We start from the raw sequence: 50547 nt of genomic DNA on the forward strand, positions 1-50547 counted from the left end.
GGACTTTAGTAAAGTCGCCCAATTCTATCGAATATGAGGCGCCGCCTCGAGTACAATATGGCTCGAATCCCCAGCTCAAAAACAAATAAACAAAGATTGTCACAATTCAATAATAATGGTTAAAGACAAGGGCTACAATACCTTTACTTTAGTATGGCGGCACTCTACGTCCCGCCATGATAAATAAGAAACTCATCAAGAACAAGAAGGTTAACTCGCCAAATGCAAGACAAAGAAGAGAGGGCTCTAGATGTTAATGTTTGAGCGTGAACAAAACCAAACCATAAGATGATGATTGGATTGTATGTGTTTGACTCAGCTTCAGATTTCAATGAAACTGTGAAAATTCTTCAATCAATTTATTGTATATCAATGTCAATCAATTTTCTATTTTTCAATCAATTCCTTATATGGAGATATAATATCAAGTAAACCAAAGACATGAAACAAAAATTATACACAATCAGCCTAAACATCAATTCAGAGCAACATAATCATGCAGCTTTAGGAAGGTATATTATACACCACAGATAAAGGAGAGATTAAGGGAGTCATGAACTTATGTTGTGAAGGATTAAATTGTAGTAATTCTGAAAAAAGTTTTAGTGCTTTAGATGTTAATTTCATAACATTATTTAGAAGCTTGCATTCACCACTGACCCCAACCCCAAGAACAAAACCCTATCCCCGAAACTCGTCAACTTCACCCACTTCTTCTCCTTCTCATTAAGCTTAAACAAATCAATCCTTACACGATCATTATGATTGAGATTATAAAGATCAGTAAAAAGACAATCATAAACATCCGCTAACAACAAATCCCCCTCGCTCTCCACTAAGAATTTCACATTTCCACCACCAACCAAAGGCTCAGCCACTAACTGGACACTCGAGTCTGGTCCAACCATAATCGTCTTACCAATTTTGTCAACTGCGTAAGGCCGCCCTTTAAAAAGGCATATGTCTCCAAAATTCGCTGACATGTTGGGGATCACCTTCCAGTTCTCATCTCCGAATTTCAAAAGTACCGAATATGGGGGAGAGGCTAACGCGCCAACAATGAGAGGCTTTTTTCCATGGCACGTAGCAGCAACAACCTTTTCATGCACATGTATTCACCACTGCAGAGTTGCTTGTTTACTGTTAAGTCATAGTCCAAGGCGTAGCAGGCGCTTCCTAAATGGAAAACATGTAATTTGTTGTAATCCAGCACAAAACCGCTATTAAATTTCCAATATTGGGGGAGTGGGTGAAAGTATTTGGTTTTGCTACGCGTGTTTTGATGATGAATATATTTTGTTTGGAGAGGTACCAAAATGATGTGTTGTTGTTGATGGTATCAATGCCGTTCGGGTCAGTAAGAACTGGTAATTTGAGGAGTGAGAACTTGAAGGGTAAAATTTGATGATGATTGGGGATTGAGGAAGAGCGCCGTGTCGAACAAACTGATCGAAATCGAATGAGATCGACTTCGTGGTAGATTCGTTGTGATATTAGATTCAGGAGTTCAGTTGGGAGTTTAGACCAGTCAACCTCCATGGATGCGAGTAGCAAAATCTATTAGCAGAAGCAGCAATAAAAAATTAGAAGCTATATATAAGCAAAACCAATATGCAGAAACCATAAGCAAAAGCAGAAGCAGAAACTATAAGCAAAATCTACAAACAGAAGTAGAAGCTATAAGGAAACCCCACAAACAGAAGCAGAAAGTGTAAACAATTAGACGCTACAAGAAGAAACTATAAGCAAGAAGAGACAATAAGCATGAAGAGACAATAAGCAAATACAGAACTATAAGTAGAAGCAGAAGCTGTAAGCAAAAGCAGACGTTATAGGCAAAAAAACAGAAGCTACAAGCAAAAACAAAAGCTATAAACTATTAGAAGCTATAAGCAAAACCAATAAGTAGAAGCAGAAGCTATAAGCTATTAAAAAGCTAAAAATAAAAACAGAGGCAATAAGCAAAACCTATAAGCAGAAACCATAAGCAAAACAGAAGCTATAGTCAAAACCTATAAGCAGAAGCAGAAGCTATAAGCAATTAGAACCCATTTCCACCCATAGTCACAAGGAATTTTATAAATGATGTAAGATCCATGTGCGGTGGGACTTAACGAAAGTCTTGAGTCGGGTACAAAGGAATTATCATTATTGTAATCTGAAGGTTCAAACGAGCCGGTAGAGGTGTAAGAATGAAATGAATTATTCGATATTGATTTTACGTCATTTAAAACTCATTACCGAGACAATTTCTCAATTTTTTTTATTATATTACACTGAATTAGTGGTGATATCTTAAATCGACTACTTTTATTTAGTTCGGGTTAATTAGTAAATAATATTGGCTTACCGTTCAAATCAATAAGAGAGAAAATGGTGAGAGATAAGAGATTAGAAGTTTGTGTACCTTGAGTTGTAGTTGAAGGACGTTTACAAGTTGGAAGGAATCAAAAGGAGTTAAGAGAGGTTGTTACGAACGATATTGCGAACCGGCCCCTGTCGTATAATTATTAGATGGCATTGGAGAGGTTGAGTGTATTGGGTGGACTTGTTTTGCGTTGAGTGTGATTTGACAAGGATTGTGGACTTATTTTGCATCCGAAACACTTATCTATTCAACCAAGCAAAAGAAAAGCTTAAGAACACACTTCTTTCATCTCTATTTCATCTATCCTTTTCTTATATTAAATAGTACATCAAATCTATTATATTTCTCTCTTCTCGTACTCTCTCACCTTTTTCTTTCTTTACGTTTTCTTCTTTGAACCAAACACGCACTTAAGAAGAAAGGAATGAAATTAGAAGAGGGACTTGTTTTGAACTTTAGTCAATAGTTATAAATTTTAAAATAAAACATTGTAGGGTGACAAGAAACATATTTGCATTGATAATTTTTTGCAAGGTGACACAAGAAAATGACACGTCATCATTTTAATTCAACACGCCAGCAACCAACAAATTAAATATGAGTCAAAATTAATAGAGAGTCTAATTTATAACCTGAATGAAAATGTCAAAGATTAATTTGGATATATTTTAGCTGCTCAAAACAATTTTTCTATGTGATATGTACTTGCTACTGCTCAAAATTAACTCGATAAATAGGGTTTGTCAAAAAATTAAAATAATAGATATAGGGTTTTAGATATCTTAAAAATATCTTATAATATATTCATAAATTGCTTTTAGAATCTATCTATGATGCAAGTGAAATCGGTTTAGAATGATTATATTTTAACATATTTTCCAAAAACAATTGTTATAATCTTTAGGTTTTCGAGGAAGGGATCTTAGTAATCTGAAGTTCGACTAAAAATAAATATAGTCCGACCAAAAATCGTTTCACCCAAAAATTATCAATATGATATAATTTACATGTCTGTAAGAAAAGAAAAAAATTATATACCTAATATTTCTTACTAGACAAATAGCTTGTTTAGCTAGCTCTATTCTTAAGATAATATGATAGAGGGAGGCACCCATGGTTGGGCCTCTTCCCTGTCATTACTTCTAATTGTTTCAAGTACACTTGTATAAATCTGTTCCAAATTGTTTAAGAATGACAATAGAATGCAAATTGTTTAAGAAGAATGTTTTTTTATTTAAGTCATTTGATAAAAGATTGTAATGGAAAAAGAATGAAAATACTGTAATCTATGAACAGAGAATGAGTTGTTTTACAACACAAAAACTTAGGAAAGAGATAGTCTCCTAATCAAAAAATTCAAGAGCTTGGTCTCCAAAATAAATTCCAACTGAGTTTTCCTTCTGTTTTAATATCTTTATAAAATCTGTCTGATAACATATCTGCCACCCTAATGTAATAACTAATATATAATAACATATCTCCTAATCTGAAAGTTTGCTGCCTCCAAACAACTAAATATATTAAAACTTTTAAGTCACAAGCCAAGATCAACTTTAAATAAACTTGTTGAGATATAAAACTTTAACTATATCACCATTTGAGTTTTAACAATGCAGATTGGTCACAATCAAAGTAACAAAACAAACCATGAATAATCACAACTTGCTTACATATAAAACTTCAAGAATCCACTAAAACGCTTATCCGGCAACTCGAGTTTCACCTCATTTTCAAGACATCTTTTCACATATATATGTAATTGGGAGCTTGGTGCCGAGCATGTTGAATAGGAACTGATATCAAAATATAAACTAATAGTAAGATTACAATATAATCCCAAGAAATTCGAGAGTCTTGGTTCTCTCCCCTCCAAGAATTCGAAAGCTTGGTCAATCCCTGAATACCTTTCTTTTCCTCTGCATCTTATTTATAATACTAAGTCCTATAGCTGTTACATAGAAGTTTAGTAGACAACAATTACTACACACAAGTAACAGTTACTTATTTATAATATTATTAAATAAACTACTATTAATAACACATGTAGTCTGCAAAAGTAATCATAAAAGAAGTGTTAACTATTGTGTTTAGAACTGCTGCCACGTTTGCTGAGTTCATTTTAATTCTGTTTTGAATATTTTAAATATGTTCTCCTAATTTCTAGTTCAGTTTTATTTCCTCCTTGTTTTCAGCAATCAGTTTAATTCTAGTATTCTATCGTGGCCTAACTTATAGGAACATGATATTAGTGGGCAGTTATTTTCTATTCTGTACTTTTCTATTTGTACGTTTGAATTGAATAAGAAATTTACTTTTCTTCCACTTGTTCTAGCAACCACCTTTAATCTTTTCCTCTGCAACTTTACAAAATCATAACAAATTGGTATCTGAGCTCTCTTCTTGAGGGGCCTGTGAAATGGATGATGAGTCAGGTTTTTCAAAAGTTGCTCCTCCTCTCTTTGATGGGAACAACTATGACATTTGGGCTGTCAAAATGGAGGCTTACCTAGAAGCTTTGGACGTTTGGGAAGCCATAGAAGAGGATTATGAAGTTCCTCCGCTGCCAAATAATCCAACTATGGCTCAGTTGAAGTTTCACAAGGAGAAAAAAACAAAGAAGGCAAAGGCAAAATCATGTCTTTTTGCTGGTGTTTCAGAAACAGTTTTCACTAGAATCATGACCCTCAAAACACCAAAAGCAATTTGGGACTATTTGAAGGAAGAATATGCAGGGGATGAGAGAATTCGAAGCATGCAAGTGCTGAATCTGATGAGAGAATTTGAGTTGCAGAAAATGAAGGAGTCAGAGACAATAAAAGAATACTCTGACAAATTACTTTCTATTGCAAACAAGGTTAGACTACTCGGCACTAGATTTGCTGATTCCAGAATTGTAGAAAAAATCTTGGTTACGGTGCCTGAAAGGTATGAGGCATCTCTAGCCTCTTTGGAGAACACAAAGGATCTTTGTAAGATCACTTTGGCAAAAGTCATTCATGCTCTGCAAGCACAAGAGCAACGAAGGGCCATGAGGCAAGAAGGAGTTGTTGAAGGAGCACTTTCAGTCAAGTATCAAGACAGAAAGAAAATGTGGAAGAAAAAGAACAAGAAGAATTTTAGTGCAAGTGATGATGCTACAACAAGCAACAATAAGAACAAGATCGTAAGTTCAAAGGGTAATTATCCTCCATGCGAACACTATAACAAAATGGGTCATCCTCCTTTTAGATGTTGGAGGCGACCTAATGCAAAATGCAGCAAGTGTAACCAAATTGGTCATGAAGCTGTAATTTGCAGAACTGAATTTAAGGAGCAAGAAGCAGATGCTCAAGTTGCTGATCAAGAGGAGGAGGATGAGGAGGACCGACTATTTGTTGCTACTTGCTTTTCAGGCAGTGATTCAAGTGACAGTTGGTTAATTGATAGTGGCTGCACTAATCATATGACATATGACAAAGAAATTTTCAAGGAATTAAGGAGTTCAAAGACCTCAAAAGTCAGAATTGGCAATGGACAAAATATTGCTGTAAAGAGAAAAGGCACCATTGCAATTGTAAGTTGTTCGGGTACAAAACTTATCTCTGATGTTCTCTATGTTCCAGAAATTGACCAAAATTTGTTAAGTGTTGGTCAATTGTTAGAGAAAGGTTTCAAGGTACACTTTGAAGACAAACACTGCCTGATAAAAGATGCTTCTGGCCAAGAGATGTTCAAGGTCAAGATGAGGGGAAAGAGCTTCACACTTAATCCATTAGAGGAGAAGCAATCTGCATTTACTGTCAAAGAAAGTGTCACAGAGATGTGGCACAAGAGGCTTGGTCATTATCACCATCAAGGATTACTACTGCTTCAATCAAAGAAATTAGTGAGGGATTTACCTATGTTAGAAGATACTCTTCCTCACTGCCAAACATGTCAATATGGAAAGCAACACAGACAATCATTTTCAAAATCAGCTTGGAGAGCAACACAAAAGCTTCAGTTAATTCATACTGATTTATGTGGACCACATAGAACACCGTCTCTCAACAGTAGCCTTTACTATATTGTCTTCATTGATCATTTTACAAGATTTTGCTGGATTTTTTTTTCTTAAAATTCAAGTCAGAAGTTGCTGGAGTGTTTTTGAAGTTCAAGAAACTGGTGGAAAATGAAAGTGGCTGCAACATTCAAGTTCTAAGGTCTGATAATGGAAGAGAATACACATCTGGAGAATTTAATTCATTTTGCGAAGAAGCAGGTATAAAACACCAACTTACCGCTCCCTACACTCCACAGCAAAATGGAGTTAGTGAAAGAAGAAATAGATACATAATGGAGATGACCAGATGCATGTTGCATGAGAAGAACTTACCAAAAAAGTTCTGGGCTGAAGCGGCAAATACATCAGTTTTTCTTCAAAACAGGCTTCCCACAACTGCAGTAAAGAATCAGACACCATTTGAAGCTTGGTATGGATACAAACCTTCTTTAAACTTTCTTAAAGTATTTGGTTGTTTGTGCTTCACCTATGTTCCTCAAGTTAAGCGTGATAAGCTTGACAAGAAGGCAGTGCAAGGCATCTTCATCGGTTACAGCACAATATCCAAAGCTTACAAAGTTTTTCAACCAGAAACGGGAAATATTGTCATAAGTAGAGACGTGCACTTTGTGGAAAATGAAGAATGGGTCTGGGATACTTTAAAAGTGTCAAATCAAGCTTCAAATCAGATTAAAAATGTTGAGAGGCAGACTAGTGAAGAAGATTGGAAAAATGAGATGGTGGATGACATTCCAATCAGAGGAACTAGATTACTTTCTGATGTTTATGAAAGATGCAACATTGCTGTTTGTGAGCCTGCTGATTTCAATGAAGCAAAACTTGATCGAAAATGGATGGTTGCAATGAAGGAGGAGCTGCACATGATAGAGAAAAATAATACATGGCAACTTGTTGATAGACCTCAAGACAGAAAAATCATTGGTGTGAAGTGGGTGTTTCGAACCAAGCTAAATGCTGATGGCTCCATCAACAAGCATAAGGCGAGGCTGGTGGTTAAAGGCTATGCTCAGATTTTTAGAGTAGACTACTCAGACACGTTTGCACCAGTTGCCAGGCTAGATACTATCAGGTTATTGCTTGCTGTTGCAATACAAATGGGTTGGAAAGTGTACCAATTAGATGTTAAATCAGCATTTCTAAATGGTTTCTTGCAAGAAGAAATCTATGTTGAACAACCCGAAGGATTCATGAAGAAAGGGGAAGAAGACAAGGTTTATCTCCTCAAGAAAGCTCTCTATGGACTGAAGCAAGCTCCAAGAGCCTGGTACAGCAGAGTAGATAATCATCTGTTGAGTTTAGGCTTTGTTAAAAGTCTATCAGAATCCACTCTTTACATTAAGCAATGTGAGGTTGATATTCTTGTTATATCTCTTTATGTTGATGATCTTTTTGTCACTGGAAATAATGCAACCTTGATTGATGAATTCAAGATGGAAATGACAAAAGTATTTGAGATGACAGATCTTGGGCTAATGACTTTTTTTCTCGGAATGGAGATTAAGCAAAGTCAAGATGAAGTTTTCATTTGTCAAAAGAAATATGCAAGGGAAATTCTGAAAAAATTTCGTATGGAAGATTGCAAGTCAGTAAGCACTCCTATGAATCAAAAGGAGAAGTTGAGTAAAGAAGATGAAACTGAAAAAGTAGACGAGACCTACTTTAGAAGTCTGATTGGGTGTCTTATGTATCTTACAGCAACAAGACCAGACATCTTGAATGCTGTGAGTATCTTATCTTGGTTCATGCACTGTGCAAGCGAAATTCATTTGAAGGCTGCTAAGAGGGTGGTTAGATACATCAAAGGCACAATCAACTTTGGCATCAAGTTCAGGAAAAGCAAGGAATATAAGCTGTTTGGGTTCTCTGACAGTGACTGGGCAGGATCCATTGATGATATGAAAAGTACCTCGGGGTACTGTTTTAGCTTTGGATCAGGAGTTTTTTCATGGAGTTCAAAAAAACAAGAAACAGTGGCTCAATCAACTGCTGAAGCGGAATTTGTTGCTGCTACTGCTGCTGTAAATCAAGCTCTATGGTTGAGGAAGATATTGAGTGATCTTCATCTTGAGCATAAAGAAGACACTAAGATCTTTGTTGATAATCAAGCTGCAATAGCTATTTCCCATAATCCGGTTTTTCATGGAAAAACTAAACATTTCAACATCAAGCTGTTTTTTGTGAGGGAGGTACAGAAGGATAATGTTGTAGCACTTGTTTACTGCAAAATTGAAGAGCAGATAGCAGACATTTTTACTAAACCTTTACCAGCTAGCAAGTTTGAAGACCTGAGAACTAAACTTGGTGTCTGCAGTATCTAAAGCAAGGAGGAGTGTTAACTATTGTGTTTAGAACTGCTGCCACGTTTGCTGAGTTCATTTTAATTCTGTTTTGAATATTTTAAATATGTTCTCCTAATTTCTAGTTCAGTTTTATTTCCTCCTTGTTTTCAGCAATCAGTTTAATTCTAGTATTCTATTGTGGCCTAACTTATAGGAACATGATATTAGTGGGCAGTTATTTTCTATTCTGTACTTTTCTATTTGTACGTTTGAATTGAATAAGAAATTTACTCTTCTTCCACTTGTTCTAGCAACCACCTTTAATCTTTTCCTCTGCAACTTTACAAAATCATAACAAGAAGATAATCAAGCTCATCAACATTGTTACATCTAGTTTATTAACAGAGTCAATTCATAACATTTAAATTTTTGTTGTTCTTGTTGTTGTTGTGGCGGTTTGATGAGGAAGAGATTTTGTTTGGAGAGTTAACAGAATGAAGTGTTGTTGATGGTATCAATGTCATTGGGATCAGAGAGGAATGGAAATTTGAGGAGTGGGAACTTGAAGGGATTCGGGACAGAGGAAGAGCGCCATGTTGAACAAACTGATTGAAATCAAATGAGATCGACTTCGTCGTAGAGTCGTTGTGATATCAAATTGAGAAGCTCCGTTGGGAGTTTAGACCAGTCGACCGCCGCCATGGATGCTAGTAGCAGGAGCTATAAGCATAAATTATAGACAATTAGATGTTATAAGCAGAAGCTACAAGCAAAACCTACAAAAGATAATATATTAACCATTGATACAAACACGGATATTGAACACGACACTAACACGTTAATATGGATAATAATTTAAGAAAATGACAAAATTGAATGTAAATCACATGTGCTAGTGACACCACTGATATGTATCGGACACAAACACATACTTTGAACATGACACTGACGCATCAACACAGACAATAATTTCATAAAATAACAAAATTGATTGTAATCACATGTGTCGGTGTCAGACACCGACATGCATCAGACATTGCACACGCCTTCGATTAGAAGTGTCAATAAAAATTGAAGAAAACCCAATAATCAAAGTAAATAAAATGCACTTACCCATAATTAAGTGTTCTGAAATGGTGGAAGGAAGAAACGTTGCAACAAAGAGAATTTTTCAGATTTATGTCAAATCTAAACGAATGGATCGATTAGAAATGTATCCCTGTTTATAGGAAGAAAATGATGGACATTAACAAAAAATAAAAAAAATATGTGTGACTAAATTCATTCAATGTTTCCTTAAAAAAAAAAAAAAAAATCGTTCAATGTTACGTTTTATGTTACAAGACAAATTAGTACTATTTATAAAAGAGATAATTAGAAAAATAGGTTCTGTTGTACCAAAAAAAAAAAAAAAAAGGTTCTCTTGGGAAAAAAATATAATTAGCTCTATTAAGATCCAGATAATATGATTTAAGTGGACTAAGTGTAAATTATTCAAGGTAACAGTGGAGGAATTTTGTGAACAATGCACAATGAGAGTAGAACACGAGGATGAAGATGAAGACATAGACGTAAGTGACTACCGAAAGAAGAGATGGTTGTGTTTTTCTTTTACGATGCTCTTGCATTTATTAATTAAATCACATCCGTTTATTTAATCTAATGGACATTATCTCTCACTGTAACACACTCCTCTCGCTTGATATCATCATGAGCTGTATATTTCAATGAAACAGTGTGAATACAAACAAAGGAGAAAATAATTTGTGAAAAAGTAGAAGTGCAGATACTTGTTTACAAAGAACATACAAGTTAGAAAAACCCATACACAGTCAATGTAGTAACATTTCAATTTTTCTTGTTCTATAAGTAATAGTTGAAAAGTTTATTCTGGTCTAACAACTAAATTAAGCACAATAAAGCTACATCACAATCATATTAGACTTGCGAATGTATTGAGCTTTTGATTCAGCTGTATCAACACAAAGGAGCCACCCGCGTAAGAAACCTGCAACTTTCTTTGTTGTTTATATGTGAAAATTGCATATGTTATTTTAGCTCATAATACACTTAATTGTTGTTATGAAGAGACAAGTGTGAAGTGCATAAACTTTCCACATTCCAGAAATATCAAGTTCTAAAAGGAACAGCCATGCAAGTATCAACACGGTATTCTTAGCAGCAGTACGTACTATAAGGTTTGGTAAAAATGAAGCAGGACAGGACATCCAAGTTCATAATGGCCTTTTAAAAGAACTCTAGTATTACGGAGACAGCCTTTAGTCCATAACCATTGAGCAAGTTGCACAGTTTTAAGTCATTTTCATACTAAGAGTGTAATGGAGAAAGAATCAAAGAACTCTCTTTTCAGGTATCAGAAAATTTGTGATAGAAACAAAAATTCATTTATAACAATCTCCGCACTGTAATCTCAAAACAGAGAATGAGTTCTTTTGCAACGCAACATATTAGGAAATAACACATAAACTAAGGAAAGAGATGGTCTACTGTAGCAAGGCAACTCCTATCCAAGTAATTCGAGAGTTTGGTCTCTCGTAATCAATCAATAACCAAACCTAAAATAAACTCCTACTGATTTTTCATTCAGTTTTCATATCTTTTCAAAATCTGTCTGATAACATAACCGCCTGCCTAAAATACAATAACTGTGGGTTGTTGCCTAATAACATAATAATTGCAGACTAATATAATATAATAACAATAATAATAAGAGGTTTAGCAGTTTGTTATCTCTAAACAATTAAATATAATATATTGAATCGAAACTTTTAAATCACAAGCCAAGATCAAACTTAAGTAAACTCGTCTGAGATATAAGTGTAATTGATCAATGCAGTTTAAACTTCACAGCACCATAACAATGCAAGTGGTCCACATAAAAAAAAAAAAAAAAAATAAGAAACCATGAATGATCACAGGTTGCTTACAAAAGACTTGAAGAATCCACCAAAACACTTCTCTGGCAACCCAAGTTTCACCTCATTTTCAAGAGATATACTCGCATGAATATGTAATTAAGAGCTTGGTGCTGAACGTGTAGTCTGCAAAAGTAACAATAAAAGAAGATAATCAATCCCATCAACATTGTCACATGTAGTCTGCATATATTCATATATACATCTTATCATATAATTTCCCCCCACAAAACCAAATTCACCGATTACATTTAGATTTCTGACAAAACTAGCATCATATTAAAAATATTATAGAAAAATGAAGAGTTTGTGACAAATTAGAAGTGCAGATACTTGTTTTTAATGAACATATTAGTTAGGAAAACCCTTACATAGTCAATGTAATAACTTTTCAATTTTTCTTTTTTTTGAGCAAAAGTTAGTTGAAAAGTTTATTCCAGTCTAAAAACTAAATTAATCACAATAAAGCTTGTATCACAATCACATTAGAAACTTTTCGCTGGAAGATAACATACTTGATAACGAAATCAGATCCACTTTGGAGGTGGCCAGAACAAGTTGGAATATTCAGGATAATCAGATAGAGGCGAATGCCGACCTTGATCCAAGTCCAAAATACAACTTTCAGATTTAGATGAACAGATGATACTATAACTAAAGATGACACAATTCCCTTTGGCAACGCACAAATCCGAAGCAGAAACAGAGAACGAACATACTTCTCCCAAGAACAAAACCCTATCCCCTAAACTAGTCAACTTCACCCACTTCTTCTCCTTCTCATTAAGTTTAAACAAATCAATCCATACAGAATCGTTAAGATCAGGGTCATAAACATCCGCTAACAACAAATCTCCCTTGCTTTCCGCTAAGAATTTCTTGTTTCCACGACCAACCAAAGGTTCAGCCACTAAATGGACACTCGAGTCTGGTCCAACCATAACTGTCTTACCAATTTTGTCAACCACATAAGGCCACCCTTTAAAAAGGCATATGTCTCCGAATCCCGTTGACATGTCGAGGATCACCTTCCATTTCCCATCACCACATTTCAAAAGTAACGGCTGTGGGGGAAAGGCTGGTGCAACGGCAACGAGAGGTTTTTTTCCATGGCACGTGACAGCAACGACCTTTATAGGGAACCTGTACTTACCATTGTCGGTTTTGATGTCGTGGTCCTTAATGAAATTGTTGCTTCCCAAATGGAGGACAGATAATTTGTTGAAATCGAGCACAAGACGGATACGAGGAAGAGGGTAGTGATGGAAGAGTGGGTGGAATAATTGGGTTTGGCCACGCGTGTTTTGGCAAACTCTTATCAACCAAGGGCGAAGTAGAGTTTGTTGTTGTTGTTGTTGTGGTGGTTTGATGAGGAAGAAATTATGTTTGGAGAGGTAACCGAATGGAAGGTCAATGTTGATGAGGGTCTCAATCTGATGAGAGAAGAATGGGGTTTGGAGGAGTGGGAACTTGAAGGGTAAAATGTGATGATGATTTGGGACGGAGGAAGCGCGCCATGTTGAACAAATTGATTGAAATCGAATGAGATCAACTTCATTATCGATTCGTTGTGATATCAGATTGAGAAGCTCCGTTGGAAGTTTAGACCAGTCGACCACCACCATGGATACAAGAAGCAAAACCTATAAACAATTAGAAGCTATATTTAAGCAAAACCAATAAGCAAAAGCCATATGCAAAAGCTATAAGAAGAAATCGAAGCATCACTATAAGCAAAACCTACATGCATAAGCTATAAACAACTAGGAGCTGTAAGCAAAAGCTATGAGCAGAATCTATAAGCAAAAACAGAAGCGATAAACAATTAGAAGCTATAAGCAGAAGCCGTGAGCAATAGAAGCTATACACAAAAACAGAAGTTATAACTTATTATATTAGGCTGCATGCCCTGATTATAAAAAGGATAAATTGTTTGGTTTCCATGGATGCGAGTAGCATAATCTATAAGCAGAAGCAGCTATAAACAATTAGAAGCTATATATAAGCAAAACCAATAAGCAGAAACTATAAGCAAAAACAGAAGCAGAAGCTATAAGTAAAACCTACAAACAGAAGCAGACACTATAAACAATTAGACACTACAAGAAGCTATATCAAAAACAGAACTAGAAGCAGATGCTATAAGCAAAACCTATTGCAGAAGCTATAAGCAAAAACAGAACTATAAGCAGAAGCTGTAAGCAAAAGCAGCCGTTATAGGCAAAAAAAAAGAAGAAGCTATAAGCAAAAAAAAAAAGGCTATAAGAAAAACCTATAAGTAGAAGCAGAAGTCATAAGCAATTAGAAAGCTAAAAGAAAAACAGAAGCTATGAGCAAAACCTATAACCAGAAACCTTAAGCAAAAGCTATCAGCTAAAGCTACAAACAGAAGCTATAAGCAAAACCAGAAGCCATAAACAATTAGAAGCTATAATCAAAACCTATAAGCAATTAGAACCCATTTCCACCCATAGTCACAACGAATTTTATAAGTGACGCGACATCCATGTGCGGTGGGACTTAACGAAAGACTTGAGTCGGATACAAAGGAATTAACGTTATTGTAATCTGAAGGTTCAAACGAGCCGGTAGTGGTGTAAGAATCAAATTATTTAATAATTCTAAGAATTCAATCTAAACAAATTAACTGCATTTTATTTTTCCCATGTTCGCTCGGATATGGATTTTACGTCATTTAAAACCGATTACCAAGATAATTTTTCAATTTTTTTTTAATTTTACACTGAATTAGTAGTGCTATTTTAAATCGACTACTTTTATTTAGATCGGGTTAATTAGTAAATAATATCGGCTTACCGTTCAAATCAATAATAGGGAAAATGGTGAGAGATAAGAGATTAGAAGTTTACAAGTTGGGAGGACTCGAAAGGAGTTAAGAGAGGTTGTTACCAATGACAAAGGTTGTGGACTTGTTTTGCGTTCGAAAACTTTCTATTCAACCAAACAAAAGAAAAGTGTAAGAACACACTTCTTTCATCTCTATTTGATCTATCCTTTTCTTATAGCAAATGGTACATCAAATCTATTATATTTCTCAAATATTTCACTCTTCTTGTACTCTCTCACCTTTTTCTTTCTTCACGTTTTCTTTTTTGAACCAAACACACATTTAAGGAGAAAGGAAGGAAATTAGAAGAGGGACTTATTTTGCCCAAATTAGTGAAGACAAATTTGGGTAGCTTAGTAAATAACTTTGAATTTTAAAAAAAAAAAACATTGTAGAGACTAATTTGGTCGAAAAACATATTTGCGTTGGTAATTTTTTGTAAGATGACATCAGTAAATGACACGTCATCATTTTAATTCGACACGCTAGCAACCAACAAGTCAAATATGAATCAAAATTAATAGAGGCTAATATATAACCTGTATGAAAATGTCAAAGATTAATTTATATATATTTTAGCTGCTGAAACAATTTTACTATGTGATATGTACTTGCTATTGCTCAAAATACATTCGGGTTTGTAAAAGACATTCGGTCCATAATACCAAAGACCTCGTCAATGCACAACAACAAAACCTCCAAATAGTTACACATTAAGGACAAACTATCAAAACCTAATCTATGTAAACAAGAAACAAAAAGGACGGAACTGGTCATAGATAAGTTATTCAAAACTGCATTCCAATAAAGCAATCAAATACATAGAACATGGAGCAGTATATCCAAGACCCCAAGTTTGTAATGGCCTTCTCAAAATAGGGAATTGTTAAGGAGATAGCCTATAGTTCATAACCATTGAGTAAGCCACACAGTTTAAGTCATTTGATACAAAGATTGTAATGGAGAATGAATCAAAGAAAAACTTTTTTGGGACATTTGTCTGAGTATCCCAACACTTGTACTACAAATATCACACTGGTGCCGGACACAGATCGAAGGAGTGTTGATCAAGTGTCATACGAGTGTTGGACACAGATACATGTCGGACACCGCGACACGCCTAATTCTTGAGGATATACGCAGGAGCTATAAACAATTAGAGACTATATGAAGAAGCTCTAAACAGATGTTATTACCTATTAGAATTTATAAAACTACAAGCAAAAACCTAATAGAATTTAAGCAGAAGCTAAAAGTTATAAGAAAAAAATGTGAAGCCATAAGCGAAAATACCTAATATGATGAACGCAGAGAAGAAATTTCGCAGCGGAGAGGAATCAATGATTCAAAATGATTTCTATTTCAAGTTTTAAGATACTTGTGTATATATATTTTTTTGTCTGTTTAACTATTTTATTTAAGCTTGAAATTAAATATAATTTTTTTTTGACAGAAAAATTAAATATAATTTTAGAGCTATGTTATGTGTACAACTAAAATTTGACAACCAATGCAACAACTTATAAGTTTGTGAGGAGCACAGAAATCAAATTCAAACAAAATATATTTAAAAATAGTAAATGAATTGTTGGTTGTTCACATATCATTCCTCATAATTTTATCATCCAAATTTAGCCTTTATAAAAATTTTGCTCTACACTTTTTTTATTTTTTTTTTAAAGAAACTGCTCTACACTATTATTTCATGTTTTTAAGATTTGATCTTTTTTTTTTAGGTTTTAGGATCTAGATCCTTGATAATGTTCATTTATGAAATTGCCTTTATTCGTTTATAAAATGTCAAATTTGGATCCGCACGATTAGGATTGAAAATAGATTAAACCAAGTTAGACTTTACAAGGTCTGAGACTGACACTGATAAAATAAAAATCAATACTTGACCTTTACTTTTTTGAATAAGGTACGTAGGACCATTATTTTTAACGTTATTGTATTCTCAATATTCAAACGAACCACTAGAGGTCTAAGAATTCAATCTAAACTTATTAATTGCCTTTGGTTTTTTGCATATTCAAATATAGATTTTAAGTCGTTTGAAATCGATCACGTGAAATAATTTATCAATTGTTTTATTTCATACAATATTATTAGTGTCATTAACCCAACTACTTTTAATTACTTCGGATTTTATTTTAGTTCTTTTGAAGAGGCTAAAAGCATAGTATTATTAATAATGAAAAGTAACAATCAAACACAAGAAGCGCCTAAAAAAGAACCAAAACGAAGTTACAAGATACACAAATCAACTTCAAAGCAAAAACTATCTAGAACACAAATTAACCTCATTTCACTCAACACAAGAAATCAACGTATTCATTCCATATTTCAGATATGTAATATCAAGCACAGAACTCTTGAAGACAATAGATAGAGAAAATGGGATTTCAAACACTAGGAGAGGGTTATTTATATCCAAAAAAAAATACTTATACCAATTAATTAAAAACAGAAGGTTTTGTAAACAGAAGCAGGACATCCAAGTTTATAATGGCCTTTTAAGTAGATAGCCTATATTCCACAACCGTTGAGGAAGTCACACAGTTTTTAAGTCATTTGATACAAAGATTTTCATAATAATGCAAGTGGTCTACTTCAAAGAAAACATAACAAGCCATGAATAATCACAACTTGCTTACAAGAGAAGACTTGAAGAATCCACCAAAACGCTTATCCTGCAACCCAAGTTTCGCCTCATTTTCAAGACATCGTTTCACATGAATATGCAATTAGGAGTTTGGTGCTGCTGAACATGTAATCTGCAAAAGTAACAATAAAAGAAGATAATCAAGCCCAGCAACATTGTCATATCTAGTTTAGAAACTTCATAATAATAACAATAACTTGCCATGGTCATGTACTGCATCATTTTTCTATATAGTCGAAAAGTTTATTTCCAGTCTAACAACTAAATTAAGCATAGTAAAGCTATATCACTATCACATTAGAAACCTTTCAATGCAAGATAACAATAACATACTTGGTAACGAACTTAGATCCACTTTGGAGGTGGCCAAAACAAGTTGGAATATTCAGGAGAATCGCACAAAAGCGGAAGCCAACCTTGATCCAAGTCCAAAACATAGCTCGCCTGTGACCCAAGTCGACTAAGTCTTCTAAAGATATCAGCACTAATGATCACACAATTCCCTTTGGCAACATACAAATCTGAAAAAGAAGCAGAAAACGAACATTTTATCCCCAAGAACAAAACTTTATCCCCTAAACTCGTTAACTTCACCCACTTCTTCTCCTTCTCATTAAGCTTAAACAAATCAACACTTATTACAGGAAACGCATGAACGCATGCTAACAACAAATCCCCATCGCTCTCCACTAATAATTTCTTGTTCTCACCACCATCCAAAGGTTCAGCCACTAAATGGACATTTGAGTCTGATCCAACCATAATTGTCTTGCCAATTTTGTCAACCGCATAAGCACGCCCTTTAAAAAGGCATATGTCTCCGAATTCCATCGACATGTCAGGGATCACCTTCCATTTTTCATTGCCGCATTTCGACAGTAACGGCTCTGGGTGAGAGGATATTGTGGCAACAATGAGAGGGTTTTTTCCATGGCACGTGACAGCAATGACCTTTTCAGGGAACATGTAGTCACTATTGAAGGGTTGATGTTGGGAATAGGTGTCGAAGTCCCTAGTGAAAGTGTTGCTTCCCAAATGGAGGAGAGATAATTTTCTGAAATCGAGAATGAGATTGATACGAGGAAGAGGGGAATCACAGAAAAGTGGGTGGAAAAATCGAGTTTTGCCACGCGTGTTTTGGCTAACTCTTATCAACCAAGGGCGAAGTAGGGTTTGTTGTTCTTGTTGTTGCTGTGGTGGTTTGATGAGGAAGATATTTTGTTTGGAGAGGTGACAGAATGGAGGGTTTTTGTCGTTTTGCTCAGAGATGAATGGTAATTTGAAGACTGGGAACTTGTAGGGTAAAATGTAATGATGATTTGGGACGGAGGAAGAGCGCCATGTTGAACAAACTGATCGGAAGCGAATGAGATCGAGTTCATCATCGTCGATTCGTTGTGATATCAGATTGAGAAGGTCTGTTGGGAGTTTAGACCAGTCGACCGTCTCCATGGATGCAAGAATTAAAACCTATTAACAATTAGAAGCTATACATAAGCAAAACCAATAAGCAGAAGCCATAATCAAAACCAATAAGCAGAAGCCATAAGCAAAGGCTATAAGCAGAAACCGAAGCATAAGTTGTAACCAAAACCTACAAGCATAAGCTATAAACAGTAGGAGTTGTAAGCAAAAGCTATAAGCAGAATCTATAGGCAAAAACAGAAGCGATAAAGAATTAGAAGCTATAAACAGTTAGAAGACATAAGCAAAAGCTATAAGCAGAAGCCATAAGCAATTAGAAGCTATACACAAAAACAGAAGCTATAAACAAGTAGGAGCTGTAATCAAAAGCTATGAGCAGAAGTGATAAACAATTAGAAGCCATAAACAGTTAGAAGCAAAAGCTATAAGCCGAAGCTATAAGCAATGAGAAGCTATAAACAGTTAGAAGCCATAAGTAGAAGCTGTAAGCAAAAACAGAAGCGATAAACAATTAGAAGCTGTAAGCATAAGCTATAAACGTGTAGGAGTTGTATGCAAAAGCTCTAAGCTGAAGCGATACGATAAGCAATTAGAAGGTATAAACAGTTAGAAGCCATAAGCAGAAGCTGTAAGCAAAAGCTATAAGCCGAAGCGATAAGCAAATGCAAGACGATAATGTGATGAAGAATGACGAAGTTACCTAACACGATGAAATGACGAAGGAGTGAACGAAGCTCGCCGGAGCTTAGACGCGCGCGGTGGTCGCCGTCGCCGTCGCCGGAGAGTATAAGAAATTGATTTGGGGGATTAGGGTTCAATCATTCACTGACTTTGACTTCACTCGTTCATCTGTGTCTTAACGAAAATCAAATCATTTCTATTTTGAAATCTAAGAGTCGTGATTTTATATGACAAATTATTTCAATTGTGTTTTATAATAATAATACGTTTAAATACTTTCCTCAAAAAATAATACGCTTTAAATATGTCAAAAATTAATGTAACTAAATTGCTTAAGTTAATGAAAATGTTTTTTAAAAAAAATTATGAAAATGTTTTTTCTTCTCCTGGAGGATGAAAATATTGAACATATGGTGTGAAATCTAATATACTTTCTCCGTTTCAAAATACATGTCGCAGTCGATTACTATATACATGTTAATACACAACTTTGATCATTAATATCTTTAATGGTATATAATGAAAAATATAAAAAAAAAAATTATACTTTGAAAATATTCATTTGAGTCAAATCAACCAACATCTTATATGGTAACATTTGTATTTATATAATAATTAAAAAAAAATATGGTCAAAGTAAGTTATGTGAACAGTGCACAATGTAAAAATTGCCATATGTATTTTGAAATTGAGGGAGTAATAAGAATGTTTATAAACCCTAGTTTCTCTGCTCGTTTTTTCTCTTTTCTCTTTCTCTCTTGTGAGCCGTCACCAAAACCATAATTTTTTCTCCTTCATCCACCAAAGAGGGGTGATTTAGGGTCAACTTTTGACTCAAAATCACCCCTCAGCTCATTTTTCTCTTTCCCTTTTATTGAAATAAGTGATTTTCATATCTATTTGTTTTTTGTTTTGTGATTTTGTCATCTTCGTGCGACGTTGGTTTCGTCATCGTCTTTGTGAGACGTTGTTTGTTTTTCTTGTTTCTCTCAGGTATTTGATCGGTTCAGATTGTCAGATCAACTTCGATCCAGTGCAGATGCAATCAATGACTTTGACATCATCCACGTTGCAGATCCGGAGATATGATTATTCCGAAGATTTAAATATAGTCATATGTGTAGGCATTTGTACTTTGTCGTTTTATGCTATTAACATGGATGTTGTGAACTTTTTCAATACATTTTTTCTATTTTAATTCACTTAACCAATGCTCTAAAAGTACTCTTTAGCATTTCTCTTATTTATATTTAGTTAAGTAGTTCAATTTAGTATACCTAAAAATATTTTGTTAAGGTCTGAAGTCTCGCATTTTCAGCTAAATAGACTTTTTAGTTAAATTATTCCGATACGATTTTTCAATATCTCAAATTCTTCCTTGAATTTTCAAAAATCAGCCAAATTCGTCCCTGAATTTTACAGACGTCCATCAAAATGGTCCCTCCGTCCAAAAGCTCCGTTCGTGGTGATGATGTGTCCTCTTGCATGTTGTGTTGTCATGTACACGTGTCAACAAGGCATCCACGTGTACAAGGACTAATTTGATGGAAATGGTAAAAATTGCAGTTTGAACTTTTCAGTGTCATTTTTTCCGTGTTTCCAATTATACCCCTCTATGATAAGGATCGATTTGATACTTATTGTCATAATTTAAGGACTAATTTGATGGATATTGTTATAATTTAAGGGCTGATATGATTGATTTTATTTGCAGGGAATGGATACAAGGAGAAATGGCATGAGAGAACCAGTGATTTTAAATGACAGGCATAAACAAACACCATTGAGGGGTCCTGCTCCACAAAATCCAACTGGTCCTCGAGTTATTAGAGTTTCAAACCCAAATTGCGAGTCATCCGCTTCTACTCAACCCCAATACATGAAGTTTATCCCAATTCCAGGATTTCCAAAGCAGTGATGCTTGCTTAAATTATGTTTTTGGACTAGTTTAATTAATGCTTTTTGGACTTGTTTAATTTATGTTTTTTTGGATATATAATGACTTAAGAACATCAAATGACTTGATGGCTATGTAATGTTATTTTTTTGGCTATGTAATGACTTATGAACATCAAATATATGACTTATGATGGTATGCAAATGTCTGTCTTTTTACAATCAAAGTGTTTGTCTTTTACTTTTTACTTTGTTCAGCAAATGTATGCACCAAGGATCACAGTGATATATGTTGTGAAAATTCAATGACTTATTTGATGGTATTTTCACTAATTTGGGGATCGATATGATGGATAGACATACAATAGAAGGACCAATTTGATTGAATTTTTTTGACAAAAGGGTTAAATTCATCCATTGACAACCTCTTTTCATTACAACATTACACAGACTTGGCACAATACAATAACATTTTAAACAACTCAATCAAACAAAAATTTACAATTTTCACCATCATCCTATACAATCAAAAGACAAAATCAATACTATTTTAACAAACCATTCACACATCGCATAACCATTGTTAAACAAACCTATGGCAAAGAGCAGACATAGAAAGGCCTTCCTGGGCTATTGACAGTGTTGGCTTTTCTTACAACACAAATTATAGGACACCAACATTGAAGCTCTCTCACATCATCATTTTACATAGAGCTTGAAGAGGAGAAATAGCCGTTGGGAATTTTGCAATTTTCTGAAAATCAATCAATTTGTTCCTTGGCAATTTTCTGTAAATCAATCAATTTGGTCCCTGCTTGCGTGACATCTGACGTGGTAAGCCTTGTAAGAGGTTAACAGTACACGTCACCTCCGTTAACAGACCAACTTAATGGAGGGACTAATTTAGTGGATATTTTATAAATTCGAGTACTAAATAGATATTTCGCAAAATTCAGAGACGAATTTGACTGATTTTTTAAAATTCAAATTCGAATTTAAGGTATTAGTCATTTTTCTTTGGTACAAACTCAATCACTCATTCCTAATTCGTATGCAACTTAAAAAAATTTAAAATCATATTGCCCCATAAGAGATGAATCTCTGATCTTATCAACATTTCTTGCACTACTAAAAAAATTGGCATTTTCGTACCAAAATTTCGAACAGAATAAATTTCATCCCAAATTTCATTAGGTTTTTGGACAAAATATGGACATATTTCAGACGAATTAAAATTTGAAGATATTTCATCCGAAATTCATCTCTATTTTGTTCATACTTTATGTCCGTTGGAAATTTGTCCCAAAAGTTGCGACGGATTTCACACAAAATACATAATGTTGCTTGTTATTTTATGTTTTATAGAGTTCCATTTAAATCCATGCGAATTATTGAGATGGATTTTAGGGGGTGTGTTTGATTAGGATTCTAAGAGATTTTAAAAGACTTTTTTATCATGAAAAAGTCTTGTGATATTCAATCAAGACTCTTTGCAACTTAAAAAAAGTCTTGTGGTATACGATCAAGATTCTTTGTCATTTAAAAAAAGTCTTGTGGTATACAATCAAGACTCTTCATCACTTAAAAAAAGTCGTGTGATATTCAAAATCATTCAAATTTCGAAGGATTGTTTAATAAATTGGATTTTGATGGATTTTGTAGGATTTTCTAGTAAAATTTTAGCATGAAAAAGTTTTTCATAAAATCATGAGATTTCTTAGAATTGTTTTTCCTGTTAAGATACTATCTCTCTCTCCTCCCTTATCTCTCTCTCCTCCCTTCTCTCTCACTCTCTCTTTTCCCTCATATCTCTCTCTCTCTCTCACTCTTTCTCTCGCTCTCACTCTCTCTCTATCTCTCATGAAAAAAAGTAAAAAAAAAAAAGTTTGTATTGAGAATAGTGTAAAAGAGAGTGTGTTTGATCATTTTTTTCAATGAGTCTTTAAAATTCATAAAATCTTTTGAAATCCACAAAATCATTTCAAATCCTTTAAAATCTTATGAGTTAAATCCATTGAAATCCAAATTGTAAATCTCAATTGTCTTTCAAAATCATCAAAGTCATTAAAATCATGCAAAGTCTTTTAAAATTCTTAAGACTTTTTTAAACAAAAATTGTCCTTTAAAATCCTAATTCAATACACTCCCTTAAATTAAATGTATAATCTAGTGCAGTTTTTTCTACTTATGTCCCATTTGGGATTGATTATTGTTTTTTTATATTTCATTGCATTCTCAAATATATTTTGATCGTATACGACATAAAACATCGATGTTGTTTTTGTCTTCAAAGTTTGATAAATTATGGGGTAACTTTCAACTTGACATTGATATAAAGCATCGACATAATTTTAAAACAAATCACTTGGACCAAACTATTATTTATTTAAATCTAGATGGTATATAAAAAATGAAACAGAATGCAAATGGATTAAGAAGAATGTTTTTATATTTAAATCTGCAGAATTATACAATCAAAGTAACATCTAGTTTAGAAACTTCATAATAATGACAATAACTTGCTATGGTCATGTACTGCATACATTTTCATATATACATCTTAATAGCATTTCAATTTTTCTATAAGTGCTAGTCGAAAAGTTTATTTCCAGTCGAAGAGCGCCATGTTGAACAAGTTGATCGGAAGCGAATGAAATCGATTTCATCGTCAATTCGTTGTGATATCAGATTGAGAAGCTCCGTTGGGAGTTTAGACCAGTCTACCGCAGCCATAGATGCTTATAGCAGAAGCTACAAGCAAAACCTATAAAGAATTAGAAGCTATAAGCATAACATTTAAGAAGACACAAAAACAGAAGCAACAAGCAAAACATACGAACAGGAGCTATAAGCAGAAGCCGAAACTATAAATAAGAGCTATAAGCAGAACATATAAAGAGAAGGTATAAACAGATGCTATAAGCAGAAGCAATAAGTAAAACCTGTAACAGAAGCAAAAACTATAGACAATTTGGAAGCTATAAGCAGAAGCATATATATATATTGAAGAAATGAGTCGTGTAAAATTAAAGAATTGTACAGTTTCTACAGTAAGTTTCTTCCCTTTCTCTCAATATCGAAGTTGGAATACACTTAGGGTTTACTTAATGAGAAAGGAAGGTTGGGTTTACTTACATGTTGAAATATGTGTTATTATTGCTAAATCACATTTTATATATAAATAGATTCAATTTTACTTTTTATATTAGGTGATACTAACTTATACTCTAACGGCACATGTTAAGGGTGTGTTTGTTTCAAGTTATAATTGTTGATTCCCGGGAATAAAATGATAGGAATGTATATGCCTATGTTTGTTACAAGTTTACTAAATTTTATTCCTGGGTATAAAATGATAAAATGTTCCTGGGAATAGAAAAAATTTCCCAAGGAAAATGGTGGGAATAAAGTTCCCATGGAGATGGGAATAAATTCATAAATAGTTTACCTATTATAATCCCTATTTTTATGGTTCCTAGGAATATTATAAAGCTAACCAAACATATTTTTCATAAATTCCTTGGAATAAAATTCCCATATTTATATTCCAAGGAATGTTATTCCTAAGAATAAATTTGGTAAACTTGAAACAAACACACCCTAAGAATTTCATAAATGATAAATATTTATTATTACAAAACATTAATTTTCAATCTCTAAAAAAATAAATTGGCGCAATATCTTTAACAAACTTTCACTTTAGATTCCTTAACATGTGCCCTTAATAAGGGTATATTTTAAGAAAAATAATAAAGGGTTAATATGTCTTTACCCCCGATAATATAGGTCATTTCAGGTTTTTCCTCTGTAAAATTTTTATTTTGATTCACCTCCCTGTAAAATATTTTTGTTTTGATTTATCCCCAAATAGGACAAACAAAAACCTATTTTATTTTATTTTTCAAGAAATTTTCGTTTTCGTTTGGCCTATTTGGATGGTAAATCAAAATAAAAATTTTACAGGAGGGAAAACCGAAAATGACCTATATTACAGAGGATAAAGACCTAATAATCTAATAAATATATCTAGTAATTTGTAATGAACATTATATTTTTGGACAACCGTCTTTTATAAGTAGATTTATAATATCAGCGAGGGAGGGCGTACTTTTTTTTATGGGTTTTACTTAATGAGAAAGGTTGGATCTATAAAAAAACAAGTTAGAATATATAATTTTACTTAATAACAAAGGTTAGAACATAGGGAGAGCTTTTACGGTGCAGTCAAGAAACTGACTTTTTTGAAAAAGTTAATTTTGATTTTAATGTTTGATTCATCTTTAAATTGTTGATTAATGATTAATGATCAATAGTATATTCATTTAGTAATGTTTGCAACATCTTGGACTTACAGTTACTATTTTATCGTTGGAATCTTTTGAAGAATCTAATACTCAGTCATAGATGAATAGATACAAATTATAGCATATAATTAGTAGTAAAGAAAGGATAAGAAATTGTGTACCTTATATAATTGGTTGGTGATTGGCTATTAAGATCCTGTTAGAGAAGCCATTAGAGAAAGAGGTTAAGGTTGAGAGAGTCTTCTCTCCCTTAGTGATGCTGTTAGAATGAGAGTGTCTTCAAGCAGTTATCTGACTGATGGGATAGTAAGTATATATAAGCACCAGTAGGAAAAGGGACATCTCAACAGGCTTAATTTGAGAAACGGTTCAACTCATCACGGTCCGTTTCTGATTACAACCCATTAATAAATATTCTTTTATTTAGTGCAATATTATAATTAGAATTAATAGTTGATATAATAATATATTATTTTAATTATTGACTAAGGTTAATCCATAAAAATCCAACATCTTTAACATCCAAATAGAGTTGATGATATTATGTGATAGTTTTAAGTGTTACACTTTGTAGCGTGTTACACTTAGAACAAGGTATGATAAAATTATATTAAGTGTAGTCTTGTTAACCTGATGAATTGATGATACTATGAGGGCTGAACTTTTGATGTCATTCTACAAATAGTGAGGTGTTACTAATTATATTTTTTATGTTATAGTGTTAACTTCACCAAAAAAATCATTCTTATGACTTCACCATAAAATTTTCCTAGAATATATTGGTCCAAATTAGTCCTTTTTACTAGATAATTTTGAATTTCAAAATAAAAATATGGAAGATTAATTTTTCTCAAGAAAGAAATATCAATTTTTTTTTTCAAGATGACATTAGCAACTAACATCTTTTTATTTATTAGAGGACGTTACTCCCTCCAGTCACATTGATAAGTAAAAAAATATTTTTTAGATTCATTCAATACTTAATGTATTTGGTCAATATATAGATCAAATATATTATGTATTCAATGAACCTAAAAAGTACATTTTTGCTTATAAATGTGATCGGAGGGAGTATAATAGAATTTTAATACTAATAGTGTGACCACTCACGCTTTTTATGGTAAAAATTGTTTTCTCAAGTTTTTCACATTAGAAAGTAAAAGTCGTTTTATATTAATCACAGGAAAACATTAAGTTTCGTAAAAAAAAATGGAAAGAAAGAAAAGCATCGAGTGAAATCTAGTTTTTATGAAGAAAAAAAATCTACAACAAATAGGAAATGAAAATCATGTGTTCAATGCGAATATTTGACTAAATAAACGATTTTTTATTTCTATATTTTACTGTTGACCTTTCTTTGATTGTGTGAATGTTAGGATACCCTTTATGCAGAGAATTCTTTTTTTAAAAGGCAAGAGAATAATGACATCAATAAAAAAAAAATGTGATTTATCTACTACTATACTCTAATTTTTGTGAAGTGTTCATATATATTACTACCTCCGTACCTTTTTAATTGTCACTTTTTGACATTTTACACAAATCAAGATAATCAATAATTATTTTTACTTTTGATGCAATAAGTTATTCTTTTACTATAATAACCTTGGTCATTTAATATCTCATTTCATATATTTCTCTCTCCGCAATAAATAACTAAAGATAATATTGATAAATCAACATTTAATGTTGGATTGAATTTTGAAAGTGACAGAGTTAAATAGAAACAAAAAAATTCTCTAAAAGAACAGGAACGGATGGAGTATTAAAAAAGAAACTAGGGGACATAAACCACTAAAATCAACGAAATATCACTTTGTTAAATCCTTTCTTAATTTTGCAGTGACAATTTCACTAAAATCAATTCTTGACTTTGAAAACATTTCAATACAAAATTACCTTGTTATCTTTTCAAATCCTTTTTGTTCTTATGTCATTTTTCAAGGTAAAGTTCTCAAGAAAAAAAGCACTCGGATAAACCGAAATTCTACTAAAAGATAAGTAATTAAAATCTAATCAATTATGGTTCCATCTAAAATTCAAATTCAAGTTCGCCAACATTTTGTTATAAACCGAAGAAATTGTTCTTGTTTCATTTGAAACTAAACAAAATTATAAATCACTTGTAAGTTGTAGAATATAAATAAAAACAAATTTGATAATAATTTTGGTAGAATATTTCTACTAGAAAAAAACCTAGGTAGTGTGTAAATATTTATTTTTCACCAATGCCAAGGTTATGTATCCTATAACAAAACACCAAGGCATACAAATTGCATTTCACATTAAAATACTGTTTTTATCCAAACATGCTTATAGCTTATAAAATTAGCCATAATAATTATAAGCAAAATCACCATTTCACATTAATAATAACTTCTTTTTTTTCACCAATGGTAAAGGTATGTACCCTATTTTAAACCAAAGATCAAAATTGACAGCATAAACCAATAAGGTCATGCAAATGGCATTTCACATTAAAAATACCACTTTAATTAATTCATAAATATATAATAACCATACTCATAAATTTATCTAAATATATTTACACATTATAACCAAAATCACCAACTCTCTATACATTCATTCTCATGGTGATGACCTAAAAAAATTATTTAAGTCACTCAATATAAAATATCCTTTTAGTACACAAAAAAAGAACATGCCCTTTATACATCAAACCTTCTAAAGAACACAAGGTTTGTTTCTTCCAACATTATAACCTCAAACTACTCAAGATATTTTTCTTCTCTCTAGTCAAGTTAAAGTCTCTTTCTTTTTAACAAGTTATCGCATCGCACTCAGCTCCGTCTTTATATACACTTCTCTGAATGGAATGTTAAGCGACAGCAGGGACGCTGGAATTCTGGCGATCCCTGTTGAGGCAATCGAACCCTTCTACTCTAACAGCAGCCGGTTTAAGTCCAAAACTAGTCCTAACACATCCGCCTTTGCGGGATGCAGAATTTGGAGATGGCAAGCCTGATGGTGATGATGATATGATCTCGTTTCCAAATCGAGCATCCTGGACCAAGGGATTTGCAGCTCGGACTGGTGGAGACACGGAAAAATATGGAGGAGAATAGGCTACATGATTAGCAAAGTCGTCCCCGTGACTCTCCTGTTGAAGGAAAAGAATACAATTAATTAGTCGAAGTTTGAAATCAGAGAGTATTTATTGCGTCAAAAGCTATTTTTTGTCGCTTCTAGTCAAACTGAGATTTGGCAACAAAATTAATTTTAATACAACATAATCAAACATACCAAAAATCACATTTACCTAAAGGAAAATTGCCAATCACATTCAACATAGTGCATTAAAACGTGGACAGATTCGATGCAAAATAAACAAACATACCAAAATCATGGTTGCCAGAAAATAGTGTCAATTGCATACACTGGTATAAGTTGTGTTGTCAATTGCAAATCACAGAAAATAGTGTGTAACCAAAATCAGAACATTAAAATACCAAAATGATAGGTTTTGTTCCCACTAAAAAAAAGACGAATCCAACTTTTTTCAGTCCATGTAACAAATATTTTTCTAAGAGAACAAACCAATTATCAAAATCGAAATAAATAAGTGTCTAACCAAAGAAACGAAGTGTGAGTGTCTTATTAACGAAGGCATTAATGGCCCAAAAACAATAGAAATTAAAGATAACCAGGCAAAAAAGGTATTCGCCATAATGCACGGAAAGTGCATAAATGAGAATGAAAATGCAAAAACAAAAAGTCGTATCCAATCATCCAAGAATCTCACAATCCTATTTCATAAAAACGATATAAAATAAAGATAACCAGGCAAACAAGGTATTCGCCGGAATGCATGGAAAGTGCATAAATGAGAACGGAAATGCAAAAACAAAAAGTTGTATCCAATCGTCCAAGAATCTCGCAATCCTATTTCATAAAAACAGTATGAAATAAAGATAACCAGGCAAATCAGGTATTCGCCAAAATGCACGGAAAGAGCGTAAATGAGAATGAAAATGCAGAACAAAAAGTCATATCCACTCATCCAAGATTCTCGCAATCATCTTTCATAACAAACGTTTTGTTCTTTAAAAACTAATGCTGCATGTTGTCAATCATGGAAAGACACTTATTTATAATCCTAAGCCTAAATATGAGCTCGATAAATTGTAAAGAAAGTATAAATTACCTTCTCGAAAATCATGTCAAGCAGCTCAGCCGCAGCTTTTGAATCAGAACCCTCAGCTTGATGACTACAAACAAACAAACAAAAAACAAATTACAGATCAGACATTTAAAAACATCCAAACAATATTCGATGTCATCAAAACTCAAAAGGCGGACAATTGATTAATAATAGTTACTTGAAATGAAATCTCAATTGTCGCACAGGCACGTTCGACAAGACCCCGACTCGTCGTGGCTTAGGACAAATGAGAGGCTCCTTCTGATCAGTAATGGTAACTGAGCCTCGCATCTCTTCACAAGCTGCAAAGGCGTTCTGCTGAAGACTGTAACGGTTCATCTTCGATGCCAGGTTCTTATTCCACAGTAGAACGCCTAAGAACACAAAACACAACAAAATTATACACAGAAAAATGTCTATACACAAAAAACAAAACTATATTCAGAAAATGTCTCACAAACACACATATAAACATAATTGATAACATATTCATATAAATTTTAGCACAAAAATACAACAGAATTATACTCAGAAAATGTCTACACACAGAGAACAAAATCATACTCAGAAAATGTCAATAAAGATACACATAATTGATGGCATATTCATATAGATCCATCTAACATCAACAAAAACACATAAAATTTCTTAAATTTCCAAAACCTATATAAAAGAGTATGATAATAATTTCCACATTACACATAAAAAACTAAACTTCGAAAGAAATTCAACAACCCTTTTCAATCTTTCACAAATTCACAAAACCTACCCAAAAGGGCTACTTAATTTTCACAAATCAACAACAGATCTAATCTCAAACCTTGAAAAATTCTCAAACTTTTCATCTGGGTCATGAAAAACACTATAAAAACACAACCTTTACATTAAAATCAACCGACAAAACATAAAAATTCTCCATCTCCAAAAAGAACATAAAAAATTGTTTTTTTTTTTTGTAACAGATCCTCAATTATCATCCAAAATATATAAAATAAAAAATATATAATTTTTTCAATTTTAAAAAGACAACACAACAACATAGTACAAACAGTTGAACAGATCTATCCTAGGAAACATGTTATGTTTCACAAACAAGATTCTTACAAAAAAAAAACAAAAGATGTTACAAACATGGTGAGATCTAAGAGAGAGAGAGAGACCTTGAGGGAGAGATGAAACAAAGTAGCTGGCTGCTACAAGGAAGGAGAGAAAAAGAAACAAAGCTACTTTGATTCAATTTATATGAGAGAGAGTGTAATACTTTGTTGTAGTGACTGTAAAAAAATGGGGCAAAACGACACCGTTTGTCTCTATCAAAGTTGATTTTTTTGTCTATTTATTACCCAAATTATACAATGCTTAGTGGACTTACCATAGTCTTTTGATAGGACCGTACCGTATTTAAATCAAGGGCTTAATTTATAAATACTAATAAATGTTGTTTTCTAGGTAATTTTATATAGTCAATATCGATATGTAGTTTTGATTTATTGAAAATATTTTTTTATGATTCTTCTTTATGGTCATAATTAGTTTCCTCTATTGCTTTTCTTTTACTTGAATATCTTGAATTCTGATTTTTTTTTACTAAAAAGTTATATCTCTTAAATCGATTAATTTAAAAAAAAATACTTTAAATTTATAAATAAAAGTTAAGCTTGTTTTCAATACAAGAATTTAAAGATTTTTATTTTCAGATTCAAATGTTCGAGCTTACAAAATGTTATTTGATTGTCGAGACTGTATTGAGAAACATGTATGATATGATGAAAGATAGCGATATCATTGACCGTCTTTAAATAATCGTTAATCATTATTTGTCTTAGTATAGAGACGGACTTGTCTTGGTACATATGAAACCCTCGGGTTTGAATTAAATTGTGTATCAAGAAGCAACTTCAATAATTGGAACCCTTGGAGAACATCTTTAGGGTTTCAAGATAAGGAAAGTCTAATTAAAGAGTAGTTGATACAAGGTTGAGTATGAAGGGTTTCATATTATTTGCACTACATGCGGTGTAATCGACATCATGGTGGAAATTGGATCACAATACGAATTATACCAAACTAGGAATGAATCAACTGCGAAACATCAAAACACATGCATGATGGGAGAGAGTGATTGAACAAAACAACACTCCTTGTAAGTAAAATCAAGAAATTTGTTTGAGGATCAGCGGGTGTTGCAGAATGGATGAAAAATGCACTACGATTGGTTAATTTTAACATGTAGAAAACGATAACCAAATGAACCAATGATTTCGAGAGAAGCCAATTTATATTCCACAAATGAATAATGATTGGCCAATTATTATGTGCAGAAAACGACAACCAAATTGAATAAATAATTTCCATAACCCGACAATTTTTTTTGGACCTGGGCTATTAAAGACAATGATATTTCGTTGAAAAAGGTATATCCAATCATATGGAAGTAAGTTAGCATTGATGTCGCAACAATTTCATTACTTAGTTTGTGGCGTTTACTTTTCAATAATTGGTAACTATAAATTCGAATTCAATATAAAACCCAATATTTACGCGAATATGTTAAGTTGTGTGGCAATCTTATAACGAAAGTTTATGCACAATTGCCTTTGCCTAAACATTGAGACGGTTGACACAATTGTTTTACAAAATTGTCTCAATTCCATTACTGATAAGTGCTAGAAAGTTGTAATTTAAGTGATATATTTTAGGCACTTTTGTTACTTGTTTTGCAAGTTATTAAGGGAAAAGCCGAGAAATAAGTGATTATTGCCCTTTTACGCTTTATCTATCTTACTTCACCCATTTGTGCAGGATTCGAACTCAAGACATCAAGCAAAGAGAACAAAATGGAGAAAAGTACAAAAAGGCATAAAAATGAGATCACTCGCCTCCAACTCGCCATGGCAAGCATCAAAGGCGAGCAATTCCAGAATGCAACAAAGATCACACGCCACCAACTCGCAATGGCGAGTGGAAGGCGAGCTTACTCGCCATGGCGAGTGGAAGGACTCGCGAGGCGAGTGAAGGCGGTTTAGCCTCTCACAGCTGACGTGGCACAAACCCAATGGGGAAGAAACTTCAACTCGCCATGGCGAATGAAGTAGCTCGCGAGGCGAGTTGATGCAGAGTCAGAATTCTATAAATAGCCCACTCAATCATTTCATTAATATAGTTTTTTTACATAGTTTTTATACTTAGTTTTTCTCTGAGTTTTTCACTTGTAATATTTCTAGAGAGAGAGATAGGGCTTGTTCTTCATAGAGTGAGAGTGATAGAGAGTGGATTCTTCATTCTTTGTTGAGAAATCACAAGTTGTAAATGAATCTTTCTCCTTCAATTCATTCTTGCAAGGCTTCCATGACAATGAGTAGCTAAATCTCCTTTGTTGGGATTAGAGGTACTTGATCTTAGCTTAACATGTAATCTTTTGATCTATAAATATATGGTTCTAGCATTTGATTTGATATTGATGTTATTCTTGCACTTTAATCTTTATCTTTGATTTAATTGTGATTGAGAAATACTTTTGAATCTAGGTTTAGAATAACCATCTATCAAAACATAGGTTCTAGACATGGAATCGATGTTTTGATAATCACTTTGTGTATCCAAACCTAAAGCTTTCTTATCATTCAATAGATCGAGAAATCATCGATTGGACGATAAGATCGACTCTTGAATCATTCAATAGTTTGAGACATCGACGATTGAATGATACAATTGATTTCACAATATTGTTTGGACACGAATAGTGTTGTCGAGGGATACATGATAATATCAAAGAAAAGCTAGAATGATCAAGGAACTCTAATCCTAACAAGTTTCACGCCCTATTAATCTCAATTTTATCGTTTGCAAATGAGTTACTAAAACAAACAACCAATTATCTTTTTAACTTGGAATGGTATTTGGTGTCGAACGGTCCGCGATATCGCACTAGTCCCTGAGGAGACGATATAAATACTTACAATTGTTTGATGCAAAAATACTACATCAAAATGGCGCCGCTGCCGGGGACTGGCGTTTAGATATCGTAGACATTGCGACTAATTTATCATTTTAAGACAATTTTGCACTTATTCATTCTGTATATATCATATCATTCATTTATTATCCTTTTTGTTGCTAACTTTCTCTGGTTAGATCTTTGAACCCTTGTATGCGAGGTACAGTTCCAGCAAAAGATTTGAGATACGATCCTGAGATCGAAAGAACGGCCCGTAAAAACAACAGTAGAACAAGAAGGGAGAAGAGACAAGCCAGACAGGCACAACAAGAAGGAACCTCAAACTTCAATCCTTCACTAACCACCATACTTGAAGAAGAAACAATGGCTGGAAATGGAAACAATCAAGGCGTTCCGGAAGGTAATCAAAGTGTGATGCCTTGCTGGACAAGTCCAAGACGTTTAGCACATCTTGGAAAGGAAAAAGAGAAACAAGTAGAACTAAAGTCCGGAACTATACAACTTGTTTCAAATCATCCTTTTGCCGGGCTAGATCATGAAGATCCTTATCAACATCTCTCGGTGTTCTATGCTCTCGCAAATAGTCTTGGTGCGTCCGAAGATGAAGAAGAAGCAGGGTTCTTAAGGTTGTTCCAACACTCACTCATCGGCAAAGCTCGAGAGTGGTATCTTGATCAATCACCGGACGTTTTGAAAGATTGGAATGCATTGGAGAAAGCGTTTCAAGAGAGATTCTTTCCCGATCATAAACATATGGACACTAAAACCGCAATTGCCATGTTCGCTCAAGGTGCCGATGAATCTTTATGTGATGCATGGGAGCGTTACAAGTCATTATTGAGGAAATGTCCAAAGCATGGATTTGACGATGCAACTCAAATCCATATGTTCCGTGGAGGGTTACAACCGGAGCCGAAACTAATTCTAGATGCAGCTGCACATGGTTCATTGATGGCTTTAAGTCCTAGAGAAGCTGTAGACATCATCAACAAAATGTCACTCAACGACCGAGCAGCCAAACACAACCGAAGTGGTACACAAAGAAAGTCCGGAATTCTCGAGCTAGGTTCAAATGATGCAAACCTTGCTCAAACCAAGCTATTGACTCAACAAATGGAAGAAATGATGAAGCAAATGAAGGAGATGCCCAAACTTGTCAAAGAACAAATTCAAAAAGAACAAAGGCATCAACAAGTCCATTTTTGTGAAATGTGTTCCGGAGACCATCCAACGGGTTATTGTCCACCACAACTCGAAGAAGAAGTAAACTATGTGGGCAATCAACAAAGGCAGGGACAATTTCAGGGTCAATATTCAGGAAATGCAAATCAACAACGGTTTCCGAACAATAACAACTTTCAAAGAGGTAACAACTTCAGACAACCGTGGAAATCTAATGCCGGACCTTCAAATCAACAGCCATTCAACAACAACTTCCAACAATACCCGCCTCAACAAGACCGAACACAAAAGATCGAAGACACCCTCAACCAATTCATGCAACTAACCATGGCCAACCAACAAAACAACCGCATCCATAAAGAATCTTGAGACTCAAATGGACCAACAAGCTCAACATTTGAGTCAAATTTCACAAATATTGGCCAACCAACAAGGAGGGAGCTTCACAGCAAATACTCAAAACAATCCCAACAATGGTAAGAATGAACAATGTAAAGCAATTACCACAAGAAGCGGCAAGGAGATTGGGAAAGGGATTGGTGATAATTTAGAGGTGGAGAGACAAGTTGTTGACAATAAAGAGGAAGTGGAGAGTGAGAAGGAAGAGGTAGATGTACATAGTGATGCGGAAGATGTAGATAATAGAGGTGTAGTCGAAAAAGAACAAAAAAATGAGATAAAAGAAAAAAATCAAAAAAGAAAGAAGTACTAGTTGAAAAGGATGTGGAGAAGGACAAAAAGAAAGAAGTCGGAAAGAATGTGCCGGCTCATAAGCTTCCATATCCTAAAGCTCAATCGAAGAAGGACTTGGAAAAACATTTCAAGAGATTCCTTGATATTTTCAAGCGATTGGAGATCAACATTCCTTTTTCCGAAGCTCTTGAACAAATGCCAACTTATGCCAAGTTCATGAAGGAGATCTTGTCCAAGAAGCATCGCTACAAAGAGGATGAAACAATTCAACTAGATGCAAATTGTAGCGCAATCATCCAAAGACGTTTGCCAAAGAAAGAAAAAGATCCCGGAAGAGTAACATTGCCGGTAGCTATTGGAAAGGTCAATGTCGGTAAAGCTTTAATTGATCTAGGCTCAAGTATTAATCTTATTCCATACTCGGTTGTTAAACGAGTTGGTGGCCTAGATATGAAGTTAACAAGGATGACTTTACAACTAGCCGACAAGTCCGTGGCACGACCAATGGGAATTGCCGAAGATGTCTTAGTTAAAGTGGATAAATTTGTGTTTCCCGTTGACTTTGTGGTCATGGACATAGAAGAGGACGATGATGTGCCGCTAATTCTTGGTAGAACATTCATGCTTGCCGCACGAATGATGATAGACTATGATGATGGATTGATGAAGGTGCGGCTTGACGATGAAGAAATCAACTTCAATCTCCATAGTGCAATGAAGCACTCCAAAGACAAAGGAGCTTGTTTCAAGGTGGATGCAATGGATGAAGTCATCATGGAAACAAGGAAACAATTGCATAAACCTACACCCCTTGAAAGAGTGCTCACCGACGCACTTAGTGTCCTTAGTGCGGAGGAGGAAAAGGAGATAGAAGAATGCTTGAAAGAGTTGGAAACCTTGAAGGAAATTCCTCCAAAGAAAGCAAAAGTGGAGGAGTTGAAAAAGGAAGAAAGGTGAAACATCCACATCTCAACCCCCACCTAGAAACCAACCATTTGACCGAGAGAGATTTAAATCTCGTTACCACCAAGACAGATACAGGGAGTTGCTTAAACAGAGCATGTGGCCCGAGAAAGTGTTTAACATAAACCCTCAAGGACCCTACCAAGACCTCTTGAAGCTTTTAACTGACCAAGGGTGGGGAAGACTGCTCCAACCTATCACCGCAATCAATGCTGAGCTCGTGCGTGAATTTTACGCCAATGCTCTTCCTGAAAACCTCACCGATCCATTTGTCTATGAAACCTTTGTGAGAGGTCGCACCATCCGCTTCGATCGCGAAGCTATTAACATCTATCTCGGTAACAGCTTCCCACTAAGTGATGAGGATGAGATGGATGAATTCCATGACAACCAAAATCGAGGCACCTTTAACATTGAGCCAATGAGAGAAACAATCAAAAGGGCTATCTTACTAGGGGGTGAAACTTATGACGTGAGTAATGCTGGAAGACATCACAGAGCACAATATAAACTCATGAACAAAACTTGCAAATTCATCTTGAAGTTTATCCTTCACAATGTCAGACCTAACAGCCACTTGTCCGATTGCACTGTGGATGTATGCCCACTCATATACTACATTCTCAAGGGCTTCAAGGTTGACATAGCCCGCACATTAGCATGGGAGTTAAGGCTGGTCACCCTCCAAGGAAAAAGTGAGCCAAAAACCCGCCTAGCTTTTCCTGGACTCATCATGGGCTTGATTAAAGATTCACGAATGAAGTTGCCCATCGCTGTACATGAGGAACTCCGGAACCCCGTTGATGATGACTTCATCAGACGTTACATCATGAGTGACCCAAAGCCGGAAAAAGGAAAACAAGCCTCATCTTCTCAGGCACATCATCCACAATCAGGGTCCGAACCATTTCAGATGCCAATCACAACTGCCTTTGACTTTGCCAGCTACACTCAATGGCAATACCAGTGCCATACCCATACTTGGAATATGCTGGGAGCTACAAACTGTGCTAATACTTATCTTCAGCAGTCTCAGTATTTAGTGCAGCAGCAGGCAGATTACCCTCCGGAGGTGATGTCACAATTTATGACACCAGAGGCCTTTCAAGCTCATGTTTCTTGGCCTGAGGGCAGGCCAGATCCTTACGGAGGGGGTGGCTCATCGTTCGGGACGCTTTCTGACGATATATTGATGGGAGATTCTGACAGAGACGATCCAGACAGAGTCCCAAGTGCAACTGGTGGTTCAGATGATGATGACATGCAGGGTTGAGGAGGAAGAGAAGAGACGTGAAAGCTCACCTTTATTGAGTGAGATTTTATAAGCTTTCAGTCGATTCTTTCCTTCTCTTTTATTTCCTTTATTTGCTTTCGATTCCAGCTATTTTGACAAATATTTGCTTCTGTTGTTTTATCTTGGCACTTATGACTCATAATTTTGTTCACTTATTTTAACTATTTTAACTATTACCTTGTTCACTTATTGTGGATATTATGTTTAAACAATTGCTTTAATTAGTATTGTGATGTTCACATTGTTCAAAGTTGTATTGTGTTGTTTTATATTAGCACTTTTGGTTTATATCAAGTACTTTGTTTTTGAAAATTGTGGAAGTTTCTCTAGTTTATCACTCTTGCTTATTGAAAAGAAAATGCTCAAAGCTTCAAATTTCTAAGCGCTTGAAAGATAGCCAAAACTTGAGCAAAAATTCTCAGATGATTGATAATGATAGATAGTTTGTGATAAAGCGCAAAGCCAAGGTACAAGTTTCCAGTTTTTCTAGGTTTTACTTGAATAGGAAATGAGTACTTTGCACAAATTTCAGTTCATCTAGTTCTCCGCGATAACGTGTTTGTTTGTGAACCACTTAGTACTAGCCAAAAAGTGAGGAAACCTCAAATATTTGTACTATATGCAAGGAGACCAGCATTCATTGTTTTAACTCGGTCATTTTATGTTAAATCTAATATTTGTTTTGAATTGTGTAAAGACATGGAAAGGATCAAGGCATATTTTGTTTAATGAGAGAAACATACTTGACCACAAATAGCCTACCTTGTGAGAAGAGCGAGTATTTGTTAACCTACTTGAGCCAAATGAAGCAAGGTCCTCAATTATGAAATGTCAATTCATAAGCACAATGCTTGATGAATTCGCCCTATATTTTTCAAAATCCAGTTCATTTTTGTTGCACTATCGGACCTTGATATGTTTTAATTGTTGAACCCTAAACCTTCATCGTTATTTGTCCCTTTTTGCCATAGATTAAGGGAACATTCAAATAGGGTATGTTTTCATTCAAGTTGGGGAGAAAAAGGTAGATGTCATCATTTGTCAAGTAAATTGGTGTAATCAGAAATTTTGATCAAGGCAACATTGTTTGTATATGAAAAAAGAAAGAAAAAGAAAAATATGTACATGATAAAAATGAGAAAAGAAGAAAAAGAAAAAGAAAGAAAAATCCAAAAATAGAATAAGTTGTCAAGATCAAGGAGTATCATGTTTAAACACCAAGGGTTTGTTTAGGGAATTTTAGTAAATTTGTCTTTTGAATGTAAATAGAAGGAATGTTCCCTTATGCTTGGCCATTTGAATTCAATTGCCCCACAAATGTCAATTCTTTTGTAGCCTAGCCAAGTTACAACCCTCAAAGACCTTTTGATCCATGTTTTTATGCTTTTTGAAATGATAATTAGATGGACATATAACTTGATTTGGATGTTAACTTGATTGCCGGATGTGTGTTCATAACCCTCACTCATTTGATTTCAATTGCATATCCACTTGCAAAGAAGTGTGTTAGGTGTGGTTCGTGAATAAATATTTTATTGACTTGAACTATTTGACATGAACTTTGTGCATAGGACTCATTTCATATTTGTGGTAGAATTCCAGATTAGTTGGAAACTCAGACTTGCCCGCGCATTCACTTTGAATCATTCATCTGAAAATGTTTTCAAACCTTTTGTACTTGTGTCTTGTCATACTTGTTTGATTTTCAATCTTTTGTTTGAGGACAAACAAAGAGTTAAGTTGGGGAGAGTTTGATAAGTGCTAGAAAGTTGTAATTTAAGTGATATATTTTAGGCACTTTTGTTACTTGTTTTGTAAGTTATTAAGGGAAAAGCCGAGAAATAAGTGATTATTGCCCTTTTACGCTTTATCTATCTTACTTCACCCATTTGTGCAGGATTCGAACTCAAGACATCAAGCAAAGAGAACAAAATGGAGAAAAGTACAAAAAGGCAGAAAAATGAGATCACTCGCCTCCAACTCGCCATGGCAAGCATCAAAGGCGAGCAATTCCAGAATGCAACAAAGATCACACGCCACCAACTCGCAATGGCGAGTGGAAGGCGAGCTTACTCGCCATGGCGAGTGGAAGGACTCGCGAGGCGAGTGAAGGCGGTTTAGCCTCTCACAGCTGACGTGGCACAAACCCAATGGGGAAGAAACTTCAACTCGCCATGGCGAATGAAGTAGCTCGCGAGGCGAGTTGATGCAGAGTCAGAATTCTATAAATAGCCCACTCAATCATTTCATTAATATAGTTTTTTTACATAGTTTTTATACTTAGTTTTTCTCTGAGTTTTTCACTTGTAATATTTCTAGAGAGAGAGATAGGGCTTGTTCTTCATAGAGTGAGAGTGATAGAGAGTGGATTCTTCATTCTTTGTTGAGAAATCACAAGTTGTAAATGAATCTTTCTCCTTCAATTCATTCTTGCAAGGCTTCCATGACAATGAGTAGCTAAATCTCCTTTGTTGGGATTAGAGGTACTTGATCTTAGCTTAACATGTAATCTTTTGATCTATAAATATATGGTTCTAGCATTTGATTTGATATTGATGTTATTCTTGCACTTTAATCTTTATCTTTGATTTAATTGTGATTGAGAAATACTCTTGAATCTAGGTTTAGAATAACCATCTATCAAAACATAGGTTCTAGACATGGAATCGATGTTTTGATAATCACTTTGTGTATCCAAACCTAAAGCTTTCTTATCATTCAATAGATCGAGAAATCATCGATTGGACGATAAGATCGACTGTTGAATCATTCAATAGTTTGAGACATCGACGATTGAATGATACAATTGATTTCACAATATTGTTTGGACACGAATAGTGTTGTCGAGGGATACATGATAATATCAAAGAAAAGCTAGAATCCATGTATGATCATTAGGTTACGTGCGACGCTTGATCAAGGAACTCTAATCCTAACAAGTTTCACGCCCTATTAATCTCAATTTTATCGTTTGCAAATGAGTTACTAAAACAAACAACCAATTATCTTTTTAACTTGGAATGGTATTTGGTGAACGGTCCGCGATATCGCACTAGTCCCTGAGGAGACGATATAAATACTTACAATTGTTTGATGCAAAAATACTACATCAATTACATCATGACAATTGTGAGTAGAGCAGCGAAACTATCTTATTTCCTTCTAAGTTATCAAGAATATATTGGTTCTTGGCCTATATATCGAATCTCCTCAAAACATATTTCCCTCTCACGATTGAATTAGGAAAATATAAAAATCTATGTTAGGGTTGTGTGAGTCTTAATGACTTCAAAACAAAATTCATTGGTAAATAAAGTGACAAGCAACATCTGATAGTCACGCATACAGTTATGAGGTCTCAGATTCAAACTAGGATGAAGACGTCCAGTTTAACGATATTAACATTGTCATCAAATGACTTCCCAACTTTAGACTGTGACAAGCAACATCTGAAAGTCACACATACAGTTATGAGGTCTCAGATTCAAACTAGGATGAAAGCGTCCAGTCTAACGATATTAACATTGTCATCAAATGACTTCCCAACTTTAGACTGTGACGTTATCTCCTTACTCTAACTTTTTATTCTAAAACAAAGACTAATTAATATAAGGTGTATCTTTATCAGGATAACGAGGGTTTGAGGGTTCATAGAATTAGGGATTTTGATCTTTCTTTGTTAGGTAAATGGTTTCAGAGGATGCATGTGGTTTAGAGGGTTGTAGTTCAGGTCTTTGTGGCTCGATATGGGTGGGAAGGAGGTCAATTTTTTTTCCAGTTAGGTGGGAAGATGTTATGGACGTTATAAGAGGCGACATGATGGGGATTGGAAATTAGTATGATGAAAACTTGGTTATAGTAGTGGAAAATGGGGGCCTTTATATTCTAGATTTAGTATGTCATTTTATTTAGTTGATACTTTTATGTTATTGTAGGAGATGTTTAGTCTAGGTTAGGAATTTGAAAGTGACAGATGGAGGTGGCGTAGAAGGCTTTTTGCCAGGGAGAATGAGATATTGGATGAATGTAGTGAAGTTTGGTCTAATATTTTTTTTGTAGGATAACATTCCATATGGCCGAGGTTAGCAACTTGATCTAGGTGTTGGTTATCCTATTAAATATGTTTATCAAAGGTTAACTCATGTGGTGGTGGAAAAACCATTTTCTCTAAATATATTATGTGGAATAAGGAAGTTCCATTGTAAGCATCTATGTTTGCATGTCGACTTTCGAACCATAGAATTCTAGCTAAAGATAATTTGTTGTGTCGTGGAATTTTGCATGATAGTTTCAATATTTGCTTCGGAGATTGCGGGTCTAACAAATTTGTTGATAATTTATATTTTTATTGTGATTGGTTTAGTAATGTTTGGATCTTCATTCGAAACTGGATCATCGTTTCTAGTGTTCTTTCCTTTTATGCCTCTGATCACGCCACTTGGTTTTATGATTTGGCTGTGGGCTCTAAAATGTTTCAATATGGTCTTAATATGATTTGAATTACTTTTGTTTGGAGTATTTGAAATGAAAGGAACACTCATGTTTTCCATAATGTGGAGAGTTCAATTCATTGGATTTTTTTATAAGGTGAAAGTAATGAATTTTTGGTGGCTCAAAGATAAGTTTTGTGATTTATCTTTTGATTTACATGTTTGGTGAGTAAATTCATTGGTGTGTCTTGGGATGCTTACTTAGTGTTTTTTTATTGTCTATTTATCCCGTTTGACTTTATAATTCTTGTGTTCGACTTTTTCTTTGCTATTCGTAGCACTTTTTATGATTATTTTTTTGTTGACAAAAGCACTTCTTATGCTTGAATGGCAAGTGTTTAATTTACATCCTTTTGCCTTCTTAAAAAAAAGTTAATATACAAAAATATAATTGAAAAATATAGTTCATGTTTTTTACATAGCAAGAAAACAAATTCTATAAGGCATGCTTATTTAAAGGATATATTTTTTAGCTTCATTTAAATTTTGCCTTTTAATTACAAGAAAGTCACTTTTGATTTATACTGTTCCATCCGTATCAAAATAATTACCTCTTTAATATTTTTTTCCATGTCTTAAAATAACTGTTACTTTAAAATATCAATGTAACATTTATTTTTTCTACTATTATACACTTATTTATTGAATTTCATCAAACGTTGCTACTTCACTAACTATAATCAATAAATGTATTTCAGTAAATATTCTCGTGCTTAACTCAGTTGGTAGGGATATTACATATTATATGCAGGAGTCGGGGTTCGAACCCCGGACACTCTACTTCTCCATAATTTAATTCTGCAAGCTCTAGCCACTAGACTATTTGACAAAAAAAAAATGTATTTCAGTAAATGACACTAATTTTACCATTAAAATCAACACAATTAATTATTTTCTTAAAAATTATACACAAACCTTAAACGACTTATTTGTTCCAATAAATAAAATAATATTTTCTTTGTTTCTTATACAAATCCATGAAAACATTAAAAAAATAAAGAAAAAATAAAACAATAATTTTATAACTTAAAATAATAATGTTAATAAATAGACCCAAAATTTTCAATTTTCTTGTTTTGACTATGTTATTGGTGCTAATTACCAGTTAAAAGTTTTTTTTTTTTTGAAGAGGTAAAACTTATAACATTTCATTATTTAAAATGTGTTTAATACAATTTGGTGGTATGACCAAAATCTGGAAATTAGCTGACAATGTGGTCGCCTTTGCTAACTCATGAGCAACCTCATTTGATTGTCTCTGCACAAACTCAACACTAGAGTTTTCATATAATTGCCTAAATAAAGATTTACAATCAACGCTTCTCCAATATGAACATCACACTTGGGTTCGAACCATTCTGTTTTAGCAAGGACAAAAGTGCCTTCATCATCCCTAATACACATACCAATACCGATTTTATTATTGTGATTGGGGAAAGAGACGTCAATATTGCATTTCATTCTTCCTAGACTCGGTTTCTTCCACTTCACTACCCTGGTTTGCTGATGTTGCATGTTGCTGCCAACAACAGAGAGCTTCAAACCACTTGCATTCTTAGTTGCTTTCCAATCATATAACAGGGACGATGCACGTTCTAGAACAACACATTGCGTGTCAACAATATCATTCCACACCTTATTATTGCGTTGTTTCTAGATACTCCAAAGAATACATGCGAACAAAGCTGCGTTTTCACTAGACAAAGTCTGCAGAACCTGAAAAATACAATTACTACAATTACCTCCTTGGTTCGTGGCAGTGCTTACAACTTGGGACAAATATGCCATGTTCCAAATATTGCAGCTGCTCGGACAGTCAAAGAAAAGGTGAAAACTGTTCTCTTATGCAGAATTACAAAGAGCACAATTTTTCGGGCAATTTACTCTTTTATCCTGGAGTCGCGTTCTTGTTGGCAGCACATTCCTAGTGAGTCTCAACATGAAATTTTTAACTTTGGGTGGCACTTTTAATTTCCAAATCAAATCTCAATTCCCTGGAATTTTAAACACATAAGTATCCAACAGCTCTTGCATACAAAAATGATAGGCACTACGAACCGAGTAATCCCCATTAGACTCTTTGCTCCAAACAAGCATGTCCTCTTGAACACCAGTTAAAGTTATCTACGATTAATTTTTAATGAAAAATTTAACCAATCATCAGTTTTAATAAGATATTCTTTTCCAATAGTATTTTTTATCTGCAACACTTGAACACGAGATTTTGCCTCATTTGAAGAGAAATATCCACTGTAAAAACACTTAAATAAAATACTTTTTTAAGGACTTCTAATATTCATTAAATAATACAATAGTATATAATTAAATCTATACATATCAGACAACTTTTAAAATTGTATCCCACAAACCAACATATGTCTTTTCAACGTGTTTGGTCCATACTCGCACGTTTTTCAAAAAACTTTCTAAAATGCCACCCATTCAAAGAGCACTATCTCATGATGTCTCTCATTACAATGTGATTTGATTTTTTGTCTAAAAAATGGTCGAAAACCGCACATTATATGTCTTGTGTACCAACTATCACTCCCCTTTTTACATCCAACAATACAAACAAAACTTCTTACCAAAATAGATATATTTTATAAAATTAACCAAGAAAAAGAAAATACATAGCAATGACTATTGACAATAGCTTGAATAGAAGTTCAATTGTGAGGGACAAAAAAACCATTTAACTTTTCAAGAATTAGTGGCATGATGAACATTTGTGCTAGTTGCAAAGCAAACACTTCAAAGCTGGCCTCCATTAACTCATAGTTATAATTTCATTTTGACTTTTCAATGGAAATGAAGTCATCAAGAACTATATTTGTGAAAAAGATATAAAGGGAATCAATTCGTATGATGATTTTATAAACATGCGAGTGATTTACGCATAAAAACGAGGGCAAATTGACGAAATCTTAAGTTGTCACACTTCACTTTAGACTTGCTATACATTTATGTTATGACACGTGCTATGGTTTCTTTTTTAAGCTGAACACGTGGCACACATTCAACATGTCAAACTTATATATTACTCCGGACAAAATGACACTAATATGTTTATCTTTCCGTTTTTTCATATATAAGTTAACAAATGCAAATTTTAGCAACTGAATCATAATTAGTGGATTTGAAGGTAGTTTATATGTATTAAAGATCCGACTAATCTGAGATGTCTGATCTTATCGTCCATTTGCGGAGCCATATCTAAAGTCAAATCATAAAAATGTATAGACGTAGTTCATCAAAATTGACTTCAGAAAAATTGAACTTGAGATTTTGATATGAGTACACTCCAAGATCTTAAACCAATTACCACTAAACCTACCCCAAATGGGTTAAGGTAATTTATGTATATTAAAAATAAAATACACCAAAAAAATCATCTATTCTCTTTAGTTTTTTTTTTTAATGGCAAAATATATATATAAAAATAAAAGATAGAACTGTACAGATACATCAGAATAGCCGCCAAAAAACACTATCAAAAACCACCAAAAGGAGAGACCCCAGGACAACACCCCAGAAGCCGCTCCAAAAAACCACAAAAATAAAACAAAGGAGAGAAAGCAACACCGCCAGGTAAAGCAAAAACAAAACACCAACTAATAAACTTTTATAAATCCTAGCTCAACTTAAAAATGTTGAAATTGCTAGGCTCGATATTGTGATCCGTTATCCGGATTCAAACTCAAAATCTCCACTTATGCATGTGAATTTTCGAGTTAATCGGATCATTGATTTTGTTTTTACATCCTCTTAAACCGATATTGTTTGACTTTGTCAACGTCATGCAGAGATGTGAGTTGAGCACTGAAATTATTTGGCTTTGTCAACGTCATGTAGAGATGTGAGTTGAGCGGGTGTAAAAACAAAATTAATGATCGAATTAACTCGAAATTTGAATCAAAGCTGATTAAATATTTGGTTTAGTTTTTATTTTGTTTTTTATGTTTGGGTCAAACCTTAGTCAAGTCAATCAAATCCAATCTCTATTGATCTACATATTAATTTTTATTTTTATTTTCAAGCATAATAATAGTTAGAATTCATCTCTTAAAATAAAAAAAAATATAATAATTGAAGTTCAAACTCCAATCCCTACCTATAATATATAATATCTATATAAACCGAATTAAACTTACACAGACTGAACCTACTTGGTCACGTTCTTCGCTTTTCAAAACGTTTTGAATCTAGTGGGCTTAAAGAACGATACCATATCCATGGTTGGAAAAATGAATGTGTTAATGGCTATCTTCACAATCCTTTTTTCCGGCTAACTTAAAATTATTTCATATCCTTTTGAACAACTTTTTGGAAGTCTATGAAATTATTTCTCGAGTGATTATATATAAGAGTTATAACATTTCATATATCTCTTTCCATTGATTTCCTTACTTAAAGCAAATAATCAAATATTTAACTTACGAGGCACAATGTAATGTAATTAACTGACTTATTTGGGTAATATACCATGATTATTGAGTCAAATAATGTGCAACTGGCCATTGTCTTCCTTCCTGCTACTAGGTGGAAGGTTAGTTCTCCAGCATAAGACATATGATCTACATGTACTGTGTTGCCATTAGGCAATATACTTGGGGCATGCGAATTTGTAGGGATGGGCGAAAAAACTAATAATCAAACTGAACTTCTGAATCGAACAAAAAACCAAAATGCTACTGACATTTAGAATTTTTTAACAAAGCATAAATTATAAATATGAATTTTTAACCGAAAAAAATATAAAATTCATGTTTTGTTAAAAAGTTCTATTTTTTTTAGATAGATTCTTATAATATTATAAATTTTTATATGAAATTTTATTCAAAAATATGATTTCTACATATGAGTTCATTTTAAAGGAGAGGCCAAAAGTAAAGATGAAAAACTTTTGGAGGATTAAAAGTTGAAGAAATATTTTATAGGGATCAAAATCATATTTAACCTAATTAATGCTGATAGGCAAAAAAAATGATCAAACCAAGGGATAAAACATACAACCTAGAGCTCATAGGTGAAATGTGTTTATGTACATGTTAAAAATGAAATTTTTGAGACTTTGGGGAGGCCATGTCCCTTCCCAGTCCCACCTAGCTCCGCCTCTGGAATGGAGTCACTATTTTTCTTTTTCTTGATCGATCAAATAGGGATGATTTGGAATCACCGTTTTAAATTGTGTTTCTCTCTCTTTTATTTAAGTAAATGATTTTCACGTATTTTCAATCTTCTTTTATTTGTTTTGCGATTTTGTCGTCTTAACATGATTATGCTAGTTTTAATTTTTCATCTTTATGCAGAATGTATTTTTTTTTATATCTCGTCTTAGTGCAGTGTTTATTTGTTCCAAGTTGAAAGATTAACTTTGATCAAGTGCAAATTCAACCAATAACTTTAGCGTCATAGACATTGAAATCCGAAGACTTAAATATAGCTTTATTTGTAGGCATGTGTACACTGTCATTTTATGCTATTAACATGAATGTTTTGAGTTTACTCGGAGATCCATCCATTTTATTTTTATCGACTTTGAATTTATATTATATTAATGTATACTCTATCAATTTGAATGAATTACATTTATTTTTGTCAAAAAAATATATTTAATTCAAGTCAACTGAATATATTATGATTACATTTATACCCATCAAATATAAGTCAAGTCAAATTAATTGATTATAAAAACAATACTACTATAATTAATATATTATTCATTAACTATACCCATTAAATATAAAAAAAATAAAAAATAAAAATTTTGAAATTCTGTTTTATTTATAATATTTTCAAGTCTTGAAATCCTATTAAAAAATAATATTATTAAAAATATATTTAATGAATTCACACATACACTTAGTATGTGTATATAGGGTGTGTGATTAATGAGATTAATATTCACTTCTTCAAATTATCAACATGTCAAACTTAAACTATGTTGTCATGTTGGTTGCTCTTACCTTTGCATATGGCTTATGCAATGCTGATACTATTTATATTCGCCTCAACAATTTTATTTCAGATGAAGTTGTACTTTCATGTACCAGTGAGGGTGGTTTTGTCACTCACATAGCACCAAATTATTTCTTCGTTTGGAGATTTCCTATAGGCAAAACTGAACATTGTCGTGCAGAATGGAAAGGTTTACATGCTTCATTCATTGCATATGATCCCCAATATGATGGTAAAGGTGCTGATCTCTTTTGGATAGCAAAGAAAGAAGGGTTATTTCATAGTTTTGATGATAGGTCCTATGACAAAAATGTTAGTTGGGTTAAGAGTTGATATTCCTTCTAATATTTCTTTAATAAATACTCCTCTCATTGTTGTACAATATAACATGAAGATTATGTGTACAATAGTTGGTGAAATATCGGGTTTGTGTACTGTTCTGTCATTTTGAACTTGACTATGGTTATGATGATTTGGTGTAAAACAAAACTTTTTTTAACAATAGTTTAAAACAAAATTGTTGTGTGAAGTTTTTCTTCAAATGATAAAAAGAAAATTAGAAAATGTAAATTATTTTCAAATTTATTGAAATTCAAAATGAAAAAATAAAAAATAAAAAATCTTAAAAAGAATACACAACGTGATTTGTGCTGATCAGAGGAGACGTCCGAGTCCGACATTCGACGAGGAGTTTGTTGAAGTCAAGTTTGGGTTTTTTTTTTTTTTTTTTTTTTTGGGGAGGGGGTACTTAGACGCTAAAGTTAATATGTGAACAAGAGTGATATGTTTAAGGTTAGAGTAAAGTGTGATAACTGTCGGTCATTGGTCTTTGATGCCCTCTGGTGGATATTCATTCTTAGTGAAGGCTTTGTAACCATGATATGTTAGATGTATAAGTCAGGAGCAAATCATGTGCTTAAGAGATGTATTTGTTAGATTTTGCAGTAACTCTGTACTTTACCCCAATAGTGGGTAGTTTTCTACACATGGTGTAATCACTAGCTTTTATGCTATCATTGAATGAAATATCATCTTTTCGACCAAAAAAAAAAGAAGGAAAATTGCTCTTCTCCCAATCAAAATTGCTCATTCCTACATAAACTACCAAAAATAACTCCAATGTGAGTTAACTCACGTTTGGTAAAACCAACATGAGTTAACTCACGTTCGATAATAATCAACATTAGTTATAGGGGAATTTTTGTGTTAATGTTACAAGTATAATCGAATTAAAGTGTGGTTTTGCTCCATTAAAAATCAACATTAGCAGTGGGATTTAAGTTTGTGGAGAATTATAATTTTTTTTAACGGCAGTTAACTCACGTTGGTTATTACTGAACGTGAGTTAAGCATGCTGGTTTTATCAAACGTGAGTTACTCACGTTGAAGTTATTTTTGATGGTTTAGGTGGGAATGAGTAATTTTGATTGGGAGAAGAACAAATTTTCATGTTGAAAACAATCTTTTGGACAGTCTAGAATAGTTCCCTTCCAAATCATCAATTTTGTGGTGCATGAGTGACCCCTTTGTAAAGTTTTCAAGTGCGTAGTGCAAAGAAACCAACTTCTTATTTTGACTATGCTATATAGCAACATCTCTTGGGCAAAGAGTATATTTTCCCACTATCTTTGTAATAATTTTGTAATTAACATTACAAGGAGAAATGGGTCAAAACTAGTTCATAAATTGAGGGTTATATCCACCTTAGAGATAGGACAAATACAAGTACAATTTACCTCTTGAATAAGTGTTGGATTATTCAAGGTTGAATGAGCAAAATTACAAATGCTACTTGCCATAAATTTTCATCCATTTTGATAAAAATCCGTTGGTAAACCATCAGACCCTCAAGATTTCCACACTCCCATTGCAAAAAGAGCTTCTTTAACTTCTTCATTACGTTAAGATTCCTTTCAAAAGTACTATGTCTTCATCATTTATATTAAAATCTCAACCTGGGTTGTCATTAAAATAATTTTTTACATGGAGTGCAAGAAACATTCATTTTTCAACAATCACTGTTTTATTTGTTAAAATCTATGCGATTCTTGCCATTTTATGGGTGACTTATTTGTAAAACGTGGAATCTACATTAATTTTACTCAATAAAAGAGTGAATGTTAGAATGCGTGTTGCAATGAAAGGGTTCCTAACAAATTCTTTTATTTCTTCATTTTGATCTTAGATCTTGAATTTTGTTGCATTGTTTTGTTTTTTTTTTTCCGCTTAAAATTCTATTTTTTTCTTTGGTAAAATGGATCCAAGAGCAAACACCGAGATATATGTTTTTTACAGATTATATTGTTCTACTTGGAGAGTCGAGCGACGAATTAAATGGGAGGTTGGAGACTTGACAATAAGTCTTAGAAACACATGGCTTCTGCTTGAGCGGAAGCAAAA

At 33.6% G+C, this 50547-nt stretch overlaps 4 protein-coding genes across 7 annotated transcripts; 1 reads left to right on the forward strand and 3 right to left on the reverse strand.

Moving 5' to 3' along the window:
- Positions 1–11496: 11496 nt before the first annotated feature.
- Positions 11497–15824, reverse strand: LOC11417159 (F-box protein At2g17036). Of its 3 annotated transcripts, none has more exons than XM_039834913.1 (3): positions 15767–15824; positions 12141–13268; positions 11497–11751 (listed from the first exon to the last, which is right to left on the reverse strand). In XM_039834913.1, exon 2 carries the CDS (start codon positions 13248–13250, stop codon positions 12153–12155), a length of 1098 nt encoding a protein of 365 aa, XP_039690847.1. In that variant the 5' UTR covers positions 13251–13268; positions 15767–15824; the 3' UTR covers positions 11497–11751; positions 12141–12152. The 3 variants fall into 3 exon arrangements, with proteins under 3 accessions (XP_039690847.1, XP_003618744.2, XP_024641427.1); XM_003618696.4 differs by lacking the exon at positions 15767–15824 and adding an exon at positions 14067–14615; XM_024785659.2 differs by lacking the exon at positions 15767–15824 and adding an exon at positions 13980–14060.
- A 1072-nt stretch (positions 15825–16896) lies between these two features.
- LOC11417160 (F-box protein SKIP23) lies at positions 16897–19448 on the reverse strand. Of its 2 annotated transcripts, none has more exons than XM_024786310.2 (3): positions 19264–19448; positions 17555–18608; positions 16897–17250 (listed from the first exon to the last, which is right to left on the reverse strand). In XM_024786310.2, the coding sequence occupies exons 2-3, from the start codon at positions 18588–18590 to the stop codon at positions 17192–17194; spliced, it is 1095 nt and encodes a 364-aa protein (XP_024642078.1). In that variant the 5' UTR covers positions 18591–18608; positions 19264–19448; the 3' UTR covers positions 16897–17191. The 2 variants fall into 2 exon arrangements, with proteins under 2 accessions (XP_024642078.1, XP_003618745.1); XM_003618697.4 differs by having other exon boundaries at positions 17472–18608; positions 19264–19445.
- An 8491-nt stretch (positions 19449–27939) lies between these two features.
- Positions 27940–30924, reverse strand: LOC11422535 (uncharacterized). Its single transcript, XM_003618700.4, has 4 exons — positions 30767–30924; positions 29785–29980; positions 29610–29673; positions 27940–28565 (listed from the first exon to the last, which is right to left on the reverse strand). The coding sequence occupies exons 2-4, from the start codon at positions 29943–29945 to the stop codon at positions 28284–28286; spliced, it is 507 nt and encodes a 168-aa protein (XP_003618748.1). The 5' UTR covers positions 29946–29980; positions 30767–30924; the 3' UTR covers positions 27940–28283.
- Positions 30925–35122: 4198 nt separating this feature from the next.
- On the forward strand, positions 35123–36396 carry LOC112422729 (uncharacterized). The gene is made up of 2 exons (XM_024786344.1): positions 35123–35353; positions 35446–36396. Exons 1-2 carry the CDS (start codon positions 35123–35125, stop codon positions 36394–36396), a joined length of 1182 nt encoding a protein of 393 aa, XP_024642112.1.
- Positions 36397–50547: the final 14151 nt, after the last annotated feature.

This window comes from Medicago truncatula, chromosome 6 (assembly GCF_003473485.1).
Source record: "Medicago truncatula cultivar Jemalong A17 chromosome 6, MtrunA17r5.0-ANR, whole genome shotgun sequence".
Classification (NCBI taxonomy): domain Eukaryota; kingdom Viridiplantae; phylum Streptophyta; class Magnoliopsida; order Fabales; family Fabaceae; genus Medicago; species Medicago truncatula.

Excerpts from the sequence above, each read along its gene's own strand:
- LOC11417159 (XM_039834913.1), bottom strand. The coding sequence starts at position 13,250 with ATGGTGGTGGTCGACTGGTCTAAACTTCCAACGGAGCTTCTCAATCTG.
- LOC11417160 (XM_003618697.4), bottom strand. The coding sequence starts at position 18,590 with ATGGAGACGGTCGACTGGTCTAAACTCCCAACAGACCTTCTCAATCTG.
- LOC11422535 (XM_003618700.4), bottom strand. The coding sequence starts at position 29,945 with ATGAACCGTTACAGTCTTCAGCAGAACGCCTTTGCAGCTTGTGAAGAG. Across the intron at positions 29,674-29,784 it reads CAATTGAGATTTCATTTCAA|TCATCAAGCTGAGGGTTCTG; the intron begins GTAACTATTATT and ends GTTTGTTTGTAG. Across the intron at positions 28,566-29,609 it reads TTGACATGATTTTCGAGAAG|GAGAGTCACGGGGACGACTT; the intron begins GTAATTTATACT and ends TTCCTTCAACAG.
- LOC112422729 (XM_024786344.1), top strand. The coding sequence starts at position 35,123 with ATGGACCAACAAGCTCAACATTTGAGTCAAATTTCACAAATATTGGCC. Across the intron at positions 35,354-35,445 it reads TGGAGAGTGAGAAGGAAGAG|AAAGAAGTACTAGTTGAAAA; the intron begins GTAGATGTACAT and ends AAATCAAAAAAG.